The sequence below is a fragment of the Vicia villosa genome, unplaced genomic scaffold (genome assembly GCF_029867415.1).
Source record: "Vicia villosa cultivar HV-30 ecotype Madison, WI unplaced genomic scaffold, Vvil1.0 ctg.000025F_1_1, whole genome shotgun sequence".
Classification (NCBI taxonomy): domain Eukaryota; kingdom Viridiplantae; phylum Streptophyta; class Magnoliopsida; order Fabales; family Fabaceae; genus Vicia; species Vicia villosa.
The window spans coordinates 951,953-1,024,041 of record NW_026704957.1 but is presented as its reverse complement, the minus strand read 5'-3'; the positions used below and the strand labels follow the sequence as shown (position 1 = coordinate 1,024,041).

General features: G+C 32.1%; 2 protein-coding genes across 2 annotated transcripts; both read left to right on the top strand.

Annotated features, from left to right (window-relative positions):
• Nucleotides 1–42,755: 42,755 nt before the first annotated feature.
• On the top strand, nt 42,756–46,275 carry LOC131622214 (probable mediator of RNA polymerase II transcription subunit 26b). The gene is made up of 10 exons (XM_058893240.1): nt 42,756–42,925; nt 43,510–44,092; nt 44,193–44,261; nt 44,355–44,437; nt 44,720–44,778; nt 44,896–45,032; nt 45,141–45,168; nt 45,258–45,568; nt 45,649–45,730; nt 45,830–46,275. The coding sequence occupies exons 2-10, from the start codon at nt 43,658–43,660 to the stop codon at nt 45,955–45,957; spliced, it is 1,332 nt and encodes a 443-aa protein (XP_058749223.1). The 5' UTR covers nt 42,756–42,925; nt 43,510–43,657; the 3' UTR covers nt 45,958–46,275.
• Nucleotides 46,276–67,456: 21,181 nt separating this feature from the next.
• On the top strand, nt 67,457–67,969 carry LOC131622177 (uncharacterized mitochondrial protein AtMg01250-like). Its single transcript, XM_058893207.1, has one exon. The coding sequence runs from the start codon at nt 67,457–67,459 to the stop codon at nt 67,967–67,969; it is 513 nt and encodes a 170-aa protein (XP_058749190.1).
• The last annotated feature ends 4,120 nt before the right edge of the window (nt 67,970–72,089 follow it).

Below are 72,089 nucleotides of genomic sequence, written 5' to 3'. Positions count from 1 at the left end.
AGGGGATCGTAGTGATATCTTTAGATTATGGCGCCTATATAATTTTCTATTTTTTTAATTAAACATTGTAAATGGATTACCAAGGCTTATGTAATCAACTGTAATGATATTATATGCGTGGAAATCAATTTGACCCTCAGCGCCTACAAATATGTGATTCTCTTCTGAAGTTTAGATAAGCCATTAATTTTTATTTAAAAAAAGAAAAATAATATCACCATGGTTCATTATGTTAACCGTTGTACTATATTTACCATTTTTATTAATTTTCAGTGTCCTCAAATCTGGCTTTTTTTATGAAATATCATTAATGTGATTCTTATATCACCATAATTTTTTATAGATAACCGTTGTAGTATATTTTTCTTTTTAAAATTTCTAAATTCTTAAAACTTGGAGCTTTTCATAAAATATCATCTTATATCACAACGAGTTTAAATTTTAACTGTGGTGATATGTAGTATTCACTATAAGGTAACATAACTAGCTAACATGTCTCTCCAGTTTCATTTTTTCATTTCCATCACGAAACAACGTCATTTCAACCCTAAGGAAACAACATCATTGCAATCTTAACAAAACAACACCATTGCAACCCTAACAAAAAAATTAGTATCATCCCTAACGAAACATTTAACATCATTAGTTCTTTTGCCTCGTCTGGAAGGAGCAAATTCCATTTTAAACATCATCAGTTCTTTCGTATCGTTTGGAAGGAGCCTTCGGTTTAGCTTTTGAGGAGGAACTCAAAGAAGGAGCCAACCCCGTTTTTTGCTTATTCATCGTGTTTCCATTTCCAATACGTAAATGTTTTCCCCATGCATCTACAATACCGTCATTTTAAATTGTTTATGTTACCATTGTTGTTGATGATGTTATTGTTGTTGTTGATGATTTTATTGTTGTTGATGTTATTGTTGTTGTTGATGCCATTATTGTTGATGATGCCATTAATGTTGGTTATGTATTTTTTTATGCCTTGTTGTAGTGATGTTATTGTTGTTGTTGATGCTATTGTTGTTGTTGCTATTGTTGTTGTTTATAGATAGGCATTGCCTTTGCCTCTGCATCTTCTTCATCCGGTAGTGACGAAGATATGTGCACAAGTGAAACCAATACAAACGATACTCAATTTGTAGGCGGAGAATAAAAATAACAAAGAGGTTGCACAATGATGGCTAAACACAAAAAGACTTATTTAGTCCTAAAGTCCCATAACTTAATTTGAGGTTTCAGTTTGGTCCCTTATGTAATAAACATTACAAGTAAATTCCTTAACAATGGTTTTGTTAACCAATTTGATCCATTCCGTTAATTTGTCTATAAAAACGATAATTAGACTGATGTAGAATGACAACAAGTATTAAAATACATTTGTGACTCAACATGGCATTATATTAACGTTTCAAGCTCAATGTTTCTTCAATAACCATTTTCACGTTCTTTGCATAAATTAAGGTTACTATTCATCATCTTCTTCATCTTTCTTCTTCCAAATTTGTGAGAAAATCTTCTTCATCTAAACCATTTTCGTCATAAATTCTGCTAAAATGTCAATGAATTCCACCAACTATTCAAAATCAAACAACCAAAGTTATGGGTCATTTAGATCTATGTGATAAGAAACAAAAGGATGGATTGCTAGTGCCAAAAAGAGTCTGTAATGTGTATTGTTACATATTTGAATAGTGTCAATATTGGGGAAAATTTTGGGGTTGTAGGGATTACAAAAATCAATTGGAGAAGTGATGCAGTTTTTTCAAGTGGGTAGGTGATGAAGTTGTTGTTGGAAGGGATTTGAAGATTGAAAGGCAAAGGAAGAAAATATTCAAGTTGAATTTAGTGTTATTTGTAATCATGTATTTAAGATAGATTGGTGGGCAACACAACATGTAATTTATTGTTATGAAACTATGTAATGGATTCAATGTTTTAAGTTCAATAAATTGTTTTATCATTTTAGTACTGCTATAACTTAGTAGTCTGTAATATTACAGAAGATTGATTTAAGTGAATCAAATATATATTAAATAAGGGACTTAACTGGAACAATGCAATAAAATAAGGACTATTTTATTTATCTGGTTACATGTTATTTATCTATGTTTGCAGTTTTATCAAATATTGCAGACGTTTTAACTGGAACAATGCAAATAAGAACAGGATGATGAATATTGCTTTATCAAAACATGCTGCATTATAAAAACATGTGTTCATTGACACTAATACGAAAGGCCATAATATTGCTTTTTCTTGATGTTGGATAGAATATCACCTTCAAATTTGGCAATTTTCTATATGTTTGACTCCCACCTTTGCATGAGGTACACTCTGATATCTTCAATCATCGTTATGATTGGCTTGGCCCTAGCTATCACAAAAATATAATTGAAAGCCTCTAACATGTTATTCACCAGGGTATCACATAAAGGATTGGTCTTGAAGAAATCCTTACTCCAAAACCTTGGTGGTAGCTTTATCAAATGCTTGAATGCATCTTCATTAACAGCCTTCATTTCCAGCATGGTTTTTTCAAAGGCATTCACATAACTGGCTGTAGAAGCTTTCCACATCAACTTCTTGAGTTTAATTCTTGGTTATTTTTTCCTAAAGTTGTTGTATAGATGCCTTCATTTACAAAGCAATAATGAACATTCATTTCAAAAATAAGCCTAAATAAAAATAAACAATCAATTGATGTATATATGACATACACCTGAAACAAAATCTTTGGTCCAATCATCATCATAATCTTCAAAATTCATCAGAATCTTCAGCAACTGCAATGTCTTCGCTCATAACCACATCATCATCATCATCATCATCAAAACCTTCAAAATTTATCTCCAATGCACTATCATCACTGCCACCTTCTATTCCCTCATCATCTATGTTACAGTTCAGTCCCTCATCCACCTATATGTTACAATTCAGTCCCTCATCCACCTCTATGTTATAGTTAAGTTCCTCATATACCTCTATGCTATAGTTTAGTCCCTCATCATGTCCAACTTCAGTGGTCCTTTCATCATGTTCAACACCAGTGGCCCCCTTGTCATTTATGTCTCCCCATCCTACATCATGTACAACATCTATGGTCCCCTTGTCATTTATGTCTCCTCAGTCCACATCAACTTCAAATTCAATGCCTCATTCATCCATAACATTCTCAACTTTAGTGGGCCCCTTATCAGTAATGTCTCCTTCATCCATAAAATTCTAAAGTTTAATGGCCCCTTATCTACAATGTCTCCATCATTTTCTACATTCTCAACACAAGTGGTCCCTTAATATTATTCTCACCTAAATCAGTTTCAGTGGCACCTACTTCAACATTGTATTCAAGTGATAGTATTGGTTCCACTATTACATCAACTTGTGGTATAGAATGGACAACATATAAATGCACTTCCCCAGTCAACTCAACAATTGTACGCATCCTCCTAGTTCCATTGTCATCATTCAACAAAACTATGCTATTACAATCCATTTGAACATAATACTAAAGACTCTCTACAGTTGGATAATCTAAATCCTTTAACCCACCTAACACTACAAAATAACTCTAAAAATAAGGATCAACATCCCAAGTTTCTTATAAGCATTTATAACCTAGTTTTTGTAAACTCAACAAACTCACCCCCATGATGAAAAATACACTGAAAACGACTATCTATGACCTAGATAAAGTATCTAAATGAGAAATACAAATAAGGAAAAGGAAAAAACCTAAAAAGTTTGCATTTTATATACAAAGGTTTGATTATTCATACCTTATAATAGTAGATTGACGAAGTTCTTCTTCCTCTCCGTAATGTAGGAAGTATCAGTATGGAAGATTCCACAAACCGTAAAAATGAAGATTAACGAAGTTATGGGTCATTTGGAAGACGAACGAAGATGTATGATACAAACAAACCAAAAAAATGAAGGTAGATTAACATACCTTTGTGAACGCAAAAGAGCAATAAAGATGGTGCGGAGATAGCTTTGTTATGGTTTTCTCATAGAGCTCAAGTGAAGTTAAAATGAAACAAGTGAGGTCAAAATGAAACGTTTCAAAATGTATTAGCATAAATCCATGTTAGCAAAAAATCCCATCTGGACTGCCACCATTGCAAAAACTAACGGAATTACACAATTTTTAACAAAAAGGATGATATTGGCTAACGGAGTTACGCATTAGGGACCTAAAACAAACGTTTATTATATAAGGGACTTAAGTGAAATCTGAAATAAAGTTAAGGGATCAAAGGGTGTATCAATCCATTAAAAAAAGTCCACAAGTCAGGTGCCAAACTTCTGGCCGAGTTTAGTTCCTTTTATATGGTTCTTGACGGTCTTTATTCTTCCCTCTTTTAGAGTTATGTTGCGTTCTTTGGACATAGCAAAGTCAACATATTAATAAATGATTGGAAATATGTCATTTTAAGTGTTTGGAGGAATGCTCTTTTTAAGTGGTGTTCTTTGGAAGTAGCAAAGTAAAAAAAAGTATTAGGAGGAATGCTCTTTTTAAGTAGTCAAAAACTTTAAGTTATATATATAAATCAGTGTTTTAAAAACTAGATCGGACTGGCCAACTGATCAGGTTGAATAGGGAACCAAAGGGGTCACGGGTCTGGTTCGATTGTTAGACCAGGTAAGTTATTGAACCAGTGGGAATCAGTCATAACCGGTCAAAATGGATAAAAATCGAAGAATCGGCGATTTTGAAAAACAAGCATGTTAAATACTTACTTTTTCTCAAACAAAACGAAGCTATTTTGATAATTTTTTTTTTTAAATTAAAATATTATTAGAATTTGTTAAAAAATTATTTGGAACACCTTTCCCTCCTTATATCTAATTTATTAGACTCAAAATTTATTTAAATTTGTATTTTTATACTATTTTGTTGATTGTGATGACTATGTTTATAATTTGAATTTAAAGAATGAGCCTGTGAAATTTTGAAGGTGTTGTAATGTTTTTAGAGACCGAGCCACCTGGTTTGGACGATTTAATAACTATATAGTTTTGTTATAGAATCTGGTTTATTCAAGTGAATCATCCGGTTCAATCTGATTTAGTCATGCAGTTCGATCATTGATTCAGTGGTTCGACTAATGAAGCATTGATCTGATACCCTCGCCAATTTGATGACCAGTCCAATTTTTAAAATACTAATTTAAATAGTATTTTAAGTTTTTTATGCTTCATTTTATTAATATATAATTTTATATTTAGGGCGTTATTTTTAATTATTATTTTTTTAATTAGGACAGTATCTTCGGATTGATTGAGTCGGTCAGAGTCTAACTCAATCCTACTCGACAATAAAGAAATATATGTATATTGACTAGTCAAGTACAATTTTACCTTTATAAATATGAAGGTATTCATTCTCAATAATATATTTTTCAAATGAATCGAAGGATTCTTTTAATTGATTATATGTTGGACTCTTATTTTTAGTATCTCGTGTTAAGTTGTTGGTAAAATTTTGGCTGTCCCCGGTAAAGTTGAGGGTAGTTTATCCTAACGTATATCAATGAAATTTTGCATCATAAAATAAATGGTTAAATATATTTTTAGTTCCTATAAATTATTAAATTTTATTTTTGGTCTTTACAAAAAAAAAGTGTGTGTTTTGGTCCTGTAAAATTATTATGCATGTAGTTTTAATTCCTACGGTTAAATCAATGTGTATTTTTGAATGATTATTTTACAAACATGTTTAGAACGTTATAAAAAAATTCTTTGAAAAAGAAGGAACTCAAAATTTAATTTCTAAATTGAAATTTTCATTACTTTTATCATTATTTTTTAAAATTCCTATTTAATTTCTCTCATTTTAAAAAAAATCTAAAATTTGATAAAATATATATTTTACAATATTCTAAACTTGTATGAAAAAAATATTATTCAAAAATTTAAAAGTTAAAGGATAATTAAACAATTTTCAAAGTTTTTAAAAATAATAAGGATTAAAACTGCATGCATAAAAATTTCGTGGAACCATAATATGTAATTTTTTTTAATAGGAACTAAAAATAAAATTGAGATATTTATAAGTACCAAAAACATATTTAATCTTAAAATAAATTTTTAAAATCATATATTAACTTAAAATCTTAATGAATCAAATTCAAATCAAGGAAAAAATATATGACTTAATCTTTAAGTCGCAAAATATTGGTATGTCAAGTGTGAATAATAATTTTCATATTAAATAAAAAAAGATATTCAACGTTTTTATAAGTGAGATGAGAGATAAACCTAAGATCTTAAAACTTTGAACTAATATGTGATTTAAAAATTTTATTTTATGTGTCAAAATTTTATTGTTATACATCATTTGACATAAATTATCCTCAATTTTTCAAGAGATAACCTAACCCTAACCTAAGTTGTTTTGATTTTTCTATTGGATCTTTTGACCCTTTATTGCATTTTTCATTCTTTTTAGCAATTTGTTATTGATACAATCATGCGTGACGGTGCAGTGACTTAGGTGCCACCACACTCTCTTCTTTCACCTCCAAATAACAACACGTCAACTTCTTGACCACCACCTACCCATTTGGCCATTTCTATTTCTGTGTCCCCCCACCCACAGTTTTTATTCTCCATTTGATAAAACTTTCCCACAGCTTCTCATCTTAAAATCTTCATTAATTTAATTAAATAAATAGGTATAACTTTCCCTCTATTTCATACATGGTAGTTATATTTTAAAAAACTAGTATCTTTCAATTTTAAATATGATAAATGCAAACTTTTTTTTTACGAAATAAATAGAACATTTTAAATTCAATTATGATTTAAATGCACTTTTATCTTCTATTCAGGTTTTTTTTTTTTTTTAACTTTTTAGTTTCTTGACTTTCTTTGAAATTTGTTTGTTTTTCTCTGTTTTAGCAAATTGTGATGATTAAAACTCTATTTGGTAAGACAAAAAAGATTTTTTTAGTTTTTAGCTTTTTAATTCATATTAACAAAAGAAATTGTTTGACATTTTTCTTTTAGCTTGTATCTTCTTTTATTAATTTTTAATTTTTTTTTCAAAAACTATTTGAAGTAGTTTTTAGCTTGTACTTTTGAATAACATCGAAAATATATAATAAATTTCTAAATAGTATTGATAATCCTAAGGTTAGGGAAAATGTTAGAGAAAATTTCAACCAAGACGAAGAAATTTTAGAATATCATTGTAATTTTATTGTAGAATATTATACAATAAACTTATTTTTTTTTAATTATTTCAGATTAATATAATTGAATTTAAAATTATAATGCTATTATTTTATGTATCTCATGAAATTTCACTATAAAAAAAATTATTTTTAAAGAACTGACAGTGATGATTTAGATAATTTATTAATTAATAGTTATGTAACATTAATAAAAAAATTGAAAATTATTAAAAAATGAATTAATACAAACTTTTAAAGAAATAATTTAGGCTTAAGGCCCATATCATTTCAGCATCCTTCTAATTCACAAGAAGACAATGTTTCAAGTAAGTGTGAGCTATATATAAACACTAACATATATAAAGACAAAATGATGTGTGACTTAAGTCTTTCTTCGTATAAGTGATGTAACGTGAGCACCAACATCCACTACATATGACGTTGGTAATCCATTTCCAAAAACTACAGCAAGACCATTGTGATCAAACAATTTCATATGAAGTCATTAGAAACTGTAGTGTTATATTTTTGAGTGTCCCAAACAAGGGAGCCATCACCCAGATCAATGCCGCATATGCGATATCCTAAGGGCTCTTCCTTGGCACTGATGATATGTTTAATATCGTTAGTCAAAGGAGAGAGTCAACCACTACCCCTTGAAGATTAGGTGGTCAGCAACTTCTCCCGATCATGAGGGAGTGGTTGTCGCCCCTAAGGAATATCCAAACCATAGGCCCAAAAGGCCTCTAGAAATATCTCTCTCTCAAGGGGGAAAGATAGATCGTAAGCCATATAAATCACACCTCATATATGTTTATACATAAGCACATCACTCAATAATAGAGCATTTTACCTCACTTGAGCAAAATCTCTAAACCATTGTAAAACACCACCATACAAGGATTCTCGCCGTTGTGGGCAATCCATAACCACCATACAGTGTATTATACCTACTAAGGCCTCTGAGTCCCCATGTCTTTACAGGAGAAATACACACAATTGTAATTTTTTAATAGTACACTAGCACCCACCGTGGGGCCCTGGTAAAACTAACTTGGGCCACACCTTCTTCATCACCATCACCCTACTCGCTGTTACCCCTCACTCTTACATATATCCGCTTTTATCCATGGTTAACAAGAGTGTTTCATTCCATACACTAGAAGATACTGGTGGTAGCAGTGATGTTGATACCTTGGTGGGGATGCATGCTGACATGGATGAATTACACCTTTATAACCAAACACTGAAAGAAAGTGTCCACAACATCAGATGGGCCAATAAGAGTCCAATCCTCTAGAGGATATGGAATTGTTGGATCCTTAACCACTCTCTGACGAAATATAGAGGGTGCTTGTCCCCGAGGGATTTAAGCCTCCCTCCTTGGCCAAGTTTGAGAGGTGTAGTGATCCCTACGAGCACGTCGCCTCCATCAACACACATATGGCCAATATAGGAGCGTCTTACTCCCTAAAGTGTAAGACGTTATCTGGCACTTTTAGGGATGTCGCCTTTCAATTATATATGGGTTTATCCCGTGCCTCCATCACCAGTTATCACGAGATGGTAAAGAAGCTTCTGCACCAGTTTGATGCTAGTTGTCACAGGAAAATGTCCACTCCTGGCATGTTCAACATACGCCACAATCCATTAGAGTCACCGAGGGACTGTCTCGCTCAGTTTAATGGAACCACAATCAAGGTTGTTTCAAAACAGACTCAAGGCGGAGTACTTTAATGAGTCCCTCGCCTAGAAGCTAGCGCTCTTGTTGGAAGAAGTAGTCCTAGATTAGAATGCTACATAAAAGGCGATAAGAGTAACGCCAAAACGAAGGCGCGTGATCTTAAAGAGCATGTTCCCAATTTTGAAGGTGCACAACACCATATAAAGAAAAATTATACATCTCTCATAAAGAACAAAACCGCATTCAAGAGGGTAGGCAAGGCGAAAGAGAGCTTCATGCCCCTAAACACCTACCGTGAGCAAATTTTGTGCGAGGTCCTCCACCGGCACAACATCCCTACACCTCTCGTTCTAAAGGCGGGTGTAATTGGTCTTGAACCTAGAATATGGTGCAAGTTCCATAGTTTAAAGGGACACCACTCTGAAGATTACTACTAGCTCAAAAAGGAAACCAGGAGACTAATATAGGAGGGGAACCTAAAGAAATATGTGAAGGGAGACTCCTTCCATGCGTCAGACAAGTCTAACTCGCGAGGGTGATATGATGTTGGAAGCTTTAGGCCCAATAAAGACAAATAGGAATCATAAGGCGAACGTATTAAAGTTATGCACCACATGCTCAATACCATAGCAGGAGGATTCACCAGGGGCATGGAAACCAGCTCCACCCGTAGAAGGTACGCTCGCTATGTCATGAGTATAGAAGACCTCAGTGAAGTCGTGATTGAAAGCAAACCTCATGCGCCATAAACCATGATTTCCTTCTTTGAGAAAGATGGAACTGGTAGCCACCCTCATAATGATGACCCTGTGGTCATTACCGTCAAATATGAAGCATGGGAGATTAAAAGAGTTCTCATTAACCAAGGGAGTTCTACATACATCCTATAATGGAGGGCACTTGAAATAATTCGCCTCGACACAAAAGACTTAAGCCTTTCAAAAGTTGGTTGGATATCCTATAGAAAAGTATCAAGTAAAAGGATACGTCACCTTGAAGATCACTTTCGTAGAGCAACCAAGCCAAAAAAAATAAAGTTTAGGTACTTGATTATTGATGCCCCCTCTTCGTACAATATGATTATAGGGCGACCAACTTTTAACCAACTAGGCATCACCTTGTCCACTCTGTGTTTATGCATGAAGTACCCAATCTCGAATGGGCGAGTGAGAGTTATCCAAGAAAATCGGGAGATTGTACGAAAATGTTATGTAAAGAGTATCAAGTTGAGAAGGTTACGAATTTCACGCGAGAGATTATGGAGAATGGGCTCAAGAATAAAGCCACCATGAGAGACCTATAAGGGCAGGGAGGCTTCCCTTCCAATCCTTGAGGAAATTAAAGATTTAAGTTCCAAAAGGGATACCCTCTAGAGACAGCTGCGTAACTGCTCTTTATTTATTTTATTTATTTATTTTTTAGCTACTTTATTACCAATTTTTATAGGTGACTATTTCATCTACGCCGATTGTAAAGGACAAGTTACTTAATGGGGTGCGCTCTTTCCCCTCTGTGCTTTTTCATAGGGAGGGGGTTTTAATGAGACGTCTCGTTTTATTATTTTGAACATTCCATATTTATTTATTGGCCGTATCTTTTTTTGTAGGAAACCTAAAAGCACAAGAGAAGACCACCCATAGAGGCGATAAAAAATCGTTGGATCCTTACGTGGGATCCTTGCCACTCATAGAGGCAATCAAAATATTTGTTTCCTTTAGCGGGGTCCTTGCCACCCATTGAGGCGATCAAAATGTTGGATCCCTAAGTGAGATTCTTGTCACCCGTAGAGGCGATCAAAATAGTTGGATTCTTAAGTGGGGGTCCTTGTCGCCCATGGAGGCGATCAAAATTGATGGATCCTTAAGTGGGATCCTTGCCGCCACTAGAGGCGATGAAGGAGTCAGAGATTCGCCCTCGCAGATTGATATATTCTACATCATCACTAAAAAACGAGAGAAAAACCAGTCGTGATCGATGTTGGCTGGAAGTCACACTAAAAAACCTCATAACCACTTAAGTGGCGGTTTCCAAGTAATCTAAATTGAGGTCAAACCATCCAGGTCTGTGAAGGTAGAGTTTAACCTCCCTTTCAAACACACCATCAATTGAATGTTGAAAGACCGCTAAACACTAACATCAGTCTCGAGTTGAATACATGAGATAGTGTTTCCATGTCAGGCACACACACACACCTACTATGTTAACCACATGATGACACACTTAAAAAAAATCCAACGCACATCCATGCGCGTATAAGAGGAAAAACAACTCATTTGACCACATGTAAGTAGTAATCGAGAACACTTACCCATAGGTGACCTAAAATTTACGTTCATGAGAAATTAAGCCAACCACAAAGACATTGGTGATATCCTCGAGCAAGGGCACGCAGAAGAGGCATACTTAAAGACGGTTGCAGATGTCGGTCATCCAGAGATGATGACCATATCTGCAGCCTACCAAGACTAATATTCTTATGAAGGGAAATCAATCGATGGATGCTTCAATATCAATTCCCCTCAATTAAATGGTCTATCAAGGAGAGGATTTGAGAAGAATTTCATATGCTTCCTCTCTAGTCCTCTCAGCAAGATAAGTATTCTTCAAGGCTCTCTTAAATTACAGTTAATAATTTGATAACTATGAGAAATATTACAAATGCAAAGGTTATTATAACCCTTTGCAGGACGACGTCAATCGTGCTTCTGACGCATATTCCTTACTTGATGAACACACTAAAAGCGTACCTCGTGCACACCTTTCTAAGGAACTAGCCACTCCAAGAGCATAAGCGGTGGAACCTTGCAGATGTCCTCCCCAAACTAGGACAAACCTGGGAGCATGGATAGGAACCCTACCTTTGGTCGGGGGTCAGTTCTTGGTGACACTGAAGAATGACGCCAAGTCTTCTCGACCGTAGATAGTAACCATCAAACTTAGTTTTCGGTCTACATCGCCCCGGCCGTGACTACAAAGTTCGGAGAACACCCCATATGTCATCATTAAATGAGTGACAAACGAATTTCAAATGATCCAGATATGATAGTCAAGTTCGAGTATGACAAGTTTAAAAGCCGTCAATTATTCTGAAACCTAAAGCCAACGAATCATATAAGGGATCAGAAGACCACAGAGAAATTAAGTAAAGCATATCATGCACAACAAACGAAATAAAAAAGGAAATAAAGTCACTGAGTAGAAAGTAAATATATAAATATTGTTATCTTTGCAAAGGCACAATGCCTTACTGTTATCTCTTTGTCCAGATAGTTGTATTTGTTTGCATCATCTGGTTCCACCAAAGAGACTCTTTTCATAGATATTTCATCGGCCTTGAAGGTCTCAAAAGTATTGATTTAATTATCATTATTTGATTGAACCCCATGTGATATGTGATCCTTAATTTTATCATCATTCAGCTCCCGACCATAAGCTTTGTGATAAGTATTGATGAAAACCTTGGCATCCTCCCTAATCAAAATAACAACCTCCATTTTTAGAGTCAACAAGGTAGGGGAAGTTGAAGCTCTCACAACATCAAACAAGGCGAACATAGAACTAGCTGCACATTTGTCAACAACATCCTCGTTAGAAAAAAGAGCGTTAAAAGAAAAACCTCTTAAGGGAGACCTTTTATCCAAAGAACCTCTAGGGAGCCTCTCTAAATCAAAATCATTAGATACATGGATAACATCTTGGGTTGTTGGATTATTGGGTATGGAAAAAGGATTCAAACTAGGTGATACATTTGACCTAGCTAAAAGGAAAGGAACCACTACTTCAAGAATTGCTTAATAAAAATATACGACTATCGTTCATATTGTCCATGGTAAAGAAAATGCGGAATATATGAAAAAGCTTAAGGTAAAAATGGTACCTGGGAGAAATAGAATTCGGCAGAAAAGGCGAAATTAAAATGAGAGAAAGGAAGCTTTGATCAATGAATAACAAACGCTCTAGGAAATACTCCTGGAGAAGAAGAGCAAACACTTTCAAGTGAAAACTAAATTTCAAGGATAGTGAGAAAGTTCTCCTAGAGCTCAAGAACCTTCAAGGGAGCAATCAACAGACTAAATGAGTAGTGAAGAGAAGTTACAAATCAACAGTTAGGTTTTGTATGGGAAACGTAAAGAAACTCAAGTGCATTCGAATTTCCTAGGGGAAACGCCATACTCTAGGCTGGTAACCTAAAAGCCATGTGTCCATAAAAATTGGCGAAACATTTCGATGATGGGAAAGCATTTAATATGTTTGTCCCCCACTATTTTTATAAATGATCCATGACCTCTTTGTTTCCCTCCATAGTCAGACATCATCACTGAATATAGGCCACAATTTTATGGTGTGTTTGGTTCGGGGTAGATGAAGGGGAGGGGAGGGGAGATTTTTAATTAAATATGTTTGGTTCAAATTTAAGGAGGGGATGAGAGCAAAATGCCTCTAAACCACACTTTTTGCTTCCCTCAAAATTGGGGGGATTTAGAGGGGAGGGGAGGGAATCTCAATTTTAATACATAGAAAATAATTATATTTACTAAAATATCCATAGTTAAATTTAAAATTTCAAAATTATTTATTTTCTTTCGTCTTAATGCTTCTCTTCTATGTGATTTTTCTCGATTGTTTCCATCAACTTATTATCACTATTATCCACCTTCATTTTTTTCCAAATATTTTTACTTAATACAAATCATAATCATTGCGTTATTTTTATAATTTTTTAATATTTAGTTATGTTATTTTTAATTCTAATTTTGTTATTTATCCTATTATATTTTCTTTTATATCAAGTTTTAAATCATTTACTTTAAATTTTTATATTTTAATTTTATAGAGTAAATTTTTCAGAAACAAAGCAATATTTATATTTTAATTTTATAGAGTAAATCTTTTTATAAAAATAAAGAAAATTTATTGCAATATTGAGTTTGTAATTATTAATATAATTATTTTTGGTCAAGATTATTAATATAGAGCAACTTTGTTTTAGAATATAAAAATAGACTCTTTTTTTTTGTATTTTCAAAACTAATTTTTATATAAATGTTTTTTAAAATATTAAAATTTGTTTTAAATTTATTTTTATAAATTAAAAGACTAATTTTAACATTCTATAATATAAATATATATTATTGAAGATTAAAATATAATTGAAGTTATAAATTTTTCAAAAAGATGTCTCTCAAAAATGAATTTTATGAAAGCTATTTTAAATAACTTTGAATTTAAGTGATATTTTTTTTTGAAATTTTGATATCTAAAAATCAGAGTAAAAAGACGAAATAATTAAAATAACATTTTAAAAATAACTATTTAAACTTGATTTTTATTTGGAAATTTCTTTTAAAAAATTATAATTTTTTAAAACAAAAATATATAACAACATGAAAATATTTTTTAAAAAAAAAAACTAAAACAAACTGGCCCATAATTTTACAAAGTTACATTCACTGCATCTAAGACGTTTTGAATGTTTTACACAAATTTAAAAAATAATTAATTTTGTTTGAAGAGAGAAATTATATATGACTTTACAATATTGTCTTTAGATAATAATACATAAAAAATAAATTTAAAGAATTGAATGAAATTATAATAATAATAATAATAATAATAATAATAATAATATTAATAATAATAATAATAATAATAATAATAATAATAATAATAATAATAATAATAATAATAGATATAGATAGATAGATAGATAAAGGCTATATTTCAAAAAGCAATGAAATTGTAAAGTAACTTTGAAAGAATTTATTTATAGAGGAACTTATAATTTGAGGTGGAGGGGGTATTTAGAAAAAAAAATTGTGTGATAGTTTTTAATATAAATTGCAAAAAAGATGCAATTATATAATTAAGGGTATATGCGCCATAAATTTGTTACAATATTCAAAAAATATGTGCAGTTTCAATTTTTTATGAAACACTTCAAAACAAAATAAATCATATTTGTTTCAACTTTGAGAACTTTCATTAAACTCCTTGTTGTGGCTTTTGTATATCCTTTGCAAATTTGTATTTAATTTCATGTAGAGTATTTCTGTTGAATATTCAACATACACCCGATTAAAAATAGAATTTTATGAATTGACAATGGTGCGATAATATCAATGTTGTAAAAGTTAATGTCAACAATTAAAAAAAAAATAGTATTATGATAAATATTTTATGATGTTGTTCACAGTTTTTATTTCACCATAAATGTGTGGTCCTCTAATTTTTCATTCTAAAATAGTACAATTCATTAATACATGAAGAAACTCATATCAATTATGTATTTTTGTTTTTGCAAATTAATCCATTCTCCTTGTTTCTTGACATACACAAATTTAGAAACCATTTTTTTCTAAGTTAAATCCCGAGTATGAGAGAACTTCTTGTTAGCTTCAAATCAAGATGTATACATTGACTTTTACACACAGTTTCAAAAGAACATTATTAATTTTCTCTTAATCATTATAATATATAGAATATTTACCCACGCAGTGAAAAACGACATTTGGACAGTCAGTTTCATACCAAATATTGGAAAATAAATATTATCCAAAATTCTCTGCCTGGTGAAACATGCCTACATTAAAGGTATGGTTTTATATCATCAATATCACTACAATTATTTTGACACTTTGCGACACTTATTATGCAACATTTTTTGGAGAATTTTCTCCAATGAGGTTTTTTTGACGATTCATATGGAGGTTTTCATCAACTTTCACGATGCTTACCTGAGGAGTTGTATTTATCGGAGAGAATCGATAACAAAGACCTATGGTTCGAATGTAGGAAATATGAATCTCTAGGTTGAGGAAGTTTCATCCCAGTGAATCAAGAGATAAATTCAAATGTAAAAAATACGGGAATGAGATGTCGATTCCTATATACAACACCATTATTTCGCACTAGAAATAGAGATGATAGATGAATAGTGGGCGTGGATTGAAATGGTGGACTTGGGCTTCTGGTACAGTGGAAGAGAGAATATCCTACAAAGTTATCTCTCCAATGCCCAAGTCAACATGAGAGTAAGATGAAGTGAATGAGATTTGAATTCGAATTACCAAAGAAATGACACTCTCTCCATCTTATATAGTAGGGAGGTTATACAACTTCCTGATCTATCAATGTGAAATGCGGAGATTCGTCTGATGGATTTTGGATTGAGATCACCTGCATTCGTGACTAGGATAACATACTTGCTTTGTATGTGACACATTGGATCATTAGACTTTCTGGGCCATAATTATTGGGCCTTCTGGTCATCCCAAAACAAATGATATGATCAATATCATTTGGAGTTTGATATTTGTTTGAGAGATGCAAAAAATAAGTATGCGCACATGAGAAAAATCTCTCTTTTGAAATTAAAATGTGAATATGTTTGAAAATAATGTCAGACGAATTATAAATATTTTAAGTTTTATTACATAAACTTAGAACTTACATGCAAGCACCTTTCCCAATACACATTTCTTCGTCAAATCCTACAAAAGATTTTCAAATTTCATTTTAAAAACTCTAGATATTATATATGGCATAAATGTATTGAACTAAGGAAATGTTAAATTTCAGACTAATAATGATTGCATGCGAAACTAATGAAAAGATCAGAAAATTTGACATAACTGCAGATTGTCATTTTGTCAATGCACAAATGATTCATGTATATATTACTATCAGCATATGTTGAAGGTAACACAATCTTTTTCTCTTGTGTGCGTACATTGTGTTTGATCATTGTTGTTGTATTGACTCAAACTATGATATTTATCAACCTTCAATTTTGATTGATTCTTTCTTATCCATTTAAGTCTTTCGTATTCCATCAAGGTAAATCCATCTACTAAATATTGTTGCAAAAGATTTTTTTTTATCTCAATATCTTTCGTGGCTCGTTTGATTTGGATTGAGTACTAAAAGCTAACCTAGATCTTTTGATCGGTTTGTACTTCACTATTTTTTTGGTAATAAAGTTATTTTGATTAAAAAAATGCTAACCACTCTTTTATGGCAAGTTTATTCATTTTTGTGACTTTTTCAGATGATTGATCCATATTTTATATTCCTACCTCCTCTTGATTTTCTAAATTTTAATTGTCAAAATTTTTATCTCGATGTCTCACATTCGATCTATAACCATCTTCAGCATAAGGGAACAATAATGAATATATTTAAGGGCTAAATAAATTGCATGAAACTCATAAATTCTTTGACATTTATCAAATCTTTGAAGTTCATAAAATCTTTCAAATTAAAATGTGAATATATTTGAAGAATGAAAATAGAAAAAGAGTGAACAATAGATACAAACAATTATGTATCATCTAATGCAGCACCTATTCGAATGTCATGAGAATGACTAACTAATAACAACAAACACAATCCAAAATTTGATAATTGTTAGCATGGATAATGAATAAAGGAGGTAGAATAACATCGCTCTATTTTAATCTTGTACTTGAACTATGTCCAATAGATGGATTTAATGGCTACCATTGACATTGTCTTATGGACATTTACTTCCTCTCCTTTAAACATTTTTGTGTTTTTCAAACTCTACAAATACTAAATCGTCGTGGCTAACAAAACAAGCCCTTTTGCCTAGTTCAATGGTATAATATTTGAATGCACACACTCTTCTCACATTTTCGCAATGAAAATTGATGATATATTCATTTTTAATAACATATAATCTATATTTTTTTATCGCTAAAATTTTATAAAAGTTCTTATATGTTAATTTGTCACCGTTCTTAAAAACGAACACATAGTTAAATTTAAATTTAAAATATGGTGATTAATTCTGTAAATAAAAAACTATAACTAAGTTTTTAAAATAATATTAATATTTTTTTACTAATTAATTGACGTCTTTTAGTAATAACATTTTATTAGAAGTAATTTGTTTGTTTTGATTTCAAACTAGTAATTTTTAAAGTGACATATCAATATAATACTAAGAGTTTGACTTTATTATAGTTTAAATATCAAATGAGAGAAATTGTAAAAAGATAATTAGTACCACTATCAATAATAATAAGAAAAATAAAAAAATTCTTCTCCATTTTTTAAAATTTTTTTATAGACTAATAGTGTTTTTTAATCAAAATTTATGTATTAGCTATAATTACATTTTGATTCTGGAATTTAATTATTTTAGATATTTTCTATGTTTCTTTTCAATTCTAAATTTTAAATATTTTTCTTTCTTTCTATTCATTTTTTTGTTTATAAAATTTCAGGTTACATCAATTATAAATTTTTTTTATGCACACTGGCCAAACAAAATTGTTCCGTCTGGGAATCGAACTTGGACGAGGCTCCTTGCCAATGGAGCTCAACCGTTTGGTTTATATCAATTATATTTTTCTTTTTGAAAAAGTAACACATTTTATTTCAATAATAATTTATTAAAATAGTTTATTATGTTTGGTAAATACAACGTAAAAATGTCTGTGGCATAAATTTCAACCAACGAATCCCAATTTTTAAAATTTAAGTGAATTTTCATTGTAAGGCTCTTCAAAAAACTTTATTTAATTTCAAATTAATTGTATTCTTGAACATATTTTTTTTTGACAAAAAATATATTTTTATATATAAATTGAACAATTTTTTAATGAATAAAATTGATCAAATTTTTTGTATTATTAATAATTAAAGTTTGATTATTGAATTTAATTATTTTAGATACTCTCTTTATTTCTTTTCAGTTGTCATCTTTTTAGGAATTTGTCTTTTTGTTTATAAAATTCAAAGTTACATTAACTATATGATATTACAAAAAAATAAATTAATAATTTTTGATTTTATTTTTTAGTTTAATTGCTATGTATTGTCAGTGTAAATTTTTTTACATTATTAATGCATCACAACCACTCAATTATAGTACTTTAAAAAAATTAAAATAAAAGTCAAATACTTTCAACAAATTAACGGTTTAAATTTACTGACGATGTAAAACTTCTTTACACCCTCAGTGTATTTTAATTAAATTTTTTATTTTTATAATGTACACTCATATTAAAAATAAAAATAAAAAAAACATATTTGTATTTTAGTAATACACATTCAAATAAATATTTGTTCAGGCCGAAGATTTTATCTAAACTGTCATCATATTGAATAAAAAATTTACATGTATATATTTATAACTTTTCTTGTGGGTGGTATTTCACAATACTTTTTAATTTTTTTAATAAAAAAATGAAATATATTAAAGCTTATTTGATGTGTGATATATGATATGTTAAAAATTGGATAAAAATAAGATAGGATAAAAAAATTAAATATATTTATGATCCTCTTAAATATTTCATTTTTTAAGTTCCTCAAAATTTATTTTTCAAAGAATATTCTTTTTAAAATCTTTATCCATATTTTTTTATCCCTTATGCATCTTAGCAATATAATTAGGTACGGTTTTAGCCACTGTTTATTAATTAATGACTCGAATAGCAACTGTTTTGGAAGAAGGGATCAAAAGTGTAGATGGAATTTTTTTAGAAAGACCATTGTTTGAAATAAATATTTTGAAAGATTAAAAGTGAAATATGAGATATTTAGGAGGACCACAAAAATATTTAACCCATAACAAAATAAACATTTATTCTATTATGTATTTAATGTGCATATAATAAAAAAAAATTATAGTACGTATTTTATAATTTCATCATATATATATATATATATATATATATATATATATATATATATATATATATATGAGGAGGGATCAAATTACACCCGAAGAGTTACACCACGAGTTACACTCGTTCAATAACTACATCTCGAATTAATATTTTTTAAATTCAACCGTTGGATTGAAACATAATATCATATAGATCATACCTATAAAGTTTGAGCTTAATCTATAATGATTTACTATATCATCAAGATATCCAAAGATTAACGTCAAAATGAGCTTTCATATAACGTTAATTTTGATGTGATTCAATGACATAGTAAATCCTGATAGATTAAGCTCAAACTTTATAGGTAAGATCTATATGATATTATGTTTCAATCCAACGGTTGAATTTAAAAAATATTAATTCGAGATGTAGTTATTGAACGAGTGTAACTCGTGGTGTAACTCTTCGGGTGTAATTTGATCCCTCCTCTATATATATATATATATATATATATATATATATATATATATATATATATATATATATATATATATATATATATATATATATATATATATATATATATATATATATATTTTTTTTTTTTTTTTTGGGTCGGTCGATTGCCAAGACCCAACCTCGTGTAAGTTCAACTATAATCTCATATATATATATATATATATATATATATATATATATATATATATATATATATATATATATATATATATATATATATATATATATATATATATATATATATATATAGTTTTTTTTTGGGTCGGTCGATTGCCAAGACCCAACCTCGTGTAAGTTCAACTAGAATAATCCAACGTATAAAGTCAATACGTATGAGATTTAAGGTACATTTTTATTACACTTGTCTTGGATTATAAACTAATTTGAACGTTTGACTGCTACCTTGTGAGTCCACCTTGCGTCATTGCACCTAATATCAGCACCATCGATCCGAGAATCTTCGATACACACCAATTTTGGTTCCACAATGGAACAATGGCGCCATCTGTGGGAATTGACTCCCGATTCCCGCAAAATTTTACAAATAGATCATCCTCGTTCAAAAGTTAGATCTTTGTCGAAGTTGAGAGAATGAGACAATCATTTCAAACATTGCAATGAAGAGACATATTATATCTTCTGATTTGTTCCACTTCAATTAATCGTTGTCGGTGAAATCCCTAACTCACCGAAATCGGACGATGATCTGCCATCAGAGCACCTCTTCCAAACAAAAATTGATAATAAACTATGAAATAAGGATCAAGTGGCGTTGGGATGTTAAGGTCGTGAGAAGATAAGTAAAACCTTGAATGCGGAGTTGCTTATAGTTATCACAATCATCGTTGCTGGATGAACACTTATGAGAACTCTCATAAACGGCAGAATCGCATAACAACTTCTAACCTGACGTGATCGAGCAATCACATATTCGCCAATCAAATTTGAACATATACAATGGTAGAGATCCATTGGCCTTCGATGATACGATAACTTTCCCTCGCGTAAGAACATATTTAACACTGTCAATAAAAAGAAGCGAGCTAGAGAAAGACACTAGTGCATAAATGACAATAGGATTATTAATATCATATCTATTTTATTAAAAATAGGTGTAAAATTCATCAGCGAAGGCAATTTTGCAAATATATTAAAAAGGTTAAATTTTAGACACCTATTTTTTGAATTATAAGGTTTCAAACGTACGTATCTTAAAATAAAATAAAATATTTAATTATGTAACACCTAATTTTAGGAAAAACATATGTAAAATAAAGAGGCGGTGGCAAACTTGTAATTATCCATCAATACCTAATTTTGGAAAAAGAGGTGTTGTTATTATATACTAATTATTATTAATACTAATTAATTAATATTAATGCTGATTTATTGTCATGCTCTCAGACCTAAAACTTTATGTTCTCCACAAAACCCTATGCACTCAAACTCCGAAATTTTCCCAGAATTTGAAATCGCCCTCTCAACAATTGAAATTTCTCTTTCAATCATGTTTACTACCCACTCGATTCCTCTCTAATAACTGACCATTTTTCTCGTTATGTTCATCAAATTCCGAACAATCCTTCTACAACAAGCCGTCCTGGTCATGGTTTTGTGTCGTGGGTTTTTTCTTGTGGGAGACATAAATTACTAGAAAACTGAGACGAAAAAGAGGTTGCTCAATAAGACTAATCAACTTCCCACTCTATACCTCTATCCATTCTGGTGTTTTTTCAATTTTAAGATATTATTCCATTTAAATATGATTTTTTAGCATCATTGTTGTGACTGTTGGCATTAAACACATACTCTTTTTCATTTTGTTTTATTATCTGTTGTATGCTAGTCACTGGTTTCTATCATAGATACTTGGTGGGTGATGGATATAGTTGTTGTGTTTTAGTGTATGCAGAAGCACTTGTCATCAGAACATGCAATTACAAAGTATTGAGTGATTGCATCATCATATCACGGTTGGTACTTTGGTTTATTTTTTTTATTTTGAGTACCAAACCATCTTAAATCTAGAGGTTTACGTTTGAGATAGTCCAATCATGTGTGTGGATGATTTTGTGTTTTGTAGCACAACATTACTCTGGAAGTTCAACTTATATTTTCCCCCTTTAGCAGTGGGTATATTTTCCCCCTTTAGTTGTGTGTGTCATTTTAAACTTATTTGGACTTTAATTTGTACCTCTGAAATTACCCTTATTTCTAATGACTAGTGAGTCATTAGGGATATAAGAAGCAATAATAAACATTTCTCACTATGATATTTCTAAAATGCAAAAACTACATGCTTCTAAATTGGTTTAATATGTAGAATGATTAATTACATTATTTAGTCGAATAATTTTACATCAGCACATTTTATTGGAAAAAGAAGACCAAAAAAAATATTTAAGGTTAAGCTTTTATGGGCAATTATTATATATGGTATAGTTGCAAGGCCTAAGCATTCATGTGATAGTAGAGAGCTGGTGAAGAAAAGATGTTAGAAGTTGTCACCCAATCAATAGAAAAGTAATTGTTATTGTAGAAAAGGGAAATATCCAAGTAGTGTCGAAATCCATTTTGACATGTAAGTATGCATTATTTTCAAGTTACTTTTTAAGTTTATAACATTAAAAACTCATGATTTAAGTTCTAGATAATAACATAACTAAATGCATCCTTGAACAAATGTTCAGCTACTATTTCAAATTATGATTCTGGTGTGAGTTTTTCAATAATTCATATTAAAAGATTGTCTTACAAATAACAAATTTCGTGTGATTAGTAGTAAAAATTATCATTTTGCTCAATTTTATTATATAGTTTCATTAACTAATCTACAATATAAGAAAGTTAAATGCTCTGGAAAATACCGATTTGCCCTCCTGCTTCCATATTGTTCCACGTGGACAACTTACTTGCAAAGTTTCCCAATTTACCTCATGGAATCACGTTTCTCTCATTTTTTTCTCTTTCATGTTTCTCTTTCTCTTACTTTTTCTCTTTTTCTCTTTTTCTCTCTTTTTCTCTTTCTCTCTTTCTCTCTACAGAAGGGTTGTTCTTCCTCTTCTTCAATCTTCTCCATCTTCCTCTTCCTCAATCTTCTCCATAAATCTTCTTCCTCTTATCTCTCTTCCTTCTATTTGTTATTCTCTTTCTCTATCGTTGAGATGAAACTCTGATTTCTGATTATGTAACGATGCACGAAATTAGGGTTTCAAAAATCTTATTTAGCCTAAAAGAAGAAACACAAAATCAGGACTTTGGAGAAATCACTGGTATCCCTTTTTGTATTCTACCATGGTGAGTTTCGATTTCGATTTCGTAACTTGTGTGAAAGAACAATCAAAGCATTCATCGGAACAATAGGCTATGGTGATACTGAATACTGAAAAATTGTTTATTTGTGATTCATTTTTATAAAAACTGAATGTTTGTTTATTTGCTGTTATTGTTGTTGTTTTTTGTTTTTGGTGGTGTGTTTAGGGAAGCAAAATGAGAGGAACTTACTGAGTTTGAAGGGTTTGTTTTGTGATGAAGTTTCTTACCTTTTGTCATTTTAAGAAGATTGAATCTGGTATGAAACTTTTTATTTTTGATTTTTTTTCTCTGCAGAATTTTGGAGAGTTAGAGGAGCTTTCTATTTTTTTTATGCCAAATTCTAGAAAAAAATATAATCTGAATCATAAATCACTAAAGTATTTTATAGAAATCTGATGTTACAAGAGGTATAATAAAATTGCAATCTTTTGATATCTTAGTAAAAATTGGTTTCTTTTAATATCAGAAACCACACCTGTGTCCTTTGATTTGTGAATTTATACTGATTTTTTATTCCTTTCAGCTGAGGATTGTTGAAGCCTAATGTAGTGATTGAAGCATTTCAAGATAGGGCTTCTAGGATGAATGTTGTTGTTGCTCAAAATCTAAGCAAGTTCACTAATCTTGAATACGGTAAATGATTCAATATATCATATATTGTTTGAATCACAAGCTATATTGACCAGTCCTGTTTTGCAACTTTTTATACTTTCTGTTAGTATAGGCATGTGTTGTTTTATCAATATAATTTGTGCGACATGTCCGATATTATTGTTATTTGCTAATGGTTTTTCTCACCGTAGGTTTTCAAGAACTCTCGGCTGAATTAACTAGGTTTCAGGTAACGGGTTTAATAATTTTCAGACTTTGTGAACACTGTCATTTGATCATTTGACAACAATGCGACTTTAGCTACGCTTTTAACTATAAATTATTTTGGAACTATGATCTATAGCCAGTCTCTACTACACGTTATATTTATAACAAGTCTTTAATCACTATTTCTATATTAACTGATCACTATTTCTATATTAACTGAACGAAAATTCTGCAGGTAGCTACTCGTGGAGGTGGTTTATCAACTATCATTGTTGTTAGTATGGCTGTAACTGGTATAAGAGTCCTTTATTATCATCAAGATAGTAAAAATGACTTTGACTTCAGTTGTTCTGTCTTAGAGCATAAAACCTGCTGTTTCACAGGTTAGTGGTTTAAAGTTCAGTTGTTCTGTCTTAGAGCATAAAACCTGATGTTTAGTGGCTTTCACTTTTCAGGTTCAATATTTCTTTGTTGGTGTAAAGGTATTGTTCCATCTACTTGGCGATCCTAGAACTCACGACGATACCTCTACCCGTATAAACATTATTGGCTTTCACACGATTCTGTTAGAAATATGATGCTCATAGTGCCGGCGTCGTTCTCCTGTTGGCGGCGAAGTGAGCGATACTGAACATTCAAGAGAAGTGTCTACATTAAACCAAACCTGCCTGCTGTCAACATTCATGAAAATAACACTTAGGATCTCATGTCCATCGCCCAAGTCCAACTCTTATGGTGCAGTCGTAGCATATATAGTTCGTTGTCTACTGTCAAAATCGTGAAATGAGCGATCAGACATGTAAGTTTGGTTTGAACCTATAACTTCTAAGGTGCATTGTTAGTCTTGATCGTGAAATGAGCGTTTTCAGAATGTTGTTCGTAATTCGTAATACAAATATGTTTAAACTGTTTTAAACGGTAATTTGTAATACAACTATGTTTAAACTATTTTAAACCGTACAAATATTGAGTGTTTATGAGTTTAGTGTCCGGGTTACCGAAGGGGGTATTTAAACAAATGTTAGTGTGTATTTTTATTTATTTTTCAATCTTCTATATTTGTTATGTTGATTTGCATTATTTACTCAAAATGTCATATGAGTTGTTCTGATTCTAACGGATCTCTTTGCATTCCAAGGAAATTAGTTTATGCACGGTAGCTGTTTGTATTAAGGTCGTAGAGATATCAAAAATGAAAACTATGATGGCAGTGCATAAATCATGGACTACAAACTTGGTTTATCAGTAAATCACTCCACATGATATTAGAAATTTTAATATAATATGTTTTGAATTTGATTTATTTTATATGGTTATATGTTATTTTAATTAACTATAACTTCCATCATTAACATGTTTATGCAACTAAACTTTTTAGACAACATATACAAGCTTTAGGACTCTCATCAATAAGCTTTAGAACTCCTAAATTAGTTCTAGAATCCACATGATATTTTGATTTGTTAATTAAGATATGTCACCATTTGTAGGGAATTACTTTTTAAGCTTTCGTTGATTTTTTCCTAAACAGGTTCTTGTAGTATACTGATTGACACACTAAAACTCATCCTAATTAGTTATAATCTGCTACATTACGTTTGATTTTTATAGTCTTGAAGGAAAAATAATTCATGGTTGCTACTTCAAAACTCAATACATTTTGAATTGATTTTTCCAATACTAACTCCTTAACTTATCTTACAGATGCTCCAGCATGGGTGGTTGGTTCCCTTGCGCCTATTATCTATGGAACAGTGTTGGTGTCTGCAACAGAGGCCTCTGGTTTTGGTTTCTGATTTCGGGGTTGAATTTGTATAGTTCTTCTTCTGTTGCTTCGTCATCAATTGTTCAGAGTTTATATTGTTCGGCTGAATTGACTAGATTTCTGAGGTAACGGGTTTAGCAATTTTTAGACTTTGTGAACACTGTCATTTGATCATTTGACAACAATGACACTGTAGCTATGATTTTAACTATAAATTATTTTGGAACTGTAATACTGAAAAATTGTTTATTTGTGATTCATTTTTATAAAAACTGAATCTTTGTTTATTTCCTTGATGTTATTGTTGCTTGCTCAGATTGAAGGGTTTTTTTGTGTTGGAGTTTCTTACTTTTTTTGTCATTTGAATATTTGAAGGGTTTGTTTTGTATAGTTCTTCTTCAGTTGCTTCGTCGTCGATTGTTCAGAGTTTGTATAGTTCGTCAATGTCATTAGTTTGTAATGGTTTGTAAGAAATCGATTCTTTTAAGCTTGAACTTTTGTTTTACAGATTGTCTTTGGTAATGATGTCAAATATTTGTAATTAATTTGGTGGATTGTTCTATCATTAGGTTACAGGTTTAACAAATAATTCTTATATAGCAGAAGCGCATGATGTGCGTCATTGTGTACATAAGTATAAGATTCTTGGTAAATATGTGCTACAAGTTGCGAAGGTAAATTTCAAGCTTTGATAGTTGCATCTCATAGTTGTTTGCTTCTCCCAACTGCTCCTTCCCTCAATCCTCTTACAGTATGTACTTTTAAATCTCGCAGAAGAGAGTGGAGGATATGTTATCTGTTGGTCTTACTGAGGAGCACCGAGAATTTGCAATAATGTTTGCAAACGTTGTTGGTTCTCAGGTTATATCCCAGCTTAATGCATAAAACACAAGTCTGGATATTATTGAAATTATAGGTTAGTGTGGGTTATATTTTTCTCCTGTTTACTACTTAGATTCACATGTTTCTTACAAATATAACATGTTTTAATGCAGCTGTTTATTTTCAAGTTCTGCAAAGATTTCCTTACATATGTCATAATTTATCGCTACACTTAGAGATCATGATAAGATTTAATCTGCAGAGGATTCAACGATGTTGTTAATGGATTCAATGATGATGATTGGTCTGTCGTGCACTACGACGACGATGATGAGTGGTCTGTTGTGCACTGTGACGGCGACACACATACAATTTCAATGAATTCAATCAAGCATTTGAGCAGCACTTCTGATCCAGCAAGTTCCCTTTCACTCTTTGGAGGGATTATCTGTGCCAAAGCTTCAATGTTACTCTGTCTAGATCGTGAATGGTTTGACATTTCAACAATGGTGAAAAGTGAAAACCAGATCAACAGACTCACTAAGTTGCTTGTCTGAGTAATTTCCTGAGTCGTGTTCAACCGGATTATTTTGCTACATGTGAAAACCAGATTAGTAGACACACGTCCTTATGTTCATCGCGTAAATGATTTGTCATTCGGAGTGGACTTGAAGAAGATAAGATGGATAGGGATACTGCAGGTATGAATTGAAATTTTGTGCTCTCGCAAGTTCAAGTTATGAAACCAATCAATAAATTGTAGAACATTAAAGAAAATTCATGGAACAACTTCTTTCTCAAGGAGATCATAAGCATGTAAATGATGAATAAGCTATTGTATGTATTTTTATGATAAATGATATTTAAAAAATCTAGGAAGCATTTCATACATTGTGAGGCTTCTGATTCATTGGAAAAATCAGTTCGGGATACTACTAAAAGAAAGCATGATGGTTCGAAAGGCATGTCGTCGTTTTCTGGATCGTCAAAAAGATCGCGGGTGCAGGATCGATTATAGAATATGATTTTCTCGGTTGTTGGATGCAACACGGGTCTTAGTGATTGTAGAGAGTATCATAAGCAACATAGAGTTTGTGAAAAACATTCGGAAACTCCTGTTGTTTGTTGGAGGTAAGCGGGAAAGATTCCTTCAAAATGTAGCAGGTATATTAATTGAAGCTGTTTGTTTCGGATTTATAGTTTATGCAATTCCGTTGAAGTAAATATGCGAATTAGTCCTTGAAAGTGTAAGCATCGGTCAATTTTAACTTACATTTTACTATTTTACTTGGTTGCTGATGTCGGTGTCCAGTGTCGTATCGATATCGTGTCCGAGCCAATGACTACTGTTAGAATTTATGTTTCTTTTTGTCATTATTTTTTGAAATTACGCTTAATATAAAATTTTACATTTACTTGCCCTAGGTCCTAGAATCCTGCACTTTGGTAACCCTCAGACATATGTGAGTGAATCCTATTATGAGAAACATTTGGCCTGCAACTGCAATAACTGAAGCTGAACCAGGTTACTACCGTTACCGACTTTTTTATCGAATCGACAAACATAAACAGGATAAAAGACATCCTCTATGGCAAGAAACCGTCCCTAAAGTCGACGTTGTTAATGAAGCCATGTCGGGGATTCCTATCAGTCAGCCTATCTATTTGCTGCTGTATTGATGCGATAATGTTTACTGGCAGGTTCAGTTTCGGAGTGTATGCAGTAGCCTTTAATCCTGCATCATCATGACATGAACTTTTTTCCTTGGTTTTTATCTATTTTTGATCTGTTGTTTGCAGTGGAAGTGTTCAAGGAGCTGCGGGTTTTCTTTGTTGACAGATGTATAAGCTGATTTTTGGTTTTTGGATAATGTTTTTTTATCAGCCAGTGTTAGTGTCGATTTCGGACACTGACATGTCTTTTCTCAGAGGCGGTGGTATTGACTAATTTGAGTTTGTAATCGTAGAATATATTCCAAATGAAATAGACTTGACTGATATTTGTTTGCAGATCAGTTGTGAGCCAAGTTATAACAAGACACCTTCCAAGTTTGATTCTTAAGCAGTTTCTATCATTTGTTCCACCAACCATGATTATGATTTCATCTTGGAAAGGATGTATTTCATGGAGTCATATACAAAAAAGTACATGTGTTAAATTATTTTGATTTATCATATGGATATTTTCTTTGCAAATTATTGGTTTGTAAGTTATTCACTGTCCTGTATCAATTTGTCTTTATATTTATATTATTTGTTATTTGAGGTAATTAATATTCATTTGAACATATATCTTTGGAGTTTTACAAGAAAAAACACAATTCATAAATGAAAGATACTGGTTAGTCTTAGTCATTGGTGGACTGTATGTCATTATGGTTTATCTTCTTAGTTTTAATGTTGCGGCTCTAATTCTTTTAATGCTTCTTTTTTATTGTTGTCAAATTCATATTATAAGGTAAAATATCATATTATGGATTATGACATTCACTTTTCTGCCATGATAATAAGATGGATTGAGTAAATAAGTTGGACTGGATATTTGTCATCTGTCTCATTTGTGTTTTGTTAACTTTGTATACTCATATCGAAAACATTCAATTATTTTGCAGTTTGTCCATGACAATGTTATGAGAGTTTGTGTTTATTCGTGATTTGCAAAAATGAAGCCGAGTTTAAAAGATTGCTTTCAGTATTGTAGATTATTAGTTGTAAACGAGTGTAGTGGACAACAACATGTTTAAATGGTCTATAATGATTAATGATATACATGGTTATTTGATTTATTTTAGTTGTGGTTGGAAACAAAATTATGACTTTATACCCAATGACTTTGTATCCAAAAGTCAAATATGTATTATGAACATTTACTATAATAATTTAAATTACATAAATATACTGTACGACTTTATTAATGAATTGTCTTGCATTTTGTTAAAATTAATTAGACTCTATAATCATTTGAGATATCTTCCAAAAGCTATAAAGCTTTTTTCACAATTTTTTCTTAAATAGTTAGTCTGTTTGGTAAGACATATTTTCGAGCTTATAATTTATGTCTTATGTCTTAAAGCTTATATGATAATTTAGACCCGTTTGATAACGGTCTTTTCATCACTAACTTATAGCTTATTTTACTAGCTTATAACTTATTTTCTAGACGCTATTTCAAATAGCGTTTTAGCTTATGTCTTATAGCTTATTATTTTTTCTTTCTTTTTTATCTATATTATTTTAATTAAAATCCATTTTTAATCTTTATAATTTATTTTAATTAAATATAATAATTATATATTAAATATATTTTATGTCATTTTACATTTATAAGTTAATTGAACCGCTAATTTTGCCAAACACTTCAATTAACTTATAAGCTATCAGTCTCAACCATCCGCTATAAGCTATCATCCATCAGTCATAAACTATAAGCTATCAGCTAACTTATCAGTCAACAATTATTTTTACCAAAGAGACCTTAATAGTGTTATTAAATACTTAATTGTTGTTTGTCTATATTTATTTTAATTTGTTGATAAACAAAAATGAGATTTCTGGCAAAAATTATTATCATGAAGAAAATATGAAATAAAGATTTGGTTACCTATAATTACATATATTTAAAAATGATGATTTCGATGTTGAAAATAGTATTTTACTAAGATGATAATTTTAATTTTTTTATAACACCAAATTAAAATAATTATAACGGGAACGTGAAGTGATTGTTCAAAATATTGAATATTAACGGGATTGTCAAATTACTGATCAGAATATTGAACATTAATGAGAACATGAAGTTATTGATTAAAATATTTAATTATTATTTTTTCACGGATTCCAGATATTTTTCTATATTCATTCAATTATTATTTTAGACATTTTTTATATATTTAACTATTTTTTCACGAGTACCAGACATTTTTCTATACATTTAATTATTATTTTTTCACGGGTACAAATGCGCGTCCCGTACAAGTTTTTCTATGTGTTTAATAGTTTTTCTTAATAACAGATGTTTTTAAAAACTTATCCAGTGTGAAGTGTGAACGCACGGGTAACCAGTATTGAGAATCTACTTTTCATTATTATCTATTTTGTAAACGATGCTTATACAAAAATAATATTTGTATGCAGAAAAAAATTATTATTGATCTAAATATTTTTATATAAAAAATGATATTTATGATCTAAATATTTTTGATAAAAAATGATATATGTGAAAAAAAATCTTTTATTGATCTAAATATTTTTATATACGAAAATTTATTATTTATCCAGACATTTTTGATAACGATACCTAAACAAATATAATATTTCGACACGAGAACATAAAGTTATTGATTAAAATATTAATTATTAACGGGACATGATGTAACTGATCAAAATATTTTTTTATTAATTACATTCAATTTTTTCACGAATAATCAAATATTTTTCTATAAAAAATATACATTTGAAATAAATGCGTGTCCCGTACCAGAACCCGTGCAAACGCACGGGTTTGTTACTAGTTTATTTAATGAGTGTTTAATTTTGAGGACACTTTGTTAGATTAAACAAGTTGTGTTTCAATTTGAACGAGTTTGCTATTTCCACAAGAAAATTCTATGCTTTTATTTGGTAAAATAGAATTTCAACTGGAGACAATTTAATCAAGAGAGGTGGTATCTTGGATATGTCTCAAAATTCTTGCTCTTTTGGTTGCGGTAGAGAGGAAAATGTTGCTCACATTTTATATGAATGTCTGATAGTGTCGGCGGATTGGAGTGAGGTTTAGATGGCTGAAAGTTGTATTTGATTTCACAATTGTGCAATACAGAATTTTGTCATTTTGCAGGTTTGTTCAAGAATATTCAATTTGTTTAGGAGTCATTCTCTTAAGGGCATCCCCTTGCTGGAGTTTTTCTGAATTTGCTTCTTTTTGGGCAAAGTTCGTTTCTGCTTGCAAGAGGTGTCGTCTGCGGGTTGTTCGGATGGCTCGCAGTATTGGTCTGCTGCATAGGGTAGGATAATGCGGGTGGATTTGTTAGCAGCGGTGGAGTTTCAAAGTCCAAATAGTGGTTAAAGGAATTTGTATTCAGGTTTTGGCTATAGGTAGGACTTGGGTGGTTCTTATTTATTGGGTGATGTATCATCAGCTTGCATTGATTCTGTGTTGGCAATTGTTGTGCTTTAGGTTTTGTGCAAGTTCTATTTTGTCGTGTAGGTAATTAAAGTATTAGAGACTAGATATGTAAGTGGCATTCCCTATGCCATGTTTCTATTTTTTATATAATGCAGCTTTGGCCTTTAAAAAAACACCTTAAAATTAAAGCTTGAGAAACTGATTTAGATATTGTTATAAATGTCCCGAAAGTAAATGTTTAATGAAAATCAAGTCACTTCTTGTTTTACCATGTCTGACGCCCATTTGTTTTAAACTATATTAGATGTTATATCTCCATGTTTTATGTAAAAATAGGTAATTAATATAATATTCCACACCGGATTTTTACAGAAAATTCGTTGATAAAACATTATCCGCAGTTCCTAAAAGTTATGCTGTCATACATACCGCACCTATTTTTTTTAAAAACAAGTGTTTAATGATATTTTCTACACCTAATTTCTAGTAAAATCAGTGTTAAACATTACCTCATGATGCAGAATTAATATATATTAAACCTGTCCATAAAAATTTAACGCCGTCTAAAAAATAGGTGTCAAATCAAATTATAATACCGGTTTTAAAATAGGTGTCAAATACCATATTTACCATACCGGTAGCATTCACACCGAAAAGAAATAGGTGTTAAATCTAAATAAATTAGGTGTTAAATCTCTAATCTGCACTAGTGAGACGTACTCATTAGGACAATGATGTAGTTAAGCACGAAGGCTTTGCCAATTCACTAGGAGATATCATAGTTGGAAAGAAAAACCAAGCAAAACCATGCCAACCGAGAAAGAATGTATTGAAGAAGCCACCTTCAATAAATTTGATCACGCTTATTCTATGGTAATTTCGAAGTAAGCCATTTTAAGGTTAGTTCAACCGCACCCGTGATGGTAGTCTCTGACCTCCCCTTTCGAACAGACCATTGGTTGAATTTTGGAGGATTGCTATAGACTGACGTTGACCCCCAGGGTAAATAAACGAAAGGGGTGAACAATTCAACTGACCATTCATAAGAGCCAATCGATAGCACTCACTTAGAGATGATCTAGCCTCTAGGACCATGGGCAGGCGAGGTAGATATAAATAAATTTATCACCCAACAACACCCCGCGAACAAAGGAATGTTGAAGGGACACCATAATATATAGTCGCAGTCATCGAACATCTAAGGAGGAGGGTCACACCCACGACATTAAGGACATATATCCTTGTAAGGTGAAGTTGATCGATAGATGCTTCAATAGTAACACTCCTTAGTGATGCGGCCAGTCGGAGAGAAAATTGGAGAAAGGAATAATACACTTCCTTTGTGGTTCTCTCGGCAAGATATATATTATGTAAAGTTTTGTGTGATTTCAATAATTAATTTTTTAACTATGAGAAACACTGCAAGCACAAAATTACTTACAACCCTCAATAGTATGGCGTAAGTCGCTCGTCCAAGGAAGATTCCTTATGCGGTGGACACGCTTCAAGCGTAGCTCACACACCCGCTTCTTAGGAACTAACGACTCTAAGAGCATAGGAGATAGATCCCAGAGACGTCCTTCCTAAACTAGTACAAACTTGGGGACATGGAATACAACCCTACCTTTGGATGGGGACGGTTACTAGTTATGCTCGAGGATGAAACTAACTCTTCCCAATTGGAGCTAATAAAGATGAAGCTCCGAGGCTGTTTTACGTCACCCGATCAGGACCATAGAGTTTGGTATACAAGCTAGATGCCAATATAACACATACGATGAACGAAATCAAAAGTGTAGAAACAATAAGCAATTTTGGTTGCAACAAGAACAGAAACTACAAATCAATTGAAATCCCGGAAGCCATCAACTCAGAAGGTGGACCGGAGAACCACAAAGAAGATAAATAAATCATATCATGCCCAAGAATCTAAATAAAGGCATCAAACGGAAAGATAAAAATATAAATATTTTTTGTAAAGGCACAACACTCTACTAACTTTAAAAAAATATAAAAAGAATGAAATTAAGCCTCCTCGCTCTAAGACGCTGCACATCGGGTATCCACCAAAACCTTATCTCGAACAACCTTGAATAGATCAAGTTCTATGTGTGTGAATAGAGACATTGAGTTTGAGATTTTTTTCTATTCAATTGACTAATCAAAAGCCCCAGACGCATTAGCCAGAGTTTGCCAGAGGGACTTAGTGACTAACCAGGTCATCACGAGCCTTATGATTTTCTGCATATGACTCCCTATCCTATTAAAGGGATTTAAGAGCCTCATAAGCATGATAATATACCTCTTCAACAGCCATAAATATTTCCTTATGTTTCTTTTTTTCTCACTCTAATGAAGACTTAAGCTCAGTGACCCGGGCAACTAAAGTAGAAGGAAAGTAGTGGATCTTTGCCTCCTCCTAGAAATCCCTTTCATAGAAAACCCTATCTCGAAGAGCAGACATCTCCTCTTGAAACTTAGAGCACTTATTCTACATGGCTTCACACTTAACCTTAAAGGTATCTCCCTCCTTGGAAGGATTATCCATGGTCAGAACATCTCCCAGACCAACAGAAGTGAGTGAAAGCTAAAAGGCCTCTTGGTAGGTGTAAAAGGTAGCCTTGGAAAAATCTCCACTTTATCTTCTTCCACAAGTTTCTGAAAGTAGCTTCCTCGAGAGTGTGGAAAATCCAGACAGGAATGATGGCTACAAACTTAAGGAGAGGGGTGGGAGATCCTAAAGCAACACTCTTGGATAGACATGCCCGTTTAAGAGAATCTTCCTACTGGAAGGGACTTTAAACTTGATCTGACCTCTCATCGCTAGGACAGAAGGAGGCTGAAGGTGATCCTCCACAATCAGATCAATTTTGAAAGTTAGAGGTTGGTCAGTTCCAACGGCGGTTGAGGAGAACTATAGAGTTGCAGACACAACAAGCATTATAAGAGGAAGGGCTACAACCTGAGTCATGAGACCAAGTTTGACACCATGAGAAGCAAAAATATCATAGAACTTTTGAAAGGAATCCATTTTATCTACAAGAACCAACACCCATGGCAAAACAAAAGGGACTTGACCCCGTCATCACGATCTTTCCTCTCTTAACGACCAAATGCGCACTCCATAATAAGGGATCAATAGCCTTTTTCCTCTAAAAGGAAGACAAAACTGGATAGGAATGAACCCTATTTACAACCAAGTCCCCGGTAGAGAGACTCCAGCTCCCTCTTCATCATGACTTCTTCATTAGTTAGAGAATCCTATTTGACACCATACAAACGAGGCTCAGGATAAAAGAGGCCAAGCCTAGTATTTTAGAAGCATACCCTTACAAAATAGAGAATATTTGGAAGGGCTATAGTAGAAGGAAAAGTGAGCATCCCGAGTGATGGACCTTACCAGCACATAGCACCCCGAAACTCGCCCAAATATTCAAAGAAATGGAAGGACAAGGGAATGTGCATACGCAACTCAATAAGTCCCTGATTCTAGAAGTTATGTTGAGAAATGTGTATTATAGTGAACAGACTGAAGAAAAATCGATAAGAGTGTTTCCAAGACCTATACTCGACCGAAAATTGGAACACCTTCAAGTAATCCCAGGAGCCTGGTTGGACCTGGAATGGGACAACCTTCAGGTAATTAAATGCCGCCACCTCAAATAAAGACAAAGAAAACCGCATGTTTATCCTAGTGAACATACACTCTCAAAAGGGAACATAACACCCTTCAAAAGTGTTGAATATCCTTTTCTCTGGATCCACTATAAGGACCGGTCAGTCAAAAGGATGGTCAACTGTAATGTTGGTCGCATTTACATCTACCTGATCACTTAAAATGGAAGGAGTCCTCACTATCGATGGGTCCACCTAGCCGTATTTGATTCCGTAGGCTGGATCCACCAATGTGCATAAAAGTGACAACACAATCACCTTTGACATTGTCATAAAAGAAAAAAGCATCAAAAGAGGAATCTCCTGGTGAAGCTCCCTCATCTAAAGATCCCCTAGAGAGTCTCTTCGAATCAGAATAATCAATTATTTACCTTTCCCCAGGGACTAGTTGATTGGTGATTAAATGCTAAGAGTTTGGACCAGAAGATACTTCCACCCTAACTAAGGAAGAATCATCACTCCCAAAACTGCTAGACAAACTTATGGGGCTATCACTGATATTGAATGAAATAAAAGAACAAATAAAGATAGGAAAAACTTAAGCTAAGGATGGTAGATGATAGAAACATAATTTGATAAGGAAATTGAAGTTCAAGTGGGAGGGTGGAAGCTTTGTTCAAAGAAAAAACCATTGTCGCACACGGGTAAAAAATGAGTTAATAAAAATGTAGTTTAGGGAAGCAACTCAAGTTGTATTGCACGGACTTCTAATTCAATTACTTAAATTTTAGAATCAATAAATTTATTAAGGGAGTTTTTAGTTTTAGTGAAATTCGATAAAATGAGTATGAGTGAAAATCAATTAGTCCATTGAATTAACAACTCAAAGCTATCGATTCTTCAATTTAATCTTTAACATATACTCTATTCTTGTTTGAATATAGAGTACATTAGGAAAACTTCAATCTACCCTGTGTGAATTTGAATTCCTATAATTGGATAAAGCATCACAGTTGACAATGATTTATAGTTAAACACTCAAGCGTATTAACACTATAATCTATCAATTATGCCCTAAAAAATAAATTTTTATCAAACTAAATCCTATCAAATTTATCGGCAATTAAGTATTAGAATAAAAAAAATTAATAAAAAAGGAATAACAATAATGAAATTAAAGATATAACATAAAAACCTCAAACTTTGACGAATTGGTGAAACAATAAATTAAAAGAGAAGTTTAGTTGGCTATGTGAGAAAAGATTCAAACAAAGTTGTATTATAAATTATGTGATTCCCCCTCCCTATTCTAATTCCTAAAGTTAGAATAAGTATAACAAATAATTGGGCTTTAAGAGCATCGGATCCGATAACATAAAATAAATTTTGCTTCCACAAGTCTAGTACGAAAAATGAAATATTTGAATAGTTAGAAGTTTGAGTTAGCTATTGACATCAACATAAAACTTTTATATTTTTCTTTTAGATTTCCAACGCCTACTTGTACGTGTCAATTTGATACTCGTAGCGTAAGTTATGATATGCACAACAAGGAAGCATCAAAATGTGTTTATTTCGAAAATAAATAAAAAAAATAAACTAAAAGTTGTTTATAATTCAAATTTAAAAACATATTAAACACACACAAATTAAACCCTAGAGAACTTTAAAATGTTGAAGTAAAAAGCTGGAAAAGAAGTTCAAAAATGCACTGAGCAATTCAAGTAGGAGGATTGAAGCTTTGTTCAAAAATAACAATCACTAGACAGACTTATGGGGTATCGCTCATATTGTCTACAATAAAGGAACTACTGAAGATAAGGGAAATATTAAGGTAAGTAGGGCATATGATGGAAGCATAATCTGACGAGGAAAGATAAATTTAAGTGGGAGGATGAAAGCTTTGTTCAAAGAAAATCAATCACTATGGGAAATACTCTTGAAGAAGAAGGCAATACGCTCATAAGTAGATATTGATTTTAAAAGGCAGCGAAAAGTTATCTCAAAACTCGAAAATCCTCATATATAGGCGAAGACAATCAACGGGGCAGATCATCTGGAGTGGGAAGTTACAAGATCAACAATTGGATTTATCCTAGGGAGCTCAAAAAAACTCAAGTGCCCTCTAGTATACTAGGAGGAAGCACCATACCCTAAATTGATCACCTCAGGCCACACACAAAGGAAAATTGACGAAATGTTTCAAATGATGGGAAATAATTTAATACATTTGTCTCATAGTGATTTTGTAATTGACCTCAAACGTTTCCACTTCTCCCCAATGTTAAACACCAAAATTGGAGGCCGACTGCGACTTCAAAGAATTCCCCGACTAGTTCCACCTGGCAAAGCCTCAGGAGTAGCTATTCTGGGCTGGCCAAATGCGTAAAGCCAAAGCCTAACCTTATGCAAGCCTAACTAGAATAATACAAAGTATAAATTCAATACAATGAGATTCAAGGTACAATTTTCTAATCTCCACTTTTACTACACTTGTCTCGAATTTTGAACTAACTTGGGTGTTGGAGTGCTAACCTTTTAGGTCCATCCTGTACCACCGTATCAGAGATCAGTACCACCGATTTAGGATCATTTTCAATTGATACACATTAATTCTAGTTCCACAATGGAAAATACACACACAAACACACATACAAACAAGCAAACAAGCGCGCCCACACACACACACACAAATATATGGAAAATGCTAAGTCTCGCAAAAGAAATCATCACGACGACATCATGATAACACAAAAATAAAGCTTCAACATCCCTCCATCCCCCAGCTTCCGCGTGTATTCTAATAAATTCTAAAAGATAACACAAAAATTAATTGTTCCAACCTCCCTCCTTCCCCTTCATTCCATGTATTTTAATAAATTCCAAATATAACGGCTTCTATGAATTCGTGAAACACCCGTGATACATGTATTCGCTATGAATAGAATTACTCTATCTCATATATATTAATGTGCTTCAAAATCAAATGATCAAACTATGTTATTTAATTAATCACACAACAACAACATGAACAATCAGTCAAACATTATCTCACTAATTGGGATCATGGATTAACTTTCGCCATAATATTTTATTCAGTGTCATGATTCTATCCAAATCATTAATCTTGAGTTATTTCTTAATAACTTAAATTATAATTTTCTAGGTATTCCGTTATCTATAGATATTCTCCCCAAATACCCAAACTATCTAACTTTAGTTTCCGCAATCATTTATAAAACAGGTTCTACCCCAACACTCTCATTAATGTTATCATTCTAATCTTATGATGTTTAGTCTCACCACACATATAATAAAATATCTTCATCTCTGCTACACTTACTTTATTCTCGTGTTGATTTTTAACCGTCTAATATTTTGTCTCGTACAACAACGCAATCTTTTTACCACAGACTAATAATATTTTCCCTTTAACTTAAGAGGCACATTTGTGTCATATAAAACACCTCAAGCCCCCATCCATTTCATCTGTATAGTTTGATTTGGATGACTTACATCCTCTTCTATTTCCCTAATGTTTTGTATTACGAATCCAAAATATTTAAATCGCGTGACTTGAGGGATAGTATGGTTTCCGAATTTTACTTTTAGGTTAGAAACACTTCTCCTTTTGCTCAACTTACATTTCATATACTCTATCTTACTTCTCCTTAGGATAAAGTCATGCATTTCTAAATCTCATCTCCAAGTCTCCAACATCTAATTTAAATCTTCCTTTGACTCACCGAGTAGGACTATATCATCTGTAAAAGGCATGCTTCTCACTTCTAGCTCTTGGATGTGATTCATGAGAAAATTCGAAATTAAAGTAAAAAGGTAAGGCTTAGGGTTGAACCTTGATGAAGACATATTATAATAAGGAAATCATTTGTATCTCTTCCTTGTGTCCACACACTAGTCGATACTGCTTTGTACATATCTTAGATAGCTAAAATATATACAATATTAACCTTTTTTTTTAGGTTTTCCATAAAATCTCTTTACACACTTTTTACACTCCTTATGTCCATTTAGATCCTCTCTTACAGAAAACTTTTCATATTGGGGTATATCCTAAAGTAAGCCTTCTAAATCCTCTCAAAATTTTACCTTAAGGTGTTATGCTAACCCAATCTAAGGTGCGTAAGCACTAATAAAATTAAAGGTACTTTGTTCCACTACAAGTTTTAAGGTTATAATTCTATCTCATACTCTTTTCACATCCATAATATCCTTCTTCCACTTCTTGTCCACAATAACCCACACCCTGTTCTTGATGTAAATTTTCTGGTGTAGCAAAACTTAAATTTTGTGTTATCTAATTTTTCCTCCTTTTCACCTGTCCACTTAGTTTCGTGTAGGCATATAAAATTGATCTTCCTCCAAACTATAATGTTCACTTTTCCTTAGATTTTTCCGTAAGCGTGCCTATCTTCAATGATATAAAGTGAATCATACTCTCATGAACTAACTTCCTTACTCACACTTGTTCATGTAAAATGTGAGAACCCTTACTTATTTTTTAATGTATCCAAACAACAATGTTGTGTCCCTTACTCTTTTGACATTGCTCTCAAGCCATGCAACAAGTTCCTTACGGACAACAACCTAACATTCTCATTATTTCGTAGTTGATTAATGTCATAAATATTTGATAAAAGTTTATATGACTGTCAACTGACTAATATAGCTTTTACATATGACAAGACAGAGTTTGGATAGGGTATTATAGTATCCATCTCATTCTCGTGGTTGGAAAAAGTCCTCAAATTTTACTTAATTCACAAAATTATTTTTCCTATTTTAAATTCAAACATTTTTTGTTTCTCTCTCACGTTTTTTCATAAAAAAATCGATGACATGTTTGTTTTTTAACATATATTTTTATCTATAAAGTTCCACAATAAATTTATCTATCAAATATAAAATATCATTTCATTTTAAATTTGTAAGAAAATTAAAAAGTTATTAGAAAATTTATTATTGAATTATGAAATAAACAATCACTTAAATTAAATATATAATAATTTAACATTGATGTATTTTAAAAAATTGATATACATTTATTTTTATATAATAATATAAATTAAAATATATAAATATATATTGTGCAAGTATGAGACGAGGTGGATACTATAATGCGCATACCCACGCCCATATTTATTTATTTTAGTGAGTAATTACTCGAGCCTATACCCGTACCTATTTTTGTGTGGTTTTATTCTATTTATTACTCCCTCCATTTCAAAATATATGTCCTATTTGACACTTCCACATATATTAAAAGAATGTAATAAATGAAAGAGAGAATAATAATTGTATCAAATTATTCTCATAAGGTGCATTTGAATTAACTTAATGCAAAAGTGAAAAAACAAAAAATTAAGAGTATTAATTAGATGATATAATTAAAAGATGAAAAAATTGTCAAAAAAATAAAATAAAATTAAAAGATGAAAATTGAAATTACATTATTAACCTAAAATAACAAAAGTAATAAGTATTTTTGAACAAATAATTTTTTTAAATATGACATTTATTTTTTCGTTTTATGCTATTAGCTATAAATTTGTTTACAGATTCATCCTTTTTGTTTTTGGCGATTTTTAATTTGTAGAGCAACAAATTATTTGGTCAATTTAAATGAATATATATTTTTTTCAAAACCTAATAACTCCCCCCCCTTTTATTGAGCTTACAACAAAACTATAATAGACAATTTATTTAAACACACAAAGTATATAAGATTTTAATTTTTAAATTAATTATCTTAAATATGGTCTCTATTTCAAAATTTTGGTCGCATTTAAATAATGGTTTTTAAGATTGCGAGACCTTATCACTAAGTCGACGCATCTAATATAAAATCAGATAACATTTAAAAGGTGTTCTCAATACATATATTTTTTTAATTGATTCAAAATAACCTTAAGGGTCTGGTTGGATAATTTAGAACTAACGGAATAGAGTGGAGTTGAATGGAATAGAATGGAGCGGAATGGAACATAAACTCCATTCTATTGTTTGGATGTTTTACGACGGAACAAAATTTATATACATTGTTTGGAAATTGGACTGAGCGGAAAATATTATAATATTTTTATTCTATTTTTATCCTTTACTTCAAACATATCAATATGAGTAATATAAAATTTTGGAGGATAAAATTGGAATTGTACTACTAATTTATTTCATTCCATGGGATACATCCCAATTTGGATGGAATGAAAAATGGGCTAAAGTAGTGGTATTGGATGGAATGGGTTCCATCACATTTCATTTCATTTCATTCTTTTTTTATAAAACCAAAGATGAAACATAACATCATTTCATTCCATTCCATTCCATTCCATCATTTTTTATCAATCCAAACGTACCCTAAAATTATATGTATATGGAAAGAGATAATGAGTCAAAAAAGGTATAATTGTATTTAAAGTTTGGTCATTAAGAAAAAACTGACTTTATAAAAAAAAATATTAAAAAATTAAATTTAAAATAACCTTAAAACATTATCTTAAAAAAAGTTACTTTATAAAAAAAAATTCAAAAAAAATTAGAATAATATGCATATGGAAAGATAGAGTAAATATTTTTGGTAATCATCGTATCTAAACAGAAAGATTTGGATATGCTCGAAAAATAAGGGATTAAAAAAAATAAAAATAAAAATTTTGAACCCAAATTTAAACTCTTGAAAACTCAGTTGAATTTCAGCACTGAGTCAAGGGCCCCACTTAACTCGTTTCTTCAGAACCGCTTTCTCGACCCTATCTACATCGCACCACATTCACTACCTACTCTCTCATAAAAAAAATAATTTTAATAAAAAATAATTTTAATAAATATTAATAAAAAATAATTTCAATTAAAAATATAATAAAAAACAATTTTAATAAAAAATTTTAATAAAAAATAATTTTTATAAAACAATAATATAATCAAATCACATCAATTAAAAAACTGGATTTGATAAGACGCATATCTTGAAAAGTTTAAAGTAATTCCTTTTTTTATTAATATAAAATAAAATATTTTTATAATCATTTATTTAATATTATTCTTTAGTATATTTTTATTTATATGGCAAGAAACTTTCCTGAATATAAAATATAATAAAAAATTCTCTTTTAATTAATAGAATTAAAATTAGTCAAATTAAAAAAATAAAATAAAATATTTTAATTTTTTGACAGCCAAAATATTTTAATTATAATCTTGAAAATTAAAAAAAAAAAAAGAAAACGATCACAAAGAGACACAACATAGCACTTCTCTTTCTTCACATCTTTTCTTCTCTTCTTGCAAACCAAATTGTGTTTTCATCAAAGTCAAAACACATCATCACAATCTCTCTCTCTCTCTCTCTCTCTCTCTCTCTCTCTCTCTCTCAAGTACTTCTTGTTGGAAGAGATTGAAAAGAACCAAGTTTTGATCAAACACACGGTATTGTTTTTTTTTAACCTCAATAGTGCAACATTACGTAAACAATTTGTTACAATCTACATAGGTAGATTGCGACAACAACATAGTATGATTAAGGTTTTGTGTTTGTTTATGTTTTTGTTTGTGTTCATGTGACACTGAATCTGCTGTTTCTTGATCATTTTCGGGTGCTTTGTTTATTCCTTAAATATCTCGGTTTTTTTAAAAGCTGTTTTTTTTTTTTTCTGTTTTTATTTTTTAATTTTTAATAGAAAAAAAAGGGTCTTGGAGGTTTTTGGTGTTTTATAACACCAGAAAAATGTGAAACAACAAAAGATTTTACAATCATAAACATAACACACAACGTTATTTGTTATCGAATAGATAGATACTTATTACGCGTGTGTGTTGTTTTTATTGTTTTTTTGTTACCGATTCTGTTCCCAACCCAAACCATATCATCATTTCAATTTCTTGCCGAACATTGATCCAATCAAAATTACCAAAATGGGGCACCCCAGAAAATGAAATTAAGAATTTGGCTATTCTTTGATTTAGAAAAAGATTCAATTTTTTGATTGTTTCTTCGTCATTGTTTTGTTCAGGGTGATTGAAGATCAAGAACTGATTGTCGATGAAATGAAAAAAATCGGATTTTGATTGTTGGGTGATTGGTTTTTGTTGGGTTTTTGGATCTTGCTGTTGAAGGGTAGATTTGGGGTTTCGGTTTTTGTTGTTTTGGGATTGTTGAAGATGAAGTCTGGGTCACTTGATCAGTGGAGGAGTTACTTTAGGTCGTCGAGTTCGGATATTTTCGATATAATTGACCATGCGATTGTTGTTGCTGCTGCTGATTGTCCGAAGGAGTTTAAGTTGAGGAGAGATGGGATTGCTGAGAGGTTGTTTTCTGTCATGCTGAATCGTTGCAAGGACTGTGAGAAAGTTGAAACGCCGGTTTCTGGTAATGAGAATGATGAGGTTTGCAAGAGAGGTTTTGTTAGAAATGGTGGGAGTAAGGAGAGTAAGGCAAATTGCGGTGGGGAAGATAATGGAGTTGTGGAAGTGAATCCTGTTAGCAATTACACCTTTGGAGATGCGGAGGCTCTCACGGATGAGCTCGAAGCAGAATCTGAGTTTCTTGCTGAGGTTTTGAGGATCAAAGGTGTTCTCGATAACTATGAAGATGAGGTATAATCTTTTTCTATCGTGTTTGTTTTTTGAAGGTTGAAGTCGTTTGTGTGTTGTGTGATCGCTGATTAGTGATGTTGTTCATTTCGTGTTGTTACAGTCTGACTCGGTGCTGTTTGAGTCTCTGAGGAGGCTTCAACTGATGCATATCTCCGTCGATCTTCTTAAGGTTTGAATTGAATCTTTCAGCGTTGATTTAGAACAATTTGGTTTTGTTTTCTTTTAAGAATGTTGTCTAATAGTCTGAAATTATCTTTTTCAGTCAACTGAGATTGGAAAAGCTGTCAATCCTCTCCGAAAGTATGGATCAAAGGATGTCCGTCAACTCGCACGGGTCCTCATCGAGTATGATTTAGTTTTTCATCTATAAATCATGGTTTATTTTGTACAATCATTGCTGTTATGTTGATCCATCTGAAAGAGTGATGCATTGATCCTATAATAATGGTCTTTAGTTATAAGACTTAGTTAATTCGAACCAATTTCATAGTTAGTCATGTGTCGTTTATGTTAACATTGATGATAATCTTTAGATAGGCGAGTGATTCGGCAATTATTCTTTTTGATTCTTATCATTGTACCTAACAACTCGAATTCTAAATTTGTTTTATGGTTTTTACATTATAGTGGGTGGAAAGAAATGGTCGATAATTGGGTCAAGGGGAACACAGCAAAACCTGCTGCAGGTAGAGATTTTATTATCTAACTTAGTATGGTAATGATCGGTATATGGTCACGCTTTTTTGTTTGATTTCAAAACTAATTCATGTTGGAAAATTGCTATTGAATGTTTGTAACTTCAGAAGGAGGCACACCGGATTCCATAAATCCGTCTGTTGTTGAGAATGCAGAAGATGAGGAGGAAGGAGGACTTCCATCACCTCCTTTAGACGACGGGGCTTTCTTTGTTTCTCAACCCGGTGCAATGGAGCTCTCACAGGTATTGTCCTTTTTCCCTTACTCGAACTTACTTTACGCAGGCTTGTATAGATTTGAAACTGAGTTCGTGTTTTCCTTGTGTTGTATGTCATATTTGGATGATGTAAAGTTCTTCGATGGCATGGATGATGACGGAAGTGAGTTCAATTTTCAATTTCCGTACGGTTCTGAATCTGAATTCCCCTTGTGTTATATTAATGATTGTTAATGTGGAATGTTTTTTCAGATCTTCGTAAGAGTGGACCTTCTAACAAGAACCGTGACAGCGGCAGAAAGCCGGCTTCGGACACTCTAGTTAAGGACAAGAGGAATTTCCCGGTTTTCAACGCAACCGCAATCCCTGCCAATGACAACAAGAGTCAGCAAATGAAGAAGACTGAGGCTGCAGTGAGGCTGAACAAACCGGTAGCTGCTGATGCTGGCCGCGGAAGACCAATGAACTCGAACATTCAGCGGAAACCTAATGCAGAGCAGAGGCCGCAGCAGAAAGCCCAGAACGGTACTGTGCCAAAGAGGCCTCTCAATGCACCGCAAGAGGTAAGCAAAAAAAAAGCTTTACGACTATTAAAATTTTAAAGTTTTTTCGTTCTCTCTGACATTAATCCGTTGTGTTTCAGAAGCCCAAATGCTTAAGTGATGCTGATAAGCTCGAAGCTACTAAGCGGAAACTTCAAGAGCGTTATCAACAAGCTGAAAACGGTGAGTCATTGATGAAGTTGTCCGACACAATGATTTCTTAGAACACATCATTCGGTTTATCATAACTAATCGATAAAATTGTTTGTTAATTGCTTGCAGCCAAGAGGCAAAGGACTATACAAGTTATGGAAATCAATGAACTTCCAAAGCAAGGAGCTGGCCAGCGAAACACTAATTTCAAACCGGGAAATCACAACCGGCAATGGGCTAATAACGGTCGTAGATAGAGTCGCGGCTAGTTTCGGAGAGGAAGAATAGCGATAACATGTTTTTACCAAACATTTACATGATAGAAGATTGATCCCCCTTCCTCCTCCTCATCTTGAGCATAGAAAATAACAATTATACATTCACCATTGATAGAGTTATTTTGGATTTTAGAGAGGGAAGTAAACTTTGAAACATTGATTATTTCCCAAGTTTTTAAACTTATGAGTACATAGGAATTTTGTTGGTCCAAGATTTTGGATTTGGATTTTTCATCCTATCTTGGAATTCCTTGCCTTGTTCTATAAATTTATGTCAATAGAAATCGTTTCTTGACATTTTTCTTTTGTCACATATATTATATTACATTAGGGTCTTATATAACATATAGTATACATGCAATTGTGCATGTTACTATAATATCTCAATGACCTTATGTAAATATGTAATAAGCAGGTTCATAGGAATGAAAAATACTTTTGTAGTCTTTTGACTACAAATGTTTCCAAATTTCAGTAGCATGATGGAGTTCAGAACATGGTTAAGGTATGTATGTTTCTTTCTTGTAGATTCAACAATAATTTAGATTTTTTTGAAGGAAAAAAATGGAGGTTTTTATTTAAAAAATTTATTTTTTTCAACTTTAGGTTTATCATTAATATATAGTACTACTTAAAAGTTTCAACATATATTTTATGAGTATTTTTTACTCTAGTTTTTTTGACTAGTTTACATTTATGACTTTCAATCTTTAATTGCTTTAAGTTTGTCCAAGTCTATTCTAAAAGTTGGTCCAAGTCAAATCAATTTTCTTCTTTACTCTACGTTTCATTTAAATTTTTTTAAAAATACTTTTTAAAAATATTAAATCTAAAAATAAATTTTTTTATTTTTAATATTATTATTAGTAAAAAAATATTATTTTTTAAAATAATTAATTAATGATTTTATTGAAAAATACATATTTAATGTTGAATTGAATTGTAAAAATGGTAAATATATTTTTTTAATGTGATAAATAAAAGGAATGGTGAGAATATATTTTTATTCTCTTTTTGTGATTTTGTTTGATAAAAAATAGCATAAGCATGTGAATAACAAGAGTGAAGAATGAGTGGCCTTTGATTGATGGTATAGGACAATTTGACATAGTTGAATATTCCACACTATCTTTAAAAAACAAAAAACAAAAATAGAGGCTAGATTGTATGAATATGAAATTAATTATGACTATGACTGCCAAAGAAAGAAGAACGTGCTAAAGAAAGTTGGGGCATATTTTATTTTTTGTTAAAATTTTTTTTTTATTTGTCGGCTTGACTTTCTTTGTTATTTTTTATTTTCTTCTCATTTGGCTAACAACCATTTAATTGTACTATATGTGTTTTCCATGTGTCTCAAAACTACTCAACTCAATTGTACTTTGTTATAGTGCTGTCTGTTTTGACCACATATCTTTCCTACTACTTTCCTTCGTTTTAGGAACACGGTGAAAACTTTTTTATATTGTAAATTCTTTAAAATATATTGGGTGTTAAGAGATTGGGAAGATGTTTTTTAATATTTAAGATAAAAACTTTTTTATAACAATATTTAAGATAAAACTCTGGACATTCTATTTTAATTTTGATTGATTTGTTAATTAAATAGAGACCTAGCAATGAAGACAAGGTCAAGATTTGGAATTTCCTTTTTAATGGTTGGGTAGTTTTCTTATAGTTGATTCAATGAAAATGTTAAAGGATTTCTCTAATAAATTTAGATATGAGTAAATCAAACTTTGTATAGCTGCTCTTGCTAAGTGTCTATGAGGGGACGTATTTTAATTAAATATAATTTTAATTTAAAAGAGGGGGAGAGAATGGAGGAGGTAAAACACTTTAATCAAATCAAATATATATTTAATTCACAATGGGAGATGAGAGATTTTAAAATTAATTTATATTTTTACTTTTAGAATATTATAATATTTTCCTTAGAATATTATAACATTCGTGTTAAATAAATATAAAACAAAATGATATTAAAAGAAATTGTCAATTCATAAACATAGATAATCACAAACAAAATATTAAATATTTTAAATAGTCTAGAAATATATTTAAGTGTAAATAAAATATCGATAAATATCATAAAATCATTATATGATCAATTTTCAAATGAATCATTTTTCGTCTTAATAATCCCTCTAATCTTATAAAATATTTTTGAAATTAAATTTTATATAATATATAATTCATATACTACAATTATAAATCGATATGTAATACAATGCAATAATTTATAAAATTATTAAGTTATTTAAAAAAATAATAATAAAAAATAAAACACATAAAGAAAAGTTGAAACATAGTAATTAAAATAATGAAGTTGTTGATAAAAAATATGAAAAATTCTAATAGAGTGACAAATTAACATATAATATTTATTAAAGGACAATTTATAATTATAATAAAAAATAAAAATAATTTTGTCAATATAACAAAAATAGATTTTAATATAACTCCTTTCCCTCTCCTCCAAAATCTTCCAATTTAGAGGCAAGGAAAAACTATTTCCGGAGAGATTCAGATTATCTCCACTTCCCTCCTCTCCCATCATAAAAAATTTAATCAAATATACTTAGTTTAAAATACTTCCTCCTCTTTTCTCCAAAACTCCCCAACCAAATGGACCCTAAGCACACAACTCCCTCTAATTATTTTTATTATTATTATTATTAAAGAAGTCAAACAATAAATTTTTATTTAATCTATAAATTTATTTTCTCTCTCTCCATAATAAATATTAGGGATAATTTTGACAAAACCATAATCAATACTACTTTAAACTTTAAAAACGATAATTAAAAGAAATATGACATTTAAAAAAATGATATTTAAAAAGGGACGTAGGGAGTATTATTTAAAATAATAATTAATTATCAACTGAGATAATTTATTGGGTCTAAAAGGATGACTAAGTCGTTCAAATCAAGTGTGACAATATTGGATGAACGTGCACTAGGTCATTTGAGTGGGTCTAGGCTGTAACATCCGTATTTATTATTTTGTGTTTTATTTTATTATTTGTGAATTATGTGGATTAAGTGTGTTTATAAGTGCTTATGTGATATTTGTGTTATTTATTGAGTATTAATAGTAAATAGCATAAGTTAGTAAGTGTTATTAGTTATTGGGCCTATGTTGGCATTAGTAAGTGATGGGGTGTTAATTAGAGCCCGTTAGTAATTGAGGTTTAGTAAGGCTTTAACCAAAACAAGAGAATTGAGGGCAATTGAGAATTAGAACTCATTTGGCAAAGTTGGGAAAGAAGAGAGAAGAGAAGAGGAGAATCTCAAGGTTGAAGATAGAGTTGGCTTCAATCCAAAACCTAAGGTATGAGTGGGATTCTTTCATGCTAAAGGGATGTATGATGATGTTTAGGGTGGGTTTAGATGATATGTTGAACCATGGATTGTGTTATAGAAATCCTAGGTTTTTGATGAGTTTGAGTGAAACCATGTTTTTATGGATGATTGATGATGAATAATGATTGTTGATGTCTTTGTATGTGTTTAATTGATGTTTATAATGGGTTTTGAGTGGTGGATGTGAGGTTCCGCAGTTCTGTCACGAAGGTGATTTTGCTGCATAATCGCGCGTCCGCTAAGCGGGCTCAGGCCCGCTAAGCGGATGCTGTTTGTTTTTGAAAATTAAAGAGAGCTCGCTAAGCGGAGCTAGTTCGCTAAGCGGAGCTCAGTTTTGATTCGCTACTGTGTTGAGCCGCTTGAAGCGAGGTTGTGGAAATTGTATTTCCAAAAGCGCGCTTGAAGGTCGCTAAGCGGGCCTTGCTGTGCAAAACTTGTTCAAACTTTGAATTGATGTATCTTTTGATCTGTGACTCCGTTTTAAATGCCGTTTGAACTTCCATGATGCTTTAATTGATTCCTTTTTAATGAATATGATTGGGAATCTTTTGGAAAACCTTTTGATGTTTTTCTTAAAATGAACCGTTTGATGTTGTATTTGTTATTGTGAAGTGACACATTGTTGTATGATGATACAACATAGCGACGTGGTTGTGAAGTGATGAATTACTACAAAAGTAATGATGCTTAGCCGATGTTTGAATGATGTTGTCGTACGTTGTGAATGTGTGTTTTGTGGATGTGTGTCATTGTGTCACATCCATTGCATAAGTGTCCTTTAGCCTGAGAATGGCACCGACTATTAGCCTGAAAGATGGCAACGACTATGGCCCAATGGCAATGATTGAGACGGGAGTTTTACTCCGAATGGTACCACATGCATTTGCATAAGTCGAGTCACATTTGAATTGCATATGATGTTGCTTTGAATGTGTGTTTGTTGTGATGCGATGATGAGATGTTATTGTGATGTATTGAACTCATAATTGTGAATGGAATATGTTGTCATACTTGTATATTCGATAAGGGGTTGAAGTCATACAACAAACAATTCTTATTAACAACAACAAAATTATAAACAACATATTGTAAACTACATAAAACATACAACTTTTATTACTAACAACAAACAACTTTTATCAACAAAAACATATCAACTCATAAAATATTTCACTGACGTACTTGTCCCAGAATGACATCCATAATGAAATAAGGATGAAGTTGAAGTGAGAGCTGCAAACTTGTGTTAAATTTGAATGGATGTCATTTCACACAAATTTGCAGCGCTCACCATCCCTATCTAAAAGTCAAAACCAACAAAAAATTCACTCATATAATCTATTGAAACATAAACAATGATTCAAAAACAACATATTGAGCTAACTTCTAAACAGATTTGAAACATAAACTATTGAACCATGTAAGAACCTATATTATATATTATGAAGACGAACTTGTAATGTAACCATTTCCTAAAATTTGATTCAACGAAGATAATCTTTCGAAGAAGACGAGTTTACTACATGAGTTCGGGGTTTCCATTTTTTATGTTTGTGAAGAAAGATTGTTAAAACGTTAATGTAGATTAAGATATATGAGAGAGACGAGTGAGAGAGACGTTAATGTTTTATTTTGAGAGAGAAAATTGTTATGTACTAAAGCGAAATAATTTCGCTTGTATATAAATATAAAATATCTTTCACCGCGATTGATAATAAGAACCCTGATGAATTGATTGCATCTTACACCATAGTTGATAATATGAACTATGGTGATTTATAAGGACAAGTCCATTTTGTAATGAAAATATAGAAAATTGTTGATGATGTGATTGGAACCCTTACCCTCCAGGTATATTTCAACCACGGTTGATAACTATGACCATAATAAAATCTCTTTTAATAAATTGCAAAAAAAAAAAACGCCAATAAATAATTTATTAGTATGATTAACATGAACATTGTAATATGGTGTTATAAAATGTCTATTTTATAATAAAAAAGAGGTTAGAATCACGATGTGGTAAATAAAGTGCCATGATTTTTTTTATGGAGAGAAAATGAAAATAAAAAATAAAAACTAAAATCATAATTTTTAAAATACAAACATAACACTTATTAAAATCATTTTCATTGTTAGGCTTGAGTTATTTGTTACTAGTAGTTTCATTGAGAATATACTTAGTTGAATTAAAAGGTTTAATTATTTCCCATTTCTGTTATGGAGTTTTGAGAAGAAGAAATACATTAGAGGGGTTAAAGAGAATGAGAGTGAAATCTTTTTATCTTTTTTTTGAGGGCATGTTTGCTAGAAAATAATGTTAAAACAACAAAGATTAAAATTTGAGTATTTATATAAATCTTCACAATTCATTGTTGAATATAATTTTTGAGTTCCTCATTTTAAAAATTTAATATTATGAAAAAAATCTCCATCAAAGTTAAGGGGTTATCCTTTCAATTGATTTTTCCCTCCCTCTTACTTTAAAGTTCTTCTTTTCTATCATAAACTACTAAATAAAACTTTAAAAAAAATTGTCAAATTAATTTTAAAAAAAAAAATGTAAAAGACGAAATCTAAGAATAATGATGAGATCATGATTTAAAACACCTTACTAAAAGGTTACATAGTTTTCTTTTATCTATTTTAATTTTAATGAGGGTGATTTTTTTTCCATATTTTAAGAGACAAAAACTTCGATGCGAGTTATGTTGCAAAGTGGAAACAAGATCAAAAATTTGAATAAATAATGTTTCTAATATATTCATGTGATGAGAGAATCAAATATTGTAGTTGCTCTTGCTAAACACGGCATTATTGTATACAACAATTAATACTAGGTTTTCTATATTACTTTCCTCCATTTTTATGCTGATTAATTTATTGACTCATGAATGCTTTTGTATTTCCTTTTCTTAGAGAATTTTATTATAATCTTTGTATGGTTTATAGACTAACATCTCGTAGTTTGTTTATATATAAAACATTATCATTTTGCTATATGTTTTCTCTATATTTGTCTTAAATTAAATTTTTAATTTTTTTTATAGATTTCTTTTACAAGAAATAATTATATTTGAGGCAATTGTTAAGTAAAAATTAATAATAACCGATTACTACTATTAATATTTTTCTAGTTTTTAGCAGTTGTAATTGGTTACAAGTTTTATGTAACCGATTACATGCATGTAAATTTTAGTTTTCAGTTTAGGTTGACTTGTTACTTGTGTCCCAATCCATTTGTGATTGTTTAAATACCATGGAGATATTATTATAAATGTTAATAAAAATATACATTCTCAACCTTTAATTACACACACAATATATATATATATATATATATATATATATATATATATATATATATATATATATATATATATATAATCCTCTTTTTCCACATTCAAACACTCCATTTTCACCAACCAAGTGATTCTAAGTTCTAACATTTGCATCAAGAGTCTGGTTCGATCCATCAAACACCTAGTATGCAACATGATTTTTGTCTTCAATGAAAGAATTCCTACAAACCTATCCATCTTTAATGCGAAGAATTACGACAAATGGTGCAAACAAATGAAAGTGTTGTTTGGCTATCAATATGTTCTTGAAGTGATCAAGAACGGGGCGAGTCCTCTTGTCGAAGGTGCAACAGATGCACAACGAGCAATACTTAAGGAAGAGAAGAAGAAAGATTTTAATACGTTGTTTTTTATCCATCAATACGTGAATGGTGATAACTTTGAGAAAGTTGGTGACTGCGAATCGTCAAAGCAAACGTGAGAAATATTGGTAAAGGCATATGTAGGGACTGACAAGGAGAAAGTGGTGAGGTTACAAACTCACAAATTTCAACTTGAATAAATTCAAATGGAGGAAAATGAGAAAATCAACAATTACGATACGAGAATTAACCGGTTGATAAACAAAGTAAAAACATGTGAAGAAACTGTTATAGAGCAGTATGTCGTCACAAAAATCTTGTGTTCTTTGACGACAAGATTTGATAACATAAATGAGAAAGACAAAAAGTTGAAAGGAAAATTACCCATGAAGAATAAAGGAAATTTTTCAAAATTTTAGAGGAAGAGAATCCCAAAATTCGAAGAATTCGACTTGTCAAAAGAGTGAGAGAAACTCCAACAAAAATGATAGTCAAGACAACTTTAGAGGTGCTAGTAAAAATGTTGACAAGAGCAAGATGCATTGCTTTATTTGTCAAAAGTTTGATCATTTTGCAAGAGAATGCAACACGAATAAGAAGGAACCTCGAGTGGATCAAGTGAAAGTTGCAAGACAAGAGTTTGATGAAGAGAACACACTCCTGGCCATGATAATATAAGGGGAATGTAGTAGCAACAAACTGCGGGATAATAGCAGCAGTAATTCCAGGAATGCTACAGAAGCATGTTGTAACTGGTTACGTAAAAGCTATAATCGATTACAAACAGAAGAAAACTATTATACCCCAAATTTGACCCACAAGCTTTCATTTTTTTTTGCACTAAATTCATCTGCATATGATTCCATTTGGTCATGGAGTCACCATAATCACATGCAATATAGCTCATTTAATAAAAAAGTCAACATAAAGTCAACATTTTCATCAACATTAAGTTTAGAGCGGGAAAGAATAGATATCTAGTCGTTAATTTAAAAAGCATTAAGTTAAAATTCATTTTTGAGCCAACCTATAACATATAAATAAAAGTCCCTATCCTAATTTCAACTAATTTAGAAACGTGTTTTGACACTTCTCACTCACTCACGCGTGCGCGCGCGTACACACACACACACACACACTATCCCTCTAAATTGTTTTTTGTTACTTTCTCTCACTAATATTTTATCCAAAATGCTTTTACAAAAAATTTATTTTGTGAGTGGGGATAAGTTGTAATTCTAGAAGGGTAGAATTATAAAATTCACCAAGGGAAAATTTTGTATTCAACTTGGTTGAATATTATCCATTTAGGGATTATTTGTGGGTTAGAAGCTAAATATGTAAAAAAAAACTTTGGTTTGGGGATTGTGCGACCAAGTCCTTGTTTAGGTTCTTGGTTAGCCCGTGATAAAACCATGATTCGATTAAATCTTAACCCGTGGTAAAAACTTGGATAAGGTTTGGGATTAGTCCTACATTAAAATATTCTAAGTTATTGGTTAGCCCCTATAAAACCAATGCTTAAGGTTTGTGAGCTCATCCATTGATAAAAGCTTACACAGTTTGTTTAGATGCTTGAAAACTAAACGCTCCGAGATTCTAGTAGAAATATGACTAACCGATTCGATCTACTGCGTAGAAAGGAGACTAATCGCTTCAATCCACAGTTAGAAAGAAAAGGCTCAACTATGATATTCCTATTCTTATTGTTTGGATGGAAGTCTACCATTTTCCTAGTATAAGGGGGTTCATGAGTATTTCCTACTAAAAACCCTCAACGTTTATTGGATACTCTTAAGGTCGATTCTTAGGGAGAGGAGTAAGTTATTTTATTTTTGACCGAACCTCTATAATTGTTGGTGTTCTCTCTTTTCCCTAAACTCTTTATATTCTGCAATTTATTTTTTGCGGCTTAATATGTTTTTAAACTTAGATTTTTTTATCTGTAAATTTTTTCAAAACACATTTTTCTGAACCACACAATTCACCCTTTATTGTGTATGAATTCACATGTACAACATGTATCTCCTTCTCTGTTACATCGGTGACACGTCCAAAAGGCCAACCATGTCTTCATAGACAAGAATCTTTCAGAAAGCAATATGTTCCACCTTCAACTCATTTTCTCATGTGGTCAAGATGCCTTAAGAGAAAACATACTTGTTCAAACCCCTCAAGAAGTGGTCTCGACTCTAATATTTATGGAATCTGTCCCTACATTTGGCCATCTTTGACCTAAGGGGAGGGAATGGGAATGATTATCCTCCAGAAGAATGCAAAAGCTGAATGGGCCTCACGACTTTAAGGGACGATTAGGAAGTATCCATCTTTGAAAATTATCCAATCATCAACATAAACATGAAACATTTTCTTCAGTTGACAAAGAGAGAGAGAAACCCCCCCACTCTACTCTAATATAAGTGTGTGTTACTCACATTAATATTTGAGCACCTTCACATAGGCCCAGCTCAACGAGTGTAGTTGAGAAGGGGTAATCTGTAAGTTGTTCAACATTTCCACTTAGAAGTCGTAAAGAAGGAGATGGGATCCAAGTATGTAAAATAAACACTTATACAAGTGCATAAACATCCATTGAAGGAAATGGACAACCTCATGCAATAATCATATGAGAGACCATAAAATCAGAAGACAGTCCCATGTCCGGGTGATCATTCTCCACTTTATTATTGTCCCCAAACATGGAAAAGGTCCCAATAACTTCTACATCCACCAATAATACTAGGTGGCATTCACGGGAAACTCGAGGCCTTGTTGGTCTTTTCAAATGATATTGTCCCTACTGTCGACAAAAAAGATAATGTCTTCTATGAGTTCTAATTTTCCACTGAAATTTAAAATGTTGCCTAACTTCTTATTGTTGAACTCCTTTCCATTCTAGGACCTAAAAGCTTTGATAGATATTTGGGTCATCGGATCACCCGGTGCGCCTATATAAACTCCGAATATACCATGGGTGATTCAAGAAAGGGAGAGCCATGGTCAATTCCCCTCATGTAGAGATGAACCAAATTCACCCCTCCATCTTCTCCTACATGGCTGTATTCACTTCTATCATAATGGAAATTCATGGGGTCAATACTATTTTTGAAAAAACTCCTTAGACTTAGAACTATCACTAAGAATGATAAGGTTTGTAAGAGAATTTTTAAATTCCAAAGGAGCAACATCCAATACATATAGATCTACAACTCATGTGCAGAACATGACCTCTTGTCATTGTAACTAGATATATTTATAATGTTTGCGGTTCTATCTCCTAAGTTGGCCATTTCTAAGAGGAAAAAGTAGAAAACAACAACAGTAAATGAGAGAGATAAAATTGGTACCTAGAAACGCAACAACGAAAGAACAGAGCAACAACGAAAGAACCATCCAGAAACGCAAAGGACCAAATATATTACGAAGTTTGAAAGAAAAATAAAGGGATAAGACAAAGTGTCGTTGGAGTTCAAGGATGGAGAATCAAAATTGGCAAATGATTCAACAACCTTTACATAATTGAGCGAAGTAGGCAAACAAAATTCAATTGGCGGGTTTCGAAATCTCAATGCCACTTGAGTGCACTTAAGCACTCTAAATGATCGAGCCACACATCCTAGGGTGTATGGCCATGTACATGAACAATCACATGAAGTGATTTAGTGACGAGACTGACATTTAATGCACCTATTTCCAATGTCACTTCCTCCTAATTTTCAGACCTTTTGTCGTTTTACCTACCAGGAGTTTGTAAGAAATATAACGATAGAGGATAAAAGTTGATAGTCGATTCGGTAACTTTAAAATTTTGTAATTACTTTGGGTCATTTCCAACCCTCGAAGCAGAAGCGTTGGCCCTCAAAGAAGCTATCCATAGTGCTATTGAGCTTCGGTTGGAGAATGTTATTTTTGAGAGTGATTCTCAAAATACGGTTCAAGCTACTAGGACGGGACTCATCGGTTCTTCTGAATTTATTTTCATTATTTTTACTATTCGTAATTTATTGCTTAATTTTTTTAACTTTGAGATAAAGTTTGTAAAGCGCCAAACAAATTCGGCTGCTCACGCCATAGCGACGGCTGCCGATTCTTGGTCTAGATGTAACTTATTTAATTTAACACATGATATGAGTTAAGTTTCCTTTTGATAAAAAAATAGGTTATCTCTCTTTACAACATAAATTTCTTCCAAAAGATAATACATTATAATCAATTAAATAGACCAAAGTCACATAGTCATGTAACATTAAAGGCACTGAATCCATCTCCTATATTTGATTGCATGATTTCATTAATTATCTAATTTAATCAACTTGAATTTCAATGTTGAGAGTGAGTTCAGTCTTCTCAAAAGGTTTTTAACACAAGACAACTTTATTTTTTATAATTTGAATATTCTCTTACTTTAAAAAATCTGTTGATTTAATTATTCACACAACTTATTTTTATACTTGATGATATGATTTGAGAGACATGATATTTCACATTTGTGCCAATTGCCGTTTTTCAGGTGACGTCCCAATCCCACTTACTCAAATGAAAAAGGTAACTTTTCTATTACTACATACTCATCAATTCACAGCTCCCAAGATGCAAAGTTTGTGCTGATTGAAAACGACAAATAAAAGTTAGATTCTACAATTATTCCAATCTCTTCCATTTGACACATGTCATGCATATGATGAAAAATAAATGACACGTCACATATTCGATTTGGATAAGGTTCAAAAAATGCGCATAATGATATCGTAACTTAACGTGTATCACCCACCGTATTTATAACAAATTTAGGATAAATACTTGAAAGTAAGATCATAATTGATAAGGTATATCATACCATAGCACCTAACTAAACACAAATTTCAAATAGTTGGTCATTAATCCACTAGTATATGATAAGTTTGTAATTTGTGAGTTGTTAATCTTCTAAGCATGACAGATACACTATGTTTGTTTTAGTTGGTAGGGCAATTAAAATTTGGTAAATAACCACTAATCTAGTAAACGTGTATATTATCATCGCCGACATAACACAACCATAAACCATAGTATATTTTAAATGTCTTGCCTGCACCTTCTTACTTTAGTTTCTACTCAATTAAAAAATTTAAAATTATTATTAATTTAACATGTTTGCCTGCTGTTTTGTAGGGCAAAAATTGTGGGTAAATTTTGGTGATTTAGTTGTTATTTTTTATTTTAATTATTGTTCTATTTTAAAATATAATAATAAAGATTGTTTATAAAGAGGGGAAAAAAACATCAAGCTATGCCGTTACTTTTTTTTAATGACAATATTAATCCTCCTAAATACTACATACATTGATTTAGAAGACACACCATAGTTATGCACGAGCTTTTGGACTCTCTAAAAAAATTCATCGTTTGTCTCTGGTGTTAGGAAGGCAAAAATAGATAACAAAAATAGTATGAAAGCATGTTGATTGTCAGAACGTGTTTTCTCATGTTTGACCTTTTTACTTAAGACATCTTTGAGGGGGTTTATGTCTCATAGTAAAACCTCTAGTCCTCAGTCCCACTAATGGAGAAATCCTAGTCAATTTCACACATGCGTGTTTCCATCGTATTCAATCGTACATTAGAAGATCTGCTGAACTAAGTGTCGATCTCTCATCCAGTGGATCAGTCAAGAAATTCAAAGACGCCTATTTTTTCACAGATTTTCCTACTCATCAAAATATATCAAATAGAACATCCTCTAACAATGTCATGTTGTATTTAAAGCCTGAAAGCTCCTTACAATGAATTTTGTGTTCTCCAAACGTATTCAAACACGTCTTGCAACAAACAAGACAAACCTCATCAATATGGAATAAAAGAATCATAAGACAATATCTAAGTGTTTTGTATCGTCCATAAAGACCAACGGTCACGACCCAGAGGAAACAACAATTAGCGAAACCACTTGATGTGTACGGGTATTACCCTAGGGAAGAGTTAGGAGATCCAAGTCAAGATACATCCAACGACTCCCTACATCGTACGCTTGAAGAATAATGGATGGTTACAATTGGTCCAATTTATAAATGAAAAGTGCACTATTCTCCAGATATATAATTTCAAATTCAAACTTCATTCACTCATCTCACTCACATAATGACTTGATTGTTGAAGTGCTACCCTTGTAGGCCAGCCTCCCTCACCGCATTAGAAGTTCACATCTACCATTGCATCTTGCAACCTTCGTTCTCTGTTCAAGTATACCTTGGAGGCTGCATTAAACCATACATAAACCTTTTTAATTTGCAAAACTAGTCTACTGTGTCTAATGTCACTTAACCCTTATGGTTGTCCATATAGTTTTTTCATCAAGATTATCTTGAATAAATGTCATCTTCACATCCATCTTATTTAAATGCATATCCCGACTAGCTACCAAGGCTAATACTGCCTTGATAAAAGTATGTTCGTTGACCAGACAAATTTTTTATCATAGTCAATCCCATTCTATTTTGAGTATTCGTTTGCTACAAGAAGAACATTGAACTTTTCCTCTTCTTTTTCTGTTACTCCTGATTTTCTCTTGAACACCCGCTTACAACCTATGGTGCTTTCTCCCATATTTGATTTTTCTTACAGCCTGGAAAAATGAGTCGGTCTCAATGTTTATACTAGATCAATCATCAATCTCTATAAAACAGACTCAACTTTAGAATGTGGGTTGAAACTCTCACTTTTCCACCCATATTAAGAGTGTGTCGGTTTCGGATCTTATTATAACTAATACATCATTTACGAAAATAGATGAACATCTTATCACATATAAGATTGAGGTGACGTGTTTTTAGATAGATTTATCTCTTATAAAGGAGTTAGATATAAAGTTTTGTTTGGACTCTTAAGTTATTTCAGGGACTGTTTGACTATACAGCATCGAGTATTAATCATAGTATAATGTTCAAACGGATAGCAAAGATAAGAAGTCATGTGAGAACGCCACAAATCAAGTGGTGGCATTTGAAGGATGAAAATAAGAAGTTTCCAACAAAATATTTTGGAGGGAGGGTTTGACAACCATAATGAAAAACAAATGATATGTGGAATAAGATAGCCCAAGAGATTAGAAAAGTAGCTAAAAAAGACATTGGGAGAACCAAGAGGTTTTGAACTTTGGGGTAAAGAATTACGGAGGTGAAATTAAGTGTTCAAAGTAAAGTTAGAGTAAAAAGATTATTTTAATTAGTGACCTAGGTGTAAGAAAGCTGGAACTTGGCGAAAGTATAAGAAACCTAAGAACGAGACAAAAAAGATGACGATTGGAGAAATAACCTAAACTTTGACAGATTATACCAATATTAAGGAATCGGGGAGGGAGAAAATTTTATATTAGCCTTGCTAAGGAAAGAGAACGAAATATAAGAGATTTGAATCATATGAAATGTGTTAAAGATAAAAAAAATGTAAAGTCTTGGTTCATGAAAAGTATATAAATGCAATGTTAGACATATTTCTATAATTTATTTAATGAAGGATATGATATGTCACGGGCTCTAGCAGACTCGACATTAGAGAATAGGAATGAAACTATAATTACTATCGTCGAATAAAAAACAAGAGGTAAACTTGAAAAGGATGAGTAACAATAAGGTGGTTGATCCAGACAACATACTTATTGAAGTGTGGAAAATTCTTGAATTATGCATTGATTGACTCACCAAACTCTTTTACAAAATTATGAAATAAAAATAAATGTCAGATGAATGGAGAATAAGCACTTTAGTTTCAATTTATAAGAACAAAGATATATATATATATATATATATATATATATATATATATATATATAAAATTGTGAAAATTAATTTACAGGGGTGTTAAAAATTATGAGACATACCATTAAGTTATGAGAACTATTGATTAAACATATGAGAGATTGACCATTGAAGTCATCTATCTACTACGATGTATGGTGAAGCAGTATCAGATGGACCAACGGGACTTGCACTTAATTTTTATTGACTTTGAGAAGTCATATGCTAGAGTGACTAGAGAGATTTTGTGGAAAGCTCTAGAAAATAAAATGGTTATTGCATATATTTGAGTTACCCAAGATACGTATGAAGGGTATCGATTAGTGTATGGACATAAGGTGGAGAGACAGACGATTTCTCTGTTATAATAGGTTTGCATCATGATTCAACCCTAAACTCCTACCTTTTTATTTAATTTTGGATGTACTCACATAATACATCTAAGAGCTAGCACCGAGAGACATGTATTCTTTTGTAAATGATTTAGTCCTACTGGAAAAGTCGGAGGAGAATTTAAAAGAGAGCTGGTTGGAGACTTGGAGATGAGATTTAGAAACAAACGACTCTCACCTATGCAGAAGTAAGACAGAGTAAATTGAACGTAAGTTGAGCAAAAGGAGAAGCGTTTCTAACCCAGCGGGAAAGTTGGAGACCATATCATCCTAGAAGTCACGAGATTTAAATATCTTAGGTCTGTAATACAAAATGATAGAAAAATATAATGGGACGTAAACCATCGAATTCAATATGGATGACTGAAATGGAGGAGGACTTCAAGAATTTTATGTGACACAAAGGTACCACTCAAGATGAAAGGAAATTTTTATCGGACAGGGGTAAAATTTGCGATGTTGTACTAGACAAAACATTTGATGGTTAAAAATCAACACGAAAATAAAGTAAGCGCAACAGAGATAATGATGTTGCATTGGACTTGTGGTAACACTAGACATGATAAGATGATGAAATGTAGACTTAGATAATTTTGTCTTGTAGAGAGAAGACATGTAGAATCTATGATAAAAAGTGTATTTTAGATGAAAAAGAATCAAATAGAGAAAGACCTAAAAACAAGATAAGTTATTAAAAAAAATTTTAAAATTAACGATGATATTACAGAAAGTGATCCGTGTGGCCAACTTTACTTAATAGGACTTGATTGTTGTTGGTGGTGTATGCATTTAGTGAGAAAGCTATGAGTTAGATTGTCTAACAAATTAACGTGTATAATTTTATATACCTTGTCATAAAATGCTTCATTACTTTATTTTTTGAGCTTTTCATTTGTTTAACATATAAACTGGAAAAGAAAATCTATTACATTCTTTTGGTCTAGAAATCAGAATCCTATTCAAATGGAATGTGCTTTGAGAAAATGCAGGGCATAATATTTATCAAACAAGAAGAATATTATGTTATTCCCGTAGACTAAAAGAGATGAATATTCTATTATATCATCAGCAAATGGCATAAGATCTTTTTGTATAAGTTATTTATATCGGCACATAAGATTCATGTCTTGTCAAAAATATTATCCAAACAAAAATTCTTCCATTATAATCTAAATTTTGTGGTTGAATTCTTCTTATTCCTTTTTAGAATAACACATTGCCATTCAGTTTTCATTAGTCCCATAAAAATAATATCATTATACTTTTAGCTGGAGTAAATTTTGAAGTATCAGCATGCAAATAAATTTTAAGACATTAATTCTCATAATTGACACATTGATTAAGAAAAATAATCAAGATCGTATGATTATCCATTGTGCCCTGTTATGTTTAAGATGACTAATGAAATTTAGTTTTTATATAGAATTGATAAGAAATGAGGGCAACATTTAATTCCTTGATTAAATGAATCATATAATCTAACCAAGGCAATCTAGTTGTAAAAGAAAGATATCATGAATTCTCATTTATATATACACTTAATTTCTATGCAAGGAAAAACCATGTATGCAACGAATATAATGTATTTTGCATATATCAGTTCAAGTTTTTGTATGATTTACATCAATTTACAATCACATAATGATAGGAAATTAGAGAAAAAGAAATAGAGCTATGCGATTCCGACGGTGATGTAGATCGAGGGTGTAGATCGTGTTTCGAGATGTCACAGCGTTGTTGAGCTTTGTCTGTTTTCTTCTGGTTTCAGTCATCAAGGGTCTTTCCATTTCTTCTTCTGCTTCATCTTTGGTTTAAACTCCTGGTTTTAGGATCAGGGACCTCAGTGGAGGAGTAGTTTTGGGGCTTTTGGTTTATGCGTTCTTTTCTTTGATTTTAGGGCATTTGTCTGTTGTGTTTTTAGTTCGTGGGTTTCGTTGGCTGTGGTTTTTTTTTTTTGCTTTGTCCTTTTGTCGGATCTAGGTTTCTAATTGTTGTTTCACTCCAAATGAGGGGCGAGGTTCAGCAGAGGGGGGAGGCCTGGGTGGAGGTGAGGAGAAAATCTTTCAGAAATTGGGTTCCTATGTGGGATACTTTTCCATTCAGTAGGGCACAAAGAGGTGTTGGCTCGGGAGATTTATTTTCCTTCTACATTTATGAGTTTCCAGATTCAACCAAGGCTAGGGACTTGTATGATTTGTTTGGCTGTATAGGAAAATTAATGAAGGTTTCGATATCTCCAAGGAGAAATAAGGTGGGGAAGAGATTCGGTTTTGCGAGGTTTAAGGAGGTAGAAGACATGAGGTTGCTGGCAGTTACTTTCGATAATTTTCAGATTGGCGAGAGGAAAATTCACGCAAACGAGTCAAGGTTTGAGCGCTTTGTTCCTTTAGCACAAAGGCTTAATGGGGGAAGGAAGAGGTTTGGGGAGAATGCGGCGAAGGAAGATGATTTGAAGAGGGGTGTTAATTATGTAGAGGGGAGAAATTCCATTAGGAATTGGAGCAGGTCTTTTGTGGAGGTTGTAAACAATAATAGGATCAGTTGTGAAGGAGAGGTACCAAGTGCGTTATTCATCATCGAAGGATGTTAACGACAGGTTACAAAAAGCGTTCGTGGGGAGTGTGAATATTTTAGGATCCACATATAGTATGCAAACCAAGTTGGAGATGGAGGGCTACTATAATGTCAAGGTCACTCCTTTAGGTGATTCGTTGTGCATTTTGGAAGAATCGGAGCGTGATGTCATCGATAATTTCGTTCTTGAAGGGGAATTATGGTGGAAGAATTGTTGAGAAGGTATTTAAATGGGAAGAAGGTGTTGTTGAGGCTGTCAGGCATGTGTGGATCAGGATTTTTGGAGTACCCGCTCATGCTTGGAATGCCGAGTTTTTTGTGTTGTTGGCGAATTCGTTAGGCAAGTTCTTGTGCTTAGATGAATACACGGCGGGAGGCTTATGTTACGATGTTGCCAGGATAAGAATTTCGGTGCCCCTTGATTTCAAGTTGTTGGAAAGTATGACGGTTATGATTGATGATAGGGCTTTTAATTTGATTCTTAGGGAGGAGTGTGGTAATCATCCCTTGAATTCTGGTAATTCAAATTCCTTCTTTTCTGGTTTTGTTTCTTCTATAACGGAAACAGACACGACTTGTTTTTTAGTGGACTCGGAAGACGTTATCAAATAACTTTCTAGTGTAGGAGAGGTTGTGGGTTCGGCTGATGGGGAGGGCCATTCTGCTTCAGGTAGAGGTGAAGCAAGTAGGAAAGCGGAGTCTTTAGAGAAGAATGCTTTGGGTTTGCAGCAACTTCCAGGGGACTTGGGTTTGTCGTCGAGCCAGTTTAAGCAGAACGAATATATGGCTTCGGTTAGGGATGAGATTTCAGGGGCAGAGGCTGTTTTGGTAGTCGATTTGTCTGCGGATTCCAGTTCTTTTGTAGAGGACAATATCTGTATTCCAACTAAGCATATTATGGATTCTAGGAAACCTGAAGATGTAGTAGCTTTTGACGGGGAAATTTCGGTTGGCGGTGGGGGTGCAAATAGCTACAATCTCGCGTCTAAAGTGAGGGCTATCGGTTCTTTCGACAAGGCGGGGACAGTAGCTAAGGAAAAGAAGAAGCGTCGAAACAAAAATTTGATTTTCAATAATTTTTCGGATATTGATGAATCTCTTCATAAAAGATCTGTTTGGAATGTTAAAAAAATTCAAAGGGAAGGAACTGTTGGTAGATGGGATTCGTGTTTCCAAGCAAAGGCATGCCTCCCCATTGGTCGGTCATAGGGTTTCTTCAAAAAGCAGTATAGGTGAGGCCACTTCTTTGAGGTCTGTTCAGGATGCTCTCAATGTTGACAGGGATGTTGTTTTACACGGCAACCATAGTGGTATGAGTGACATCAATAAAAATAATTGTAGGCAATAGGGTAACTTAGATTGCGAATCCGGTTCAAAGATTTGGAATGCTATGGAAGCTTTGGGGGTGGTGTATAAAGGGGGCGATTTGGAAGTCATAGAGAGGATTGAAGCTTTGGAGAAAGAAGCTTTATTGAGAAAAGGCGGTATGAAGGAGTCTAAAAAAGGTTTGTTATGATTATTGGCACTATGAACATTAATGGGGGTGGCAATGCTCTTAAGAGGAGAAGAATTAGTTCTTTGATTCTAAAGAGCAAAGCGGATGTTTTCATGATTCAAGAAACTAAATTATCCAATTTAAAAGATTTTGTGGCGAAGAGTTTTTGGAATAGCAAAGGTATCGGGTATTCTTTTTCTAATTCATCAGGAAGATCGGGGGGTCTTTTAACTTTGTGGAAGGAGGACTTTTTTGGAAATTATCATGAGCTTCAAAGGGGAGGGGTACCTTTGTAACAGCTCGGGCCTCTCGCAAGGCGCTCCCGACACTATTACCTCACAAACTTCTCTACCCCCCTCTCTAGTAGAGTTTTTGCCTTTCGTGGGAATCGAACCTTGTACCATGGGGTTCGAGTACATGTTCATTCCATTCCCACTACCACACCTTTTTATGTAACAGCCCGAGCCTTCGACATTCCCGGCACTGTCACCTCACGATCTTTTTTACCCCCCTCTCTAGTAAATTTTTTGCCTTTCGTGGGAATCGAACCATGTACCCTGGGGTTCAAGTACATGTTCAATCCATTCCCACTACCAATTAGGCTACTAGCACAATTGGTAGTGGGAATGAAATGAACATGTACTTGAACCCCAGGGTACAAGGTTCGAGTGGGCTGTTACAACCTTGGTGTTAAATTTCAAAAGAACAACAATTTCTTTTATTTGATTAATGTTTATTGGTATTGTGAGATCTCTGAAAAGAGAATTTTTTGGCGGAGATTTTAATACTATTAAGGCGCGTAGCGAGAGGAAAGGAAGAGGGCTTGTGTCTAATATTAATGACTTCGCAAATTTCATAGAGGAAAGTATGTTGGTGGATGTGCCTTGCAAAGGAAAAAAAATTTACTTGGTATAGTGGTGACAGTAAATCAATAAGTAGAATTGATAGATTTCTTGTTTCGGATAAAGTGGTGAATGATTGGGGGTGGTTGGTTAATTGGTGGGAGATAGAGATGTTTCCGATCATTGTCCTATATGGTTAGAAGTGGATAATAACAATTGGGGTCCTAAACTGTTCAAATTCAACAATGAATAGTTTTCTTGTGATTCTTTTTTCTCTTTAGTGGAAAAGGAATGGAAAAGCTTTAAGGTGGAAGGTAGAGGGGATTATGTCTTGAAACAAAAGCTTACTCTTCTCAAAGGGAGACTTAAATGGTGGAATAAAGAGGTTTTTGGAAGAATTGATTTGAAAATACAAGTGGAAGTTAGAGACATTAATTTTGGGGACTAGTTGTTGGAAGTGAAAGGGGAGGATCTTCATCCGGATATTTTGATTAGTAGGAAGGAGGTAACGACCCGGTTTTGGTCAAAATTGAGAATAAAAGAGAATATGTTAGTTCAAAAAGCTAGTTTAAAGTGGTTAAATGAAGATGACTATAATAGCGGATTTTTTCACAAGGTTATGAAGGAGAAGAGAAGACGTAATCACATTGGGCCTATAAATACTTCGGAAGGGATTTTGGAAACGGTAAAGGATATTAAAGATCAATTTGTTCGTCATTTCTCAAAAAAATTTGAAGAGGAGGAAGGAGTAGCTCCTATTTTAGATGGGATTCCTTTTGATAGTATTAGTGAGGAGGATAGAGGATGGCTTGAAAGACCTTTTAAAGAAGAAGAAATTATTAAGGCGTTAAAGTGTTGTGGTGGAGCCAAAAGTCCGGGACCGGATGGGTTTTCTTTTCTTTTCATTAAAAGGTGTTGGTCTTTTTAAGAAAAGACTTCTTGAGGTACTTTGATCATTTTTTTGTGGGAGGAGAATTATCAAAGGCGGTTACTTCTTCTTTTTTGGATTTGATTCTGAAATCCTTCAATCCTTTATGTTTGGACGATTATAGACCGATTTGTTTGGTGGGTTGTATGTACAAAGCGATGGCTAAGATGTTGGCGGGGAGATTGAAACTTGTGTTGAATTCCATTGTTTCTCATTTTAAAAGCGCTTTCATTCTGGGTAGGCAATTGCTCGATGGCGTTTTGGTGGCTAACGAAGTGGTTGATTATGCTAGGAAGGAAGGTATTTCTTGTCTTCTTTTTAAAGTTGATTTTGAAAAGGCTTATGACAATGTTTCTTGGGATTTTTTGCGTTATTTGTAGATAAAAATGGGATTTGGAGATAAATAGAGGAAATGGATGGAATTATTGGTCTTTAAAAGCGACATGTCAGTTGTGGTTAATGGGAGTCCTACTAAGGAGTTTGTTGTAAAGAGAGGTTTAAGACAAGGGGATTCATTATCGCCTTTTCTTTTCATTATTGTGGGGGAGGCTCTTACTAGGTTGGTGCGGAAATCCATTGAAATTGGAGAATATGAGAATATGGTGATTAAGCGGAGTTGTAGTGTAGATATTCTTCAATTTTCGAAAGACACTTTAATGGTCGGCGAAGGTTCTTGGAAGCAAATAAAGGCTTTAAAGATTGGTTTGATAGCTTTTGAGCTAGTCTCGGGTCTTGGCATCAATTTTCATAAAAGCAAATTGATTGGGATTAATGTTTCGCCTCACTTTATGGATGCCGCCTCTTTATATCTTTCTTGTAAGATTGAAGCTAGTAATTTCTTTTTTCTTGGTATTCCCATTGGTTTCAACCCAAGGAAAGAGGCTACTTTGTTCCCGCTTTTGGACAAGATGAAAAATCATTTGATGGGATGGAAGAACCGTTTTCTAAATCTTTGAGGTAGGATCACGCTTTTGAAGTCTATTTTGAGTTCTCTCACTATTTTTACCATGTCTTTCTATAAGATGTCGGCTAAAGTGGTTAAAGAATTTACTAAGTTACAAAGTAATTTCTTATGGGGGGAGTGGACGAGAAGAGGAACATTCATTGGGTTAGTTGGAAAGTTGTGATATTGCCTTATTTAAAAGGAGGTTTAGCCATTAAAGATATTAAAGACTTTAATCTTGTCCTTTTAAATAATTGGAGATGGAGGATTGTTAATGGTGGGAGGTCGTTGTGGTTTGATGTTTTGAAGGCTCATTATGGTGATTTAAGCATGCATGTTTTATGTGGAGGGGATTCTTTCAAACTTTCTTGATCATCTTTTTGGTGGCGGGACTTGCTAAAGGTTAGTAATTTTACTCCTTTTGCTAAGGATCCTTTTGTTTCCAATTGTTGTTTTAAACTGGGAAATTGTTTTATCACCCCATTTTGGGAAGCTTGTTGATTAAATTATTCTATTTTGATGGAGGTTTTTCCAGAGCTTTTGGCGATTTCTTCGTTGAAAAAAGTGTCTGTAGCGGTTATGGGAGGTCGGTGTGAGGGGGTGTAGATATGGGGAGATTTAGGTATCTCGGAGGTTGTGTTTGTTGAGGCAGGTATATTATCTAAGTTATTGGTTTTGCGGGCTCTTTTAGAGACGTTTGGGGGTGTGAATGTTGTGAAGGATTCCGTGTGTTGGCTTATTGATTCGGAAAAGGTTTTTACGGTATCTTCGTGATACCACCGGTATGCTTCATTGCGTACGCCTTTTGGTCCCTTTAATAGGAATGATGAGGCTTTGGAAAAGATTTGGAAGATGGAGGTCCCTTTAAAGATTAAAGCTTTTGCTTGGAGACTTTTTGTGAATAGGCTTCCTACTAAAGACCTTTTAATGTATAGAGGTATTAACCTTCCTACTTCTAACTTAAATTGTGTTTTTTGTAATTTGCATTTGGGAGATAGGGACCATATTTTCTTCAAATGTGATGTGATTAAGGTTGTTTGAAAAGAAATTGGTGTGTGGGTGGATTATCCGAGTTGGAGTGAGGAAGATTGCATTCTGTTTTTTATGGAATGGTATTCCACGGGTTGTGTAAAAAGTATCACAGTTGGCAAATTGTGGGTGTTTCGGTTAGCCACTTGTTGGATTATTTGGTTGACAAGGAATGACTTTTGTTTTAGGAATGACGTTTGGAATATAAACAATATTCTTTGGAATATCAAGATTTTGATTTGGAGCTGGTCTTCATTTGAAGATATTGCTTATTCCAATTGTAATTTTTACGATTTTAGCAAAGACCCTTTGTCTTTTATGTCGTAATTGTAATTGATTTATAATATCGTTTTTGTCGGACTCGTTCCGTTCTTATATATCAAGGTTGGAGAACTCTTAGTTCTCCCTTATATTAATTCTTGCTTACACAAAAAAAAAATTACAATCACATATGTTAGGCTTGCACAAAAAGAAATATGGATCGAGGATTTTTATGAAGTAAAGGTTTGCGCTTTATGAATTTATGTATTTATGATGAATTTAACTACTTGTTTTTAGGTTTATGCTTTTGTCATAAATTTCGCGATCGATATTTAGGTTTATATTTTTTTGGGTTTTAATGTATTTTCATCTTTTGTGATCGATTTAACGATTTTTTGTTTTATTTAATTTTAAAAAAATCTCTATTTTGAGTTTTTTTTTACATTTTCTCTTAAATTTCATTTTTTTGGATTTCATTTATTTCTTTAATTTTCTCTATTTTGGATTTTATTTATTTTTTGAAAATTTATTTTAAAGTTCATGTTTTGTGTTTCACTAATGTTTTTGAGTATATATTTTTTTTTAAATTTGTCTATTTTGAGTTTCATTTATTTTTTTTAAAAAAATCATTATTTTCATGTTTTGTTGAAATTGTCTGTGATATACATATTCATTGATTTTGACGCACTCCTTTTTAAACTGCTAATAATTTAATATGATTTAAACTTTACTTAAATATAATGAAATTAACAACAAATTTTCAAAAAAGTATTTAATGGTTTACTCGAATTAAAATATGGGAACATAAGAATGAATGACAATGAAAATGAAATGAGAAGCAGTGTATTGCTAATACTAACCGACAAAGCAAAAGAAAAGAAGGGAGTGATTATGAGTTTGTTTGTTTTGTTTTTTTTTTTTTTAAATAATTTTATAGTATTATATAATTTTATGTAAAAAATATTATGAAGAAGTTTTTTATAAAAGTTTTAAATAAAAATTTGACTCGAATAGTTATTCTTAAAATGTTATTTTAAGTATTTTATTTTTTTATTGAAAAATTTTTGGAATATCAAAATTTTAAAAAAAATTACTTAATTTTGAAGTTACTTTAAATAGATTTTCAAAAAAATTATTTTTAAAATATTAATTTTAAAAGAAAATTTAATTTTGATCACGTTTTAATCTTCAATAATATTTATTTATGTTACAAGGTGTCAAAAGTAATATCTCAATTTAGAAAAATCAAATATAAAAAAATTTATAATATTTTAAAAACAATTTTATAAAATCTACTTTTTAATATATAAAGAAAAAATTTTATTTTCTTAAAGTTGAAATAAAGAAGCATATCATACTGACGTTTTATGGTGCAATTGAACGATGTGGGCTCACCATGGTGTTTTTTTATTTTTCTTTGACTAGTAAATTGTTTTTGAGCTATACTATTCTTATAATTTTTTTCATACACCGTATCTTACGCCGTAGTAATTAATAAAGCAAAATATTTTCACACAGCAATAAAAAAAATACAAATTATTAAAAAACTAAAATTTTAGCATTGTAAATATAATTATACGGTGTTGATGTAAGTAAAAAGCAGAGTGTAAGTTTATCATTTCCCATTGTTTTTTCTTACGTGATGAAAGACTTAACTTTGTCAAATAATAAAATGTCAACTATGGTTGTAACTAAAACTAAACTGTTAACTACGGAAGATCCTATGGTGAGTATTCAACGTAGAACCTGCGTCAATGGTCTTGTTTTATTGTCGAAAATAAGCGCGTGGTATGAGATGACTCACTCTATGTATGAGTCAAGTCAAAGAGATGAACCACCCAAGCAAGCCGCGTTAGTTCGTTTTTACAACTCATCACATGTTGTACTTCCTAGATTCAATATCTAATCCTTTCATGACTTGTTACGATAATCTTATTCTTTGACTAAAACTAAAAACTACTCTGTTGAATTATGACTTCAGCATACATGTTTAGGGATGTCAATTGCATCTGTTAATGGGGATCTCTGTGGGGAATATCTGTGCGGAGATTCGAAGTTGGGGATTTTTTTCCCCGTGGGGATGGGGATGGAGGGAAAAGTTCCCCCGATAACACTTTGGGGCGGGAAGTGAGAAAGTATCCTCCGTCCCCGTGGATTCCCCGATTCCGAAGATATATGTTAATTTATATATTTTATATATTATATAACTTATATAATTTTACAATGTATTAGAAAATGAAGAGTCATTAGAAGTTATAAATTTGTCACACATAATCAACCACTTGCGCTGGACGACATCGGTATTGTGGTAGTAAATTAGTGGAAGCACGGTAGCAAGAAGTTATGTTACTATTTATTTAATTTTACATAAAAAATATTAGCAACATCAAGTTCTTTTGCTTTTTTTATTTATTATTGATGCAAGATGTATTTTTGATTTTTTTTATAAAATAAATATGCAAATATATGCGTTTTAAAAAATACGGAAAAAAAATACTAGTGTCATAGTTTTGATCAAAAAGTGTAGAAATTTTCTTAAAATTCCATCTCTGTGGATATCCGTGGGGATCTGTGGGGATGGGGATGGAGGGAAATATTCCCCCGTGGCGGGGATTGGGGATGGGGATGGAGACTAAATTTGGGGGTGGGGCGGGGAGTGGAGAAGCATCCTCCGAACAATATCTGCCCCGTTGACATCCCTATGCATGTTCATCACTATTCAATGTTAATAGGACTTTCTCATTTGATAATTTACACTATGTTTGGATCATGAAGGAAAGTAAAAGGAAAGAAAATAAAGAGGAAAGAAAGTATGAAGAAAGAAAGAGGATAGAAAATGGAAT

Excerpts from the sequence above, each read along its gene's own strand:
- LOC131622177 (XM_058893207.1), top strand. The coding sequence starts at position 67,457 with ATGTCAGTTGTGGTTAATGGGAGTCCTACTAAGGAGTTTGTTGTAAAG.
- LOC131622214 (XM_058893240.1), top strand. The coding sequence starts at position 43,658 with ATGAAGTCTGGGTCACTTGATCAGTGGAGGAGTTACTTTAGGTCGTCG. Across the intron at positions 44,262-44,354 it reads TCTCCGTCGATCTTCTTAAG|TCAACTGAGATTGGAAAAGC; the intron begins GTTTGAATTGAA and ends TATCTTTTTCAG. Across the intron at positions 45,169-45,257 it reads TGGCATGGATGATGACGGAA|ATCTTCGTAAGAGTGGACCT; the intron begins GTGAGTTCAATT and ends ATGTTTTTTCAG.